Raw genomic sequence first — 67800 nt, 5'->3', positions numbered from 1 at the left:
GAATATGAGTTGTGAGGTTACACAGTGACTCACAGGTGATATAATAGTCCCTCCCCTTGAGGAACTCCAGACCCCACAGGTTGGGACTGAACTCCTGGAACTTGAATGTAAACTTTACGTCCTGGTGAGGCTTGTCACAGTTCAGCAGGGGTGTGTCCGTCTTGTCGATGGTGCAGCTCTCCATCTGACTTCGAGAGACCAGGTACACTCGGTAAAACTCCTCCTTACCCCCTGAGGAAGCGTCTGCCCGGGGACACACAATGTCCATCTTGTCCCCGATCTGGGGATACAGCACCACCCCCTGACCTGGACTAAATCTGTGTGTGAGATAAGGTGAGAGACGAGGGGGTTAAAAGATGAAGTGTAGAGCACCACTGGGTGAAGCATCATTATATCATTCTCAAAAGAAAAAAAGTCTAATCAACAGTAGCTCAAGATCTTGTAGTTTTGAATGCTCTCAAAACCTCCCTGCACTACCGTATGCATTAAGAATTAGAAATAGAGAAAAGTGGCCATCATAAGTGGAAAAAAAGACATTAAAAAAGAAGAAAATGACTCAAAGGATTAACTATCAAAAATAGCTTCAATTTGGATTTTCTGTCACTGATCAAATTATGAAGTAATCCTTTTCACTTTAACTAAATATATTTGCAGTGTTGGTCAGTCTAAGTAAGTAATTTGAAGAAAATATCTTGCAATTAGTTATTTTCAATTGTATTTTAATTGTATAGTTCAAAAATGTATCAATCCATCAAGGAAATAATCATTAGATTAATCGATGATAAATATAATTGTTAGTTGTAGCCCTGTTCAGTTGACAATGATGTAAAACCTCACACTGGAGAAGCTGGAACCAGACAATGTTTACCATTTTTGCTTTATAAATATGTTTCTGCTCTACATCACAGCTACTCATATGGAATATCCAACCTGTAGTATCATGATTTGCAGTAAAATGGTTGTATCTCCTTTGATTAACTTAATCACTAAGGTCACACTAGAGGGACAAGGCAGCAGCAGAAAGTTGCATCCATCTCCAAGCCTGAAACTGATTCCTCCACTTACTCTGCGTTGGAGCTACTCCAGTGGATGGACTCCAGAGTGACGGCACGACATGAGCAAATGACGGCCAGCAGGATCACGGCAGCACAGCTCCATGTGATTCTCCCCATCACAGGAATAAGTCGCAGGTACACAGCGGCTCAGTATCATAAAACAGAGTGGAAACAGGCTAAAATCTGTTGCCTCTGCATGTCTCCGGCAGATCCAGGTGCGCGCAGAGGACACATTCCTGAGTGAAATTCCACCAAGTTGCGACTCTTCCTCCGGCAGTTGCATGAACATTTCCACATTGTGCGTAATTGGCTAGAAAACCGTTCGTGTGACGAAATCCATGTATTGAGGACAGAGATTGTGTGGAGTATTTTAGTTGTCAGCTGACTGACCGGAACGCCCATATATAGGCTCATGCGTAGCTAGGGACCGGTGGCACGCCCCCAACCCCCACATTTAAATTTCTTCACATTAATATACTGAGATAAATGTCTAAATTATTATATCGTTTTGTCCCTTTCCTTTTAAAAATCAATTATATAAAAAACATAAACAAAATTGAGAAAAACTCGCTAACAATTGATCAACTTTATTTAGCCCACAGGTAGTCTAAACAGCATTTTCTTGTTAAAAGCTGGCACACTGACTGTAAAACCCTGTGAGGCAAATTTATGATTTTGGTTTATATAAATAAAATTGACTTCACTTGAATGGCAGCTCATGATAAAGGTCAGGGACATCTTTGATTTATGTACAGAATGAGTTTTGGTGTATCTGGAAACCTACTCTTGTTTGCATTATCAGAATCACCCACTCCGTGCATATCCATTCAATACAATTTTTTTGTACTAATTTGACTGATTAAAGGTTACAGAAACCCTTTTACAGACATGTCTTTTCTCACATAGTAATAGTCCTGTCTATTCTTTCGCTTTATTTGTTCAGCTTTGTTTTCCTTGTTCTTAGCTGTTATGTGTAGACAAACTTGGCCAATAAAGCTGATTATTTCCTGTCTTGATTTTATCAGAGTTACCTTTAATAATAACCTTTTAACATATATTTTTATAACATTATTTATTTTCTCTTTTTCCTCTCCAGATGTTTATTTGTTGCATCACAGTCGACTGTAATGGGTATGAGTTCATGTATATACTGTGATATTTCCCCATTTATACTTCCACAACATATTGATGCGAGGGTGCAATTTTCTCTTCAAGTAGCTTTGAGTAGTATATTACATATCATGGATCTAAGTCAGATGTGTAGTTCTTGTGGCCACTGTGTGTTGTTGGTTCTGTCTGTATTTGCGTTAACTACCCAATTCAATTCTTCTCAGTAACCATATGAGGAAATTCAGGACAAGAGAGTACAGATTTGACTGAATTTGCAGTTTCGCTTGTTGGGGGGAAACATTGATGTGGTGACGAACAGAAAGGACGAGTGAAAGCTGTGACTCAGTGCTCACCTTAAATGAACCTACCCTACCCAGGATACACAGACTTTAATGAGATCAGGTCATAAAATTGTCCATCTACTTCTAAGCACTGAGTAAATTCCTCAAAGAAGAAAACAACAGAGTTTGGGAAATCCTACAGCATATCCTAAGCTTAAAGTTTTATTGTTACAATTCTTGGGGACAGTTTCAGGGAATCTGAACCAATGACACAGAAATGTCTGCGTCCCCGTTGGAAACTGACTGGACTGCATGTGTTCAAAGTGCTGGTAACATCTTTCATATATATAATTAATGCAAACCTCAAGTTTCATTGACATGGATTGCCAGTGTTGGAATGTAACTAAGTACATTTACCTCAGAACAAATTTGATGTACTTTCCTTGAGTCTTTTTTCCATTACATTTCAAAGGCAAATATTTTACCTTTTACCCCAACAGATTTATTTTACAGCTTTAGTTACTAGTTACATATTTACATTTACATTTATTCATTTAGCTGACATATATATTAGGTTATAAAATATGATGTTTTGTTATAAATCAAACTACCCAACAATTATGCAAGTATTGCTGAAATGATTGGCCAATTGAAGAAAATTACACAAAATCATGTGAAAACATTTCCATCTTCACAAATGTGAAGACTTCTAAATATTTCAATTATTTCAACTTATTTGTTTTATTTTTTCCAAACCAAACAATCAATTGATTAAAAGAGAAAATTATCTGCTACACAAAATAGTTAAAAATTACCTCCATCTCAACAACAGTTAAGTGCTGCTTTTACATTAATGCACAAGAAAAGATAATCTAATGATATCATATATAATAGCAATAGTTTCTGCATTGACTACTTTTACTTTTAATAATTTAAGTATACGTTCCTACTTTCATACCTTTTACTTAAGATTTTCAATGCAGAACTTTTACTTGCAATTGAGTATTTTTAAGGTGCAGTACATTAACTTTTGTAATGGAGAAAGTTTTCTTGTGTAGATGTTTCTTTAAAGATGTTTCCTCATGTAAACACAAAACTATACATGTCTCACTTTTGGTTTACAACAAACTTCAGATACAACCCTCAGATGTTTATGATAGATTTTATTTTCTTATCATGCATTCAGCTGCCAACATAATATAACTTACAACGCAGATTCCAAACATAACACAAAGTCAGGTATCAGTAGGAAAGTCTGAATCCACCTTTTTTTTTAAAGTATTTCTCAACTAACCAAAAGCAAATTGCACACAACACAAATAAGAATATATCCAATATGAAGCAAAATGAAAATAAATGTATTCATCAAACAAATCTCTACTCGTCCTTGTGTACAATAAAGTTTTTGGTTTGTCTGATGAGTAAATTGTTTTTACCTGTTTTGCCTTTAACTACTGCAATTTCAGATACAGTGATTTCTGGTGGAGATCATTTATTCACAATAGGAAAAAGATTGCACAACAGAGACAGATTATGATCACGATAATGATTACATAATCAGAATCACTATTACAATTAAAACCATCTTCAACTCAAAATACAACTGATGTTAAATATCATTGAGGTAAAAAATATCAGCTTTTCAGGAGTTAATAAAATGTGTCTCACTTTGAAACAATGCACTTGTTTTTATTGTCACATGGTTTTCAATGGTTTATTTAGCTCATGAAGTGTGAAAATTTTATTATCCCTTAATCTTTCAGTTTTTCTGGAAAATGAAAAATCAGACAGTGATTAGATTCTTTCTGTCTTTACACACACTGCTTTTAATGTCAAAATATAGCATTTGCAGCACCCAATATAGGTGATCATCATTTCATAAGGATGTATTAATTCAAAGCCAGATAGCTATTTGTGTATTCTGGGTGATCAGTTTCATGTTGAGCAGATAATGCTTAATTGAATCATAAGGGAGTCAATCCCCACATGCCTTGGAAGAGATCCAATGAGCCAAAGTAACTGCTGCATCTATGTGGGTTTACATTTTAAATCATCTTTAATATGGGTTTTTCTGAAAATTCGAAGCTCCAATGTATGTCACCTGAAATTACAGTCAAAGATATGCTGAGAATTTTAAATATGCTGTTTCTCATGTGCCATGGCTGCAGCATCTCGACATCTTCAGAGATAGCAGGATCGTCTTTGATAGCAGTGACAGAGTGATTGTTAGTCCATGTGTGTTTCACCTTGTGTCTGTTTATGCATCATATTCCTTAGTTTCATGATGGCTTCTTCCTCCCAGTGCCAGCACCAGAGGTGGATGTGTTGGATGCAGCCGTGGTGGCTGGATGGTTTGGGTTTTCTTTGTTGTGAGATCTCCCAGAGCAAAGCTAATGCTATCATGTTAGGTGTCTGGTAATGAACAACCCCTATCACGATTAGCATTAACCTCAACTTGGGACTAGACTTGAGGGCTTATTCATCATCCACATACCTTACCTCAGTGTTCAGCCTGAAGATGTCCTGCAGGGGGTGTCAGACGCACTGGTTGGCTGTAAGAGATTTATACATATGAACTGAAGTTTCATTCACAAATATTCATATCATAAGCTGACAACTGGACACTGTTGTGGCTTTGTGGTAAAGATGACTACTTCTTGTAGATTACAAGAACATGTAGGGGCATTTATTGGGACATATTTTAAAATGTGTCATCTTTATTTGAACTCTTACTTTGTCAACAAATTTGCCCCATTTAATTAGAAGACACAAAATAGTGCTCTGTAGACATATTGAGCACTTTGAAACCCAATTCTCTAGCGGTCTTCCTTATACTTTCCCTTAAACCAATTAGGTTTCAAGTTTGATAAGACATTTTTATGCGTTTTCTTATGGTTGTTCTTTTTAAACTGCATTCCCCGTAATTCAGCCTGGTATCATTTGAAATCTGAAATACATTTCTTTGGGTTTCAACAATGTTTGAGACCTTTCAAAGGTTCTGTGGGACTGAAAAGTTTAAGAGTGCCAACCTGGACAAGTGTTCACAGAGTTTAAAAATACTGAAAAGGTCCAGGTGTGAGGCAGCTGGAACTTTCAGTAAAGTTCTGTTTCTATTATCTCTCTCCAGAGACGTTATGAGTTATAACAGGATGCAACAGGTGCTGTTATATTTTGACTGCTAATCTAAAGTGAGACATTGTCAAGAAGTACGTTTGTGTTTGTATGTGTGTTTTTTGTGATGGTAGTTAGGTAGTTTACTGACCTGTATCCTGAGTCCACCAACAACACTTCCACTCTCAGCAACGGGTTTCTCTCCTCTGCCTCGCTCTCTCTTCTGCCTTCCCTGCACCTCCTCTGTATATGTGTCTCTCTCTCACATCGAACAGTAAACCCATATGTGGGTTTACATGTCTTTTATACACTTGCATGAGTCATGTGAAATCCCCTTCTTCAGAATGACTAGTACAGAATAAGAAAATCACGCAACAAATTTGCAGTAAGATGCCATTTATGTAAATGATGCCTACAGAAGAGAAAAAGTATTCATTTCTTGGATTGAAACAAGTTAATAACAGTTATGTCAATTGTGATGACATTAACAGACATTAACATGAATTAACATGAAGATGACAACATTTGATGCTAACACGATGAATTCAAATTAAACTATATGTTTAAATGTATATAACACGTCAAAGATTTAACTGGAAGTTTTTTTTGAGGAACATGTAAAAACAGAATATCCTCCTCTTTAAACTTATTATTAGAGGATATGTAGTATTCAGAGAGATTTAACAAAGCTAAAGATAATTTAATGAAAACAGTTGGTGATTCCTCACTTTCCCTTAAGAAATGAGACTGAAGGTGTGTACTTAATTTTCCATTGTGAACACACTATAAACTAAAAACCTGCTTAGATTCAGTGTGGACTTGGGACACGGTGTATGAGTCTAGTGAGTAACTAATTTAATATAGCACCTTTCACAAACAAGGTCACAAAGTGCCTTACCAGAGTAAAATAGTAAGGGCATTTATATATAATACGAGACAACAATAAAACAAAAGCATCAACATCATAAAAACTTTTTTAAAAGTCAGTCAAAAAAACATAGGCGGTAACGGACCTTAAAACAAACGTTTGCATGATTTAAAAAGCATGTGGCGAGACAAAGGCCAGTTTAAATAAAAGAGTCTTGTTTTCTGAAGGCATTGACAGAGACCACAGATCGCAAACCGATTAGCCATAACATTATGACCACTGACAGGTAAAGTGAATAACACTGATTATCTCATTAACGTGGCACCTGTCAATGGGTGGGATATATTAGGCAGCAAGTGAAGGTTTTGCCTTCAAAGTTTATGTGTTAGAAGCAGTGAAAAATAGATTTAAACAACTTTTAGATGGGCCAAATTGTGATGGCTAGGCGTCAGATGGGTCAGAGCATCTCCAAAACTGCAGTTTTTGGGGGGTTTTCCCGGTCTTCAGTGGTCAGTACCTACCAAAAGTGGTATACCTTGAACTGGCGACAGGGTCATGGACGGCCAAGGATCTCTGATGCACGGGAAGCGAAGGCTGGCCTGTTTGGTCAGATCCAACAGACGAGCTACTGTAGGTCAAACTGCTGAAAAGTTTATGCTAGTTCTGATAGAACACACCATGCATCACAGTTTGTTGCATATGGGGCTACATAGCTGGCGACCAGTCAGGGTGCCGACGCCTGCATGCTGACCCCTGTCCACTGCCGAAAGTACCTAAAATGGGCATGTGAACATCAGAACTGGACCAAGAAGCAATGTAAAAAGGTGATGAATCATGTTTTCTTTTACATGGATGGCCGGGTGCGGGTGCGTCACTTACCTGGGGAACACATGTCACCAGGATGCACTATGGCAAGCTGGCAGAAGCAGTGTGATGCTTTGGACAATGTTATACTGGGAAACCTTGGGTCCTGCCATTCATGTGGATGTTACCTTAATAAGTACGATCTACCTAGGCAATGTTGCAGACCATGTACACCGGTATTACCTGATGGCAGCGACCTCCTTCAGCAGGATAATACGCCCTACCACAAAGCAAAAATGGTTCAGGAATGGTTTGAGGAACACAACAACGAGTTCTAGGTGTTGACTTTGCCTCCAAATTCCCCAGATCTCAATCTAATCGGGCATCTGTTGGATGTGCTTGACAAATAAGTCCACTCTATGGAGGACCCACCTTGCAAATTACAGGACTTAAAGGATGTGCTGCTAATGTCTTAGTGCCAGATACCATAGCTCACCTTCAGAGGTCTAGTGGAGTCCATGTCTTGATAGGTCATGGCTGTTTTGGTGGTAAAAGGAGGTCATATACAATATCAGGCAGTTGGTCATAATGTTATGGCTGATCAGTCTCTAAAGCAAGGATCGTCATCAGAGGGGGTATGCGTAAGCTCTGTGCGGACGTCCGTTTTTTTATGGCTGCATGGACCTGTCCAACTACGCTACCAGGGTACCAACCGATCTACTGCGCATGTGTGGAACGAGTCCACCCAGCTGACTCCATAAAGTAGTATAAACCTAGGTAGTCCGCGTCTGTGGAGTCCACAGCTGTCCGTGTCCTGCTAGACCTGGTTAAAAGGTGTTGCAGCAGCATTCTAGGGATGACTTGACGAGACAGGTAAAGAGAGAGTTAAAGTAGTCTAACCCGGATAAAATGAATGCTTAAGTGATCATCTCTAGTTCTCGTTTTGACAGGTATAAGTCTGGCAATGTTTCTTAAATGAAAGAAACATGTAGAGGTCAAAGATTTGATATGATGATCAAAGTGCATCGATTGGTCAAACATAACACCAAGATTCCTGGGTTTGATTGTACAGTTGACAAAAGTGACCCAATACGTTGAGCAACCATAGGAGCTATGCTGTTAGAAGCAACAATAAGGACCTCATCTGCATTAAGCTGTAAAAGGTTGTCAGTCATCCAGTCCATAATGGCAGTCAGGTAGTTCAGTACAGTCACTGTCATTTTCATCAGGCTTAAAGGATAGATAGATATCATCAGCATAGAAGTGAAAAGAGACACCTTTAAATTTGCTGCTGATGTCACCAAAGGGGAGCATATACAAAGAAGATACAATTGGGCCCAACACATAACCCTGAGGAACATCGAAGGAAATAGCCTCAGTTTCAACCATTGACAAAGATAAGCTCCTCTCTGTGAGGATGAGAACCAGTCCAGGGCACTACCAGAGACACCCACACACTGCCTAATCAAGATGCTGTGATCAACAGTATCAAAAGCTGCACTAAGACTTTTAGCTAAAGGGCTTTTAGCTAAATGCTAGCATCAGAAACAAAGTATATCTGAGGCTGATGAGAGTGTCATTTGGTTTGCAGGTATTTGGCCATAAACCAAAGTTCTGGACACATTAAAATACATATGACTACTAAATAACAAAATTTGAATAGAATTTCTATTGGGGATCATTTAGTTGAAGTCAATATAATTACATTTTATTTACACAGCACCAATTTATAACAAATGTTAACTCATTGTTCTTTTTATGTAGATCAGGTCTAGACCATATTCTTTGTAATATTAAGTAAGAGTAAGTTACAGTTTTCATATTTACACCTTTGCTCACTTCTTATCAAGCCACCTGTACAATCACTGAACACAATGACTGTGCAGGGTCGTGAAATGAATTGGACTTCTTTTTGACAGTTATGGGAGTGTCGCCAGGGGTTTTTTTAAAAAGAGACCCTTTTCTACTAAATGACTGTGATCCTGCAAACTATCCTCGTTACATATCTCAGATGCTGTCTATAAACTGGCCTAGAATCACACAGCTAGTGTTTTCTTGTGGTAACCCAGTAACCGAGTCATACTGCTCTGTTTCTGAGAAGACAAGGTGCCGTCCCATCCTTTCTCACTACCTCCCAACCCCCCATTTTCCTGCACTGAGAATGGCATTATCTGACTGGCTAGCTGGCTGCACACTTTGGCTTCATGCAAACCCTTTTCTTTCACTCATTCAGTGGACTAATATCAAGTACATTACATTCCTGTCAGCGTGTTAAAGAGGAAACACACTGAAAAAGACAGACAGTGTAGTAATTGAAGGGAAATGGTTGAATGTACATGAGCAGGCGGGGGAAGAAGCAGAGATGCAACAGGGGACCCCCCTTCATGTACTGGAAATTCACAATGTGTAATATGCCAGCTGAGGAGGCTTTAAATGTAATCCTCTCTTCTTCTGTCTAGTGTTCTGTCTCCACCTCTTACGAATGACAAATTTAGGAAGGAAGTCGGTTTATATGTTTCCCTTTTCATTTTTAAAAAAAGGTTGTCTATTGTCTTGGTGATCAGAAAACTTTACATCATTTGAAAATAAGCGTGTCAAGACAAAGAGAGCATCTGTCTGTTGCCTCAGAGAGAAACTGACATCGTATAAGTGTTTTCTCAACTTCAACTGAAGGGCGAAAACATACAAGAAAGCCTTTATCACCACTATCACCTTCACTCATAACCTTACCTACTTTCGATGTATTTATGAGCATCTACGACGAAACCAGAAACAAGCCAGCGTGAAAGTTTGCCCATTAAAGCATAAGGATTTTATGAGTTGTATTTAGGTCTAGTCAAAAGAAAAAAAGAAAAAAAAACTTTCTTTTTCTCTCTGTTTCTGCAGCACCGAGTTCTGTTTCAGTGTTTCCACGTGGGCAACCATGGCCTTACTTCACCCTGTTTTCCTGTCATATGTGGGATATGCATGAGGCCCGACAGACATACAGCTGATATGATCAGATAGCATTTCCAGCTCTCTATGCCGTCATCTTGGTCTGCGTGCCCTGAAAGTGTGACATGTGTGGCACCAGAGGGAAAATTTCAGACAGAGACGACACAGCTAGAGTTTTTGAATTCTCCAGAAGACATTTTCATTCCATTACCAGCACCAGTTTTAGACTGAAAGTAGCTGTTGTTTTACTCCTAAACAATATAATAGAAATAATATCTAATAGATAAACATTATGAGCTAGAAAGTACAGAGTTATCTTTCTTTCCTGCTCTTTCAAGGTGAACGCTTGGTTTCCCCAATCAAAACCCCTGCATCTAAAATTAGCTGGTTTAGAGGAAGTGTGGGTGAGCTTCAGAGGTGGAAAGACCAATGCTAGTTATGATTCAATTCCACAAACTGCTTTAAATATACGCACTCAAGTTTTTGGTTATTGGAACTGTCAGCCAACTGATTCCATAAAAATCAATGTTTGATCTACTTTCATAATTTTAACATAAATACTAGGACTACACAGCAAAATGTCACCCTTTTTATTAATTAATGTACAAAGATGTTTGTAACTACCCACATATTATATATTTCATACATAATAAGTTAGTATCATAGGGTTAGTATTGTAAAATGCCTCTACAGTCTCCAAACCGAAACTAAAGTCATTTGTCTGCCAAAAATGTGATGTCACACTTGTGATGTAAAATGCTGAAAACTGAAAGGCTCAGTTTGTAGAGCAGTTCATTTCCAAAGCTCTATAAATAATTATTTTAAGAAAATATATTCAAAAAGCTCAACTTGAAATATCAACAATACAAAACACTGTTGTATGTACATGTATTTATGTATATATGTACATATATGTATGAATGTACTTTATCTAAGTAAGAAAGAAAGAAAGATAGGTAGGTTGGTTGGTTGGTAAGTAAGAAAGTAAGAAAGAAAGAAAGAAAAAGTAAGTAAGTCTTGCATTAGCCAAGCTGGCTAAACTGGCACATTTACAGAAATGTTTATCAATGTGCACTGTCTCTGTAAACTTAAACTCTATAAAAAAAATAAAAAGTATGTAAGTACTGTAAAACTTAATTTAATAGCTGAGTCACAGACAGACGAGAAAGATGAACAAGAAAGATGAAAAAAAATTGTGTTGACTCCTTCCTTTGAGGTGGTTGTAAAGTCCGAATGTGTCCATTCCTCGGTTATAATATTCCTTTAATTCGTAAGGGTTTACCAATCAGAAGAATTGAAACAGCAAGAATCATGTGAAGTCCATTGCTCACTGTCTGATAACTTCTGCTGCACTAAAACTGAAGTATTTTCTCTTCTTCCTGCATAGTGTAGTTGAGTATGCTTGTTTTCGTTATCTTGCTGGCTACAAAATAAAAGCGCCCCACTTTCCTTTGTTTAGTTTTTTAATCCCATTTCTTTGAGGTACGCCAAAAGGGTCTGCTGCCTCATGGGTGCTGTAAAACGAGCGTTAACTGTTGCGTGAGTGAAAGACCTCACATTCAAGTGCCCTAATGGCAGCACAGAGAAAAAAGTATGACCTGATATTCAGATCAGGACAGAACACCAGCACACGGTATTAAAAATATATCTATATAAAATTTATCTATTCAAAATCATAAAATGTTTCTGATCCATACATGTATTTCAAAACCTACATGACTGCTACTCAATAAATGTGAAATGTTGAATGGCCATCTGTGAATATTGTCCCTTTATGGTTATGTAGTTAAAAAAAGATGTATTTTGTGGTCGTTATTGGGGGAGGGCTTTTTTGGAGGTGGAGGAAGATTAGAAGGTCTGTAATAGCTGTTTAAATAGGTTTCATTCGCCCAATGATTTGTGATCATTCAGCTAATAAAAGAATGATTGCAGGACGATTAAACAAAAAGTTAGTGTCTGTAGCAACATGGACATGTCTATATAATTCAATCTGTCTTCTCCCACATACGAGTACAGTAACAAGCAGCATTATCAGTCAAAAATGTAATTGCTCCACATTGAAACATATGTACACATTTGAAAAAAGAAACATTTCACTGCTAATCAAACGTCACAAATGAAAAATGCCGCAATAAAATCCCATAAAGTGACTGAAGCAATTGTCTAATTCATTCCAGACATGAATCCTTTAAAGTGTTATAATGTATTGAGAGTCATGTCCCAGTCCAGTCAGCCTTTAAAAAAACATCTAAATCCTAAAAATCACTTCAGGACAGAAATGACCTATTAGAGTTTCACATTGTTTACTAAACAAGCAGCACTGCCATCTACTGGTGGAGGTGAACTATTGCATCATCATGTCATCATCACTATAAAAAAAAAACCCTCATAAATGCACTTTTAGCAACACTTTGCAACCCAAACTATGTTGGCCAGAGATTATTATATTATAGAGGCCTCTAAAAGTTTGTCAGGAAGTTGCTCTAGCTGAGCTTCAACCTCTGCAAACAACACACTTTTAACCACAGCATCCTCTAGCTGGAAGTTGTGTTGTGAAAAAACCAACTTCAATTATCAGTGCAAACCAACTTTGTTTTGGTGCCAGGGGCATCTTCATCAACCAACAAGAACGTTGGCCATAAGGAAAATGAAACCAAGGACCTAAATTTTGTGGTGACTCAACATGCGAACTGATCTGCACAGACACACTCTCTTTTCCTGAGGATAAATTAGCCAAACAACATACACGTGGTGTGAGCTGGATGAAATTCTATGAAGTTATAAGACAGATATGGAAAATGACAATAATTGCAAAAAATGGGTTACGATTTTTACATTGTGAGTGGCAGCAGGAGTATTACGTAAATTGATTATATAAACCATGTTCAAATTATGGAACAATTTGTTTGTTGAAAAAAGGGGAAATTAGCATTAATTATTTCTCTCCCAGATCGATTAAGGGTTACACCTTCACAATTTTAATGTATATGTTTGAGAGAGAGGAAGTTTGTGGCGACATTTTACTAATGTGTGTCAAGAGTTGAAACTGTGAGATTGAAAGCAGTTTCAGTATTTTTTTTTTCTTGCTCTGATTACATCGTCTGCTACACTAAGCTTCCCATAGGCGTATAGTGGAGCTAAACATTTAGAAGACATGAATGTGAAAGGCTGAGGGAAATACAATGCATCATGGTGGCTTAGAAGTCTAAGATGCTGATCATGTAATTGCAGCATTCCCAGTTCACGCACAACCAGAGGGCCTTTGTTGTCTCATCATTTAATTAAGGCAAAAAGTGGCCAAGAAATACAAAACATTTGGCATTTAATGAGATTTCTTGCTGATCGATGCAGGCTCTTTACAGTTCGTACCAAACTGTGGAACCAACTCCAGAAGAATAAGCAGAGGAATAAAGAATAAAACTGGAGAAAATGAATGTGCATTACTAAAGCACCAAATAGTTTTCTTGTCTATAAGAAAATTGTATAAAATCATAGAAATCCAAAACATTAAAAAATATTGTAAATGCTTTCTAGCTTTTTAAAAAAAAAAAAAAAAAAATTCCCAGTTGGAAGAAATTTAATGCCAGTTTAATGTATGACTGTAATGTAGCACTTTGTCATTTTATGCCTGTAAGGCTCATTTAGAGCATTTGATAGAAGCTGGTTGGAGTCAGAGGAAATGGCATTTCATTGGTTGAAAAATAATATGATCGAAAGCTATGTCGCTGATGTTCATAGATATGTTCATAGGAAGGACTGTGTGTTGCAATCACACAGGAAAGAGAGAAAGAGAGAAAGAGAGAAAGAGAGAGAGAGAGAGAGAGATTGTTCTTATAACAGCCAGCAGGCACTCCTTTTTTCTTTATCTCTTGCTCCATTTCTCCCACACACAAGGCAAATAAAGGAGGTAAGAAACAAACTAAATTAACATCCAAAATGATCTGTAGCAGCTTTCAAACACTGAATTTAAGACACAGGTCGTAAATCCTAGTCTTGGTTACAATTAGATTCTAGAAATCTGAACTTTATCAGCACAACTGCTGTCAGTTACCTTGGCACAGGTTAGCGCTGCTACTGTGTGGAGACCAAAGAAAGTGTGTTCATTAACGCAGGGGTGTTTGCATGCATGCTGTTCATTCCAGCAATACACAAACAGGCCCAGTCTAGATGTACATTCAGGCACTGCCCTGGGGCAGCGGTGGCTTAAGGAAAGAACAGATTCCTTTCTCTGTAATCATTTCTGCTAATAGAACACCTGACACAAGTACAGGATTTGTGTGTGTTTGTTTTAATCTCAACTCCCATTTGGGGACAAAACCTGGACCTTCCATTAGAATTTCTAAGGTTAAGGTAAGTCTCCTGCAAATAAATGTGAATCAGTGCAATCTCCTTTGAAGTGAAAACAAGTTGGTTTGGTGAGTTATGACAGATGTAAGTGCTATACTCACAACTGCACATTTTTATCTTGTTACTTGTGAAATAGAAGACTTCTCAGCAATGAAACAACATTGAGCAAACGTAAGAAAGGAAGTCTGTGCTGTTATGTTGGTATGTGGTGTGGACATCAGCTTGTCTGCGTTTTAGGCAACTGACATATGAAATCCTAATTTGTGTGCAATGCAAGTTGCGCATTTTCCATCTTCTTTGAAAAGGAAAAATGGATTGCTTTCATTTAATTTAAAATTTCTAGTGGAATTTCAGAAGAGAAAAATCAACGCATCCATGACATCAAATCCATGTCTTCTGTGTTTCAGGCTTATCTCCATTTCGACATCACCTCAATGGCCGATATGAATGTAACACAGTTTCCTGCAGTGAACCAGCTTCAAACTAGCCCCAACAGCTCCAGCAGCTCTTGGCAGGCGGAGGCAGGCAGGGGAGTCCAAATCACAGTCACTCTGCTCATTTTCCTGGTGAGAAATCCTCTATGGCTCCAGAGTCAGCCTGTGCCTTAAGTATTGTACACTTTTTAAATTGCATGATGTGCCTAGAAACATTGACAAAGCGGCTTCACAATGCTAGAGCTGGGCGATATGGCCAATAATGTTATCATGATAAAATATTTCATATAATTCGATATCGACAATTATCACGATAAATGTCAAATCATTGTTTCTTTCAAGTTTATTGGCTGATTTTTGCTCCTGAGTAAAAGTTGAAGAAACCACATGATATTAGACTATTCTTGATGGTCAGAACATCACAAGTAATTGTCAAACAGTGCATCATTTAACAAATCTGAGGTAGAACATTCAGAACAATTGATAAAATTGTTCCTCAATAAAATAATTATTTTAATAGCAGAATTAAGTGCTAATTGGTTCATGATTGAACATTTGTTATATTGTTATTGAGGGAAAGTATATTGTGATAATTATTATTGTTTTATTGCCAAGCCCCACACAACGGTATATAATAATAGTTTAGATCATCTGTGGGTTATGAGGTTTTGGGGCCACAAACACAACCTAGTTAAGGGCGAATGACTTAGCTTGAACTTAAATTCTTGTATGTCCATCACAATGACTTATCATAAATTCCACTTGAAAAGTACACAAGTGATCATAGACTATGTTGCACTTAACATATTTAAAAGGAATAGTTAAATGTTTTGGCATGTACCTGTATTTGCTTTTTTTGTCAAGAGTTACACAAAAAGATCAATATCACTTTAGTGTCTGTACAGCAAATATATAGCTGGAGCCAGCAGCAAGTTAGCTTAGTTCAGCATAAAGACTGGAAGCAGAGAGAAACAGCTTGCCTATCAAAATTCTGTAAAGCTCACTAATGAAGACGGTGTGTTTGTTTAGAGCTAAGCCAATTGATTGCTGGCTGTAGCTTCATATTAATTTGACAGACATGAGTGGTATCAATCTTCTCATTTGTCAAAACTGCTGCTTAAAAAGTCTGTCATCCCGAAAATAATTGACGGCTGGTCCTCTTGGTTTTTCAAGGTGGGCGTACCTCTGAATGGGCTGGTGGTTTGGGCACTTGGACTGCGGAGTCATCGTCACCTGGTGCGCAGAGGCAGCAGCGAGGAGACGCGTGCTGCCAGCAGTTTCCGTATTTACGTCCTGAACTTGGCCCTGGCTGACCTGGTGCTGCTCCTGCGCACCCCCCTCATGTTGGGCTATGTGGCTCACAACTACAGCTGGCCGTTTGGTCCTGTCTTCTGCAAACTGGTCATGTTCCTGCGAGGCCTGGGGTTATACGCCTCCGCTTTCCTGCTCTGTGCTGTGGCCCTGGAGAGATGCCTCTGCCTGCTGAGGCCCGTGTGGGCTCGACTGAGACGCCCCTCGTGGGCCGTTCCTCTGGCCTGTGGCATCTTATGGCTGATAGCCACGACCTTGTCTGCCCCATACCTCCACAGTGCTTTACTGATGGAAATCAACGGGACATACCAGTGCTTCGAGAGTGGGAAGTTTAACATGGCGCTGTTTGTCACAGAAACAATAGCAGGTTTCATCTTGCCCCTGCTGGTATTCTTGGGAAGTAACCTGGCTGTTTTGCTTACCGTTCAGCAAGCAATGCCCACATCACCCACCTCCTCGTCGCTTTCAACTGCCCGGAGGATGACCAGAATGTACCATGTGCTCTTTTTCACCATGCTCCTCTTCCTCACTTGCTGGGTGCCTTATTTTGTTTGTCGGTTCCTGCGGGCCTTGGCCGAGGAACATCCTAAACAGAAGGCATTGTATATCAAAGCAGTTTATATATCTTTGTTCCTGGTGTACATTAAGAGTGCTCTTAACCCTGTACTGTATGTGTTTGCTGCCCGAGGCTTAGGCCGTGCCATCAGAGCTTCAGTGGTCTCCACTATTGAACGACTTTTCAATGATGACTCCACAGAGTCCATAAGACGGAAGTCACTTAAAAACTCACTTAAGAACTCGCAGATGTAACTGACTAGTTTTCAAAGTTAAAAAAATAAAAGGACCGAAAATGTGTTAAATATTACTTTTAGCTTTCAATTTTCCATTTGTGGAAATTGCTCATACTCCTAAAAAAAAAAAGTGAGCTGTGTAAATAAAACAGAGATTTAAGGGGTTGAGTTAATGTAAAACAAAGCATGTGTTTTAGGCCAGTGTTTTATCGGGTCTGAAAACCACAGCAAATGGATAAATAGGTAGAAATTATTATTACATTTGTAGGGATGTGTAGAGATGCAATCCTTGTGATTTGAGTTTCTGAAAGGACATTCCCTCTAATGAGAAATGGTACCAGAAACTGTGAGAAAGACGGCTCAACTCCCATGACAAGTCACAACACAACAGTGAAGATGGCAGATGGAAGAACTCGCATCGCATCAAACACTGAACCAAGCTGGGTTTCTCTCCTCTCAGCTAAAAACAAGAAGATATATGGACACAAGTTTTCATCAGTAAAACTGGATGACTGAAGACTCCAGAAATGCTGTTTCGTTCTGGCATGCTGAAGGCAGGATCAAAATTGGGCATAAAAATTAATTCATGAATCATCTTGTCTGTTTGTCAGTGGGCAGGAAACACCTTTATGGGTAATACCAAGCCAAAGTCAACACAGCATCATTTGAATACCACAGTTTGCCGGCCCCAGCGTAACCTTTGTTAAATGGATTCCTCCAAGATAAGGCACCCTAAAGCTCGTTTATTGGCACAAGGAATGTGATACCGATTTTACCTTATCGGTATAAACAGTGACTCAGATCCATCACTCTGTTAAACTCAAGATGTCCAGGGGTGTATTCCAGAAAGCGGGATTAGCAATAATTTGTTTGTTACCCCTGAGATAAGGGTTATCATGGTAACTGACTCTGTGAATCTAACCTGCTCGTAGGCAGGTTTTCTTTTACCAATTCAGAATTTCTCTCTGATCACATCTGTATAAAGCTTTAGACACACGACACTGAACATTCCTATACAACATTTCCTGTATATATTATCATGAGAAAATTCAATGCTGAATGAGTAGACTACGCCAAATAAAATGTTATAGTGTTAACTTATTAACTCCTTTCTCCACTCATATTTGCAGTCCACTGTATTAAAATAGAGTCTCTGCTCTTTATTTACCTGTTTCAATGGTGAATCATAGTATTGGAACTCTATTGATGATTGCATTTTTATTCCTCAAAACTCAGAGTGAACATACTCCGAGGTGATTGAACCAACTCAGACCAGGAATCAAAAACTCAAAGGTTTCCCATCTAAGGGTTCATCAACTCAGAACTCAGGGTTAGACTCAGAGTAAAACTGCTTTAGGAAACCGGCACCAGACTAAAACATGTCCTATCTATCTCGTATCTGTAACTGTACCTCATAAACCAATGAATGTCTGCATGTCTATAGGCTGTAAGAGGATTGAAGCACAACATGCTAAGTAGGAAGTAAATATGTTTCAAGATCATTATCTTGTTGTGAATGTACCACTCTTCATATATGCAAAGAAGCTTTACTATTGTTTGTTGTTCATAAAAGCACAACAATTCTGCCATTGTTGACAAAATGGATAAGACTGTAATTAATGGTGAACATAATGAAATTTTATTTCTTTACTTTCTACATTAAAACATGAATGAACAAAAGTTAATTTCTTTATGGTATCTATTTAATTACATCTGTTACAGTCAAAGTTGATACTAGTCTACCAAATGCACTCATGTCCTCAACTTCCAATAGGGAAGAATTTCAATTATGAACAATCCACCCTATTTATTTAGTAAACTTTGTTTGTTCTGGTGCTACGATCTTACCAAAAGGAGCAATAGTTTCATTATAATTGAAAACCCCGGTAATGATACTGTGAAGGAGCATACCACATAACCACAACATCCGTGGTTTAACCATGGAAACAGACCTTTTTGTTGCATATTATACCCCTCCAATTGTCTACTATCACCTTTCCAATAAAGGCAAAACAACAACAATAATCTTTAAATTAAAAAACAAAGAAAGGAAACTGAAGAAGGGGCAAGGGTCAGGATGCTGTAGTGTGACAGTTTACTGCGTTTTAAGTAGAAATGAAAGGCTGTTTTTGTCTTTTATCTACCTATTTGATGTTCCTTTTATTGTACCAAATTGCTTTTGCGGCACCGAAATGTTGCCAACTTATAAATATATTTTTTTGCAAGTTAGACAGTGTGTGGAAGTTTCTTTGCAACCAAATTGCTTTTCCCAAACTTCAAGAATCTTCACAGTTTAAGCTTTTGCAATAAGTATTGCTTAATTTGTGTGTGCCCCAGTTTCTTTTATTTAATACTGCTGTTGGATATGTTCTAATTGATTATTCAATGTTATGCTGAATTTGATTATTACAGGTGTTGCACAACCACACAAAGTGGAGCTGAGTAACACTAAGACAAAGTACATTTTCGTTTTAAATATTTTGTTCAGACCTGTGTACAGAGAGATTTGGCGAGGTTCCAATCTCAACAAGGTGCACCACTGAGGGGGGTGAAACCAGGGTTGAAGAGCTGATCAGCATGTTTGTGTGCCTGCAGGAGCAGCGCCTGGGCATCATGGATGCCCTCTGATTTCTGCAGAATTTCTCCCAGTTTCCGGGCAGTGGTCTCAGAGTCACTGTCTGGTATAATTTTTCTCATCCGAGCCTGAGAAAAACAAAAACAATAAGTACCGCTGTGTGATTTTTTTGTATTTCTAGTAAATGTGGGTTATGTTTTGTAAAATGTTAACTAAAACAAAAACAGCCAGTAGATGACAAGATCAGCCCCGACAAGACAGAGCCACAGATGTCACATGCTCTGTGCGCCTTTCGTAAGACAAATTTCATGTTTATTTCACAATTTTACACAGACGTTGCACCACAGACAACATGTTTAGACTTTCCAGTTACATTGTAGAGGAAGTGCTAACTCAGACATTTTAACATTTTATTCACAAAAAAAGGAATGGAACCATATAAATGACAACAAAAGTGAGAACAGCTATTGTGCAATAGGGACAAGTCAAGCAGATACTAGATAGTACAAAAGTGTGTTTCACGGACCACTTATACTCACCTCTAACGTTTCTTCACGTTTTTGTGGAGGGAGACGGGGGAGATTAAGAATAGCTTGTTCAGTGTTCTGTAAGATCTGTGTGAACACAACCAGGAAGAAAGTGCTTGCATGAGTATAACTTCAAATCTATCTCTTCATCTAATAGTTGAGGTAAAAGAAAAACAATACACTGCAAATCTCTGCTTTGATATGGTTCAAGTATATTATACTAATTGCTGATTTCCTGTACTTACTGCTCAGAACTATTTTCTCAAAAGAACACCCATTATGTCAGATCACGGATAACACATTTCATTATGCTGTTCAACTGAATAAACAAGAAGAGTGAAGACACACTTGTGTCAAACAGACTAATATTTGTGTGGAGAAATGCAATCTACCACTTCTGTTTCTGGGTCACCACATGTCTGATGTCTACGGTGATGAAATGGCCTGTGTAATGTAGTAAAATTACAAAGACACTTTTGTCAGATTTAATAAATGTTAGGAAATTAGGAAAGCCTGATGACAATAAAAATGTCTGCCAAGAGTGTTTTGGCAATGGCTACATTATGAAAATAGTGTACCAAGACAGATTTTGTCTTAGTGACAAGCAATGTCTCATCTAAACATATAAGTTTCCACATAATGTCTGCAAGTTTCAGCATGGGATCTGTTAGACACTGTAGACCAGTAGAAGGATGGAGAAGGATGGATAAAGACAAAGTCAGAATAATAATTTTACCAAAAACCTGTCCTGCCTGCAAGTGAAAACATTTAAATGGCCCTTCACAAGCATGTTTGAAAACACACAAAGAAACTCCTACCTAGCTTTAACTAATAAACAATTGGTTATAGAATAAAGTAATGATACAGGAATGTTCCAGTGGAAAAAAAATATAACACTATATATTAAAAGTTCAGAGTACAAAGCCATTTTATTGATGCTTTATGTTTTGTGTATGCTGGCATGTGTGAGTGTTTTGTACCTCTTTAGCTTTCCCCTCCTCTTCCTCCTCCACCTGTTCTCTCAGCATAGTGCATGTGTGCTGCAAGGAGACAGTCTGCTCTTCTGTCCTCTCCAGTGCACGGACCACAGCTTTTAAGTCTTCCTGGAGACCCAGAAAATTATTTTGTCCAACAACCATGTATACGCTATACAGTTTTAAATAGATAAATAGCAGCGAAAGCAGCAAATCCACACCCTTGAGATGCTAAAACAAGTAAATGTTTGGCTTTAAAAAAAAAAAAAAAAATTACTTAAAAATAAGAAAAATAAGTAATGAAATTACTTAAATGATTAATGGATTATCAAAAATGTTGCAAATAAAATTTTCCATCAGAAGGTCTAAAAACTCCTCAGACTAGTGTTTCTTACCTCCAGGCTGCTCAGAGTCTTCTTTACAACTACTGACTTCTTGGTCTCCTCCTGGTGGTGGTAAGATGAACGCTCCAAAACTTTTTGTTTCTGCACTGGAACTTTGAGCTGTGCACATTGAGCAAGGAACCTTTAAAAGTTTGGGAAATACTGTATATCAGCAAAATAATAACAAAAATTGAAAGTAAGACACATTCAGTACTTTGAAATTATGATGTTAGAATCAATGTTCGAGTCAATGCTAGAGAGACTTTCTGTTTCTGGTTAAAAACAATGGGTGTTACTAGTAGGGATCCATGATGTTGTCAGACACCTCGTGTTACAGCCTGAGCCTGTCAGGGGCAAAAAGAAGCACTTTTTGTGGATGCAATTTTGACAGGCACAATTGTTCCAAGGGAATATTTTACAGCCGATTTAAGGCTGCCAGCTGAAGCATTCTACTCCACTGCACTCTACTGCTGATTTCAAAACCTTTTTTATATCTACTAGTCATTTCAACCCCAAAATATGTGACAATAGGGCCCAGGTTTAAAAATACCAAAATTATCCTTTAATGTTGATCTTTCACTGGTGATACTTTGTTTCTTTCTGACATGAAGCTCAATGTAACTAATTAGAATCTTTACTTTTGTGAATTCAGTTTCCTAATTATTATTATTATTATTATTATTATGATCATCATACTCATGGTGCTCCGGAAATTGAGCACAGTAAAAAGTATCATAAAATATAAATGTGTGGAAAGATAAGCCTGATTGGCTTATGGACTCCACTAGAGCTCTAAAGGTGCGCTGTAGTAACTGGTACCAACTTGTTAGTTGCAGATCACTTAAGTCCTGTAAGTTGCGAGGTGGGGCCTCCTTGGATTAGACTTGTTTGTTCAGCACATCCGACAGATTCTCAATTGGACAAGTCAACACCTTGAACTCGCTATGTTCCTCAAACCATTCCTGAACCATTTTTGCTTCGTGGTGGGGCGCACTGTCCTGCTGAAAGAGGCCACCACTGCCATCCTGAAATACTATTTCCATGAAAGGGTTTACATGGTCTGCAAAAATGCTTAGGTAGGTGGTACGTGTTAATGTAACATCCACATGAATGGCAGGACCCAAGGTTTCCCAGCAAAACATCATCCAAAGCATCACACTGCCTGCGCTGGCTTACCTTTTCCCCCCCACAATGCATCCTGGTGCCATGTGTTCCCCAGGTAAGCGACACACACACACCCAGCCATTTACGTGATGTAAAAGAAAAAAAGATTCATCAGACCAGACCACCTTCTTCCATTACTCCGTGGTCCAGTTCTGATGCCCACCTGCCCATTGTAGGCGCTTTCAGCAGTGGACAGGGGTCAACATGGGCACCTGTGATGCACTGTGTGTTCTGATACCTTCCTATCAGACCCAGATTAAATTTCTCAGCAGTTTGACCTACAGTAGCTTGTCTGTTGGATCGGACTACTCGAGCCAGGCTTTGCTCCGACGTGCATCAATAAGCCTTGGCCTGGCCGGCCATGACTCTGGACTACTTTTGATGACTGCAGACCAGGAACACCCCGCAAGAGCTGCTCTGGACCAGTCGTCAAACCAACACACTTGTCAAAGTGGCTCATTTCTATACACTTGCCCATTTTCCTGCTTCTAACACATCAACTTTGAGGAAGAAATTCTGCCTAATATATCCCACCCAGTGATAGGTGCCATGATAGGGATTTAATCATCGTGTTATTCACTTCACCTGTCAGTCGCCATCATCGTGTTATGACTGATCAGTGTGTGTGTGTGTGCAACACAAATATACAAAGCCCTGCTAAATTATTACAATGTGATACTTCTCCACTGCTCATCAAGCAACCTATTTTACTTTATTTTACCCATTATCCCTTTCTAACATGCATCCTTCTTGTCAAGGCTGACATATAGAGTAATAATATATTTTGATTGTGCATCTTCAATTAAAATACCTGGTTAAGTAAGGTGGAGAGATAAGACATGAGTCTTTTGTGAACGCAAACATAAATATATTGAACACTGAATGACATTATGAACATTAAATTATAAAATGAGCTGAATGTTCTTCCTTCATTTAGCACATACATTTTAAAAGTGGCTAATAACATTTCTGACAGCCGGTGAAAAAAGTTAATTTCAGACCCTGCCTTGAAGTATTTATTTATAGAAGTGGCGGGAAAGGTTCAAGCATCCAGAATACCGGATATATAATAAAATTCACTTCAATGGACGATAGTCCACACACACACACACACTTATAAAGGTAGTCTTTCTACAACTGAGTCAAGACTAGCTTAAAAACATGTTGTAATGGTATTCTGTGTAATTAGTAGACAATGGAGGATAATTCCAGAAACAAAACTACCCACTGTGCAGCATAACTTACTTGCTCTTATTTGTTAAATTTGAAGTATAGCAGGTCAATGCCATTTTTTACATTTTACTTTATGAGTTATTACTCACCTGCATTTCATTATGTTCAGATGTTCCTGGCTCTCTTTCTTTTCTGTCCGCCTCAAAGCAAGAGTGGCTCTGTGACAACAGAACAAAGACGTCCTTACAAAATTAGTGTTTGTAAATCGGGTGGGCAAAACATTAGAAACACCTTTCACTATAATGCTGTCAAGTTCAACACTACAAATTGACAAACCTCAAAAAATGACAACTTCAGTAATAAACATAAATAAATGAATGGCTATCTGATAGTGTCAATGAAAACTGAACATTATTATGTTTGTAAATGTAGAATTTATGGCTGAGCTGTTGTATTGGATTGCATGAGATTTTATAGTTATACCTTATAAAGCGGCCACTGAGTGTTTATACCATAAAAAAGGAAATGCTGCTTTTTAGACTAACAACAAGAGACTAGCAGGATATAAAAGTCAGAATTAACAGAGTGAAACTCACAGTATTGACAAATCCATTATGTTCTCCAGAGCAGCGATGGAAGATCCTGGCATCAGCTTCCAGTTTTCCTGACCTTTGACTTTGCTTTCAGCTTTCCAGGACACAAACAGGAGCAAAAAACATAATGTGTCCTGCATCATTATCCCTGATTGATCTCTTATTTATCAAGAGGCAGGATAACGTAGCAAAAGAGCTGTTCTAACCTTTCCTCTTTCGTGCAGCTTTTGGGTGGGTGCTCTTGCCATGGTTGTCACTGGGCACCGGGTCCTATAAAAACCATTATTAAAGCATGTGAAGCAACATTAGTTAACAACTTAAGTTAACCAAAGACTGAAAGACCAATGCCGGTGTGACAGTTTAACTGGTGGCTAAATTAACTGGTGATAGTCCCAGATGTGTAGCAGGCATGGCTTAAGGATTTACTGACTGAATGTAGTTTGTAGGCTACATCGTTAGCTGCACGATGATTCACAGGGACCTCTCCCACATGCAAATTAGTCAAAAGTAAGGACTTCAGATGTGATCACGGAGGTGACTTTGTCGCTGTTCAAAACACTGCAAAATGTCAATAAACTGTCCAAATGTTCATGCTGTGTCTCTGATTTGTTCAACGGTAGGTTTAAATGTGTTACATACAAGAAACGCTCAGCTGGAACACAAAGTGGAGACCGCTGTTAGCTGTGGCAAAGTGCCCAGATTAACCTGTGATACAGCTTCATACCATCAATCATGTTTATACTCCACTATCTTTGTAATCGTCATCAACATTATCTTGCCATTTAACATTTCTATCATGTATCGTTATTCATCTAAGTTTACACTCCGCCTGAACAGAGCGTGGAGCTGCACAACATATTTCAAAATTACTGTATGATTAGTAGTCAATGATTTTATTTTAAAGTCAGCTAGGGTAATAGTCTCCTGCTTTGTGACACAGACTGCAGGTAGCCTACTTCACTCAATCTAAAAGGGGGAAAAAGCAGGTCATTGGCAAACATTTCGTCAAGTTCTCATCAAACATCCAGAGAAGGATGCATGGATCGATGGCATTTTGTCTTTGCTCATCTGGTACAGCAAACTCAAAGGGCTGAGTTCCATTCCATAAGCTACAATCAATCAATACAATCAGTGACTACTAATCATTCATTTTGTATTTTAGTCACAGTAAAGGATCTCTAGCGCTCTATACAATATGACAGAACTTGCAATGCATGTGAACCCTGTTATAATGTAAAAAGTTTGTTTTATGTTGTGACACCACAGCTGGTATGTTGCCTGTGGTTAGGATTTGATTTTGGTGGGTCTTAATAGTGACAGGTAGGAAAAATAGCCAGTAATTCTCAAATATGTTGTGCAGCTTTATATTGTATGGCTACAGTAGCATGATCCCCTTACATTTTATTTGCATTTACTGTAAGCTGTTCAACCTACTTACACACCCAGCAGTAATCACAGACTATGTAGGTCACCTTCATCTATAGCCTATACCACACCCAGCTGATTTTAGTTTCTGCACACCTGCTTCCAAATTCGGTGTGAGTGAAATGAGACACGAGGGACTGTAGATACAGCTGTTGTATCACAAGCTAATGTGAGCATGTACCGTGGCCACAGCTGACCCCACGATATGTTCGGGCGGTGTGTAAACATCCAGACTGTTTCACTTACAGGCTGCATGACAAACTGTTCTGGGGTCAACTCGAAGTCAGATGTATAACGATACATGATACAAATGTTGATTGGCAAGATAATGTTGATGACGATTGCAAAGATTTGTAAGTTCCCATATGCAAGTATAAACACATTAAAACCGACCGTGGCACAAATCAGACAGCATGGACATTTGGACGGTTTATTGACGTTTTGCAGTGTTTTGAACAGCGACACAGTCACCTTCATGATCACGTCCTTGGTTTTAACTAGTTTGCAGCTAATTTATAACGTTAGCCTGCAAACTACATTCAGAAACATATCTCCATGACGATATATTATGTAGAGAAACTTATCGAACGTATTTCCTGGTTAGCAGTGCGACACACCTGCGACTAAGTTATCACCAGTTACTTTAGCCACCACTTAAAACTCTCAGCGGCGCGGAGTTCAAATCAACTGGTCTGTCTTAGTTACCTCATCTTACCTGATCCTCTGTTGCTTGTTGTTTCGTCGTCTGATCCGTTTTTTGCTTGTTTTTGTCAGAGTTAGGTACCTTTGATGCGGCCCGGTTAGAACCTCGCACGGGCTTCATGTGTACTAGCTAATGTTAACCTAACGTCAGTTAATGATAAAGTAAATAAGCGACTATAACTGTTATTAGCTAGCTTAATGTTAATGTAAGTTAACGCTATGTAAAAACGGCTGGCTCACGAAAATAAGTCAACAGCGAAGCAATACAGGAGATCTTTCTGTGAAAATTAAGACCTAACACAAGTTTTGTAAAGTTATGACCATGGTTAAGACACAAATTTCGTACACAACGTTGCGCATCTAATCCCTTTTATGTCCAGTCACAAACTTCACAAGTTGTCGTCAGCGGTCGAGCTACCTTTCGCGCTTGTTTTCGAACCGTACGGCGCGCATGCGCCTAATAAACAATGGACCCGGAGTTGAGCTTCTCAGGCAGCTGTATCTCAAGCTAAAATAACATTACCTGGGAGGGTGAACCCCTATGGGCAGATGGGGGTGGGTGGGTTTTATTAATGTATTAAGACATTAAAGTACAGGCAAACACAATTGCCTTCATTGGGAGGAAAACAAATCCCAGCATGGTCACAGTATAAGAACCTGCAAGGTGAAACACTTGTATTTTCGGGAAAAGTGAAGCATCATACTAATGTTGATCTCTTCATATTATAAGCAACTGTATTGGCTGCTAACATTTGAATATAATAAAGAAAAGATATGCACAACTTCTCAGACAGCAAGTTTGTTAAAAAGGCCAACGGGAAATGTAGTTGTTGAATTTGACAGGCTTTAAGGTACTATTCACAATGTACCTGATAATCAAAAAATGAACACGTGTAAAAATGTTGTAAGAAATGAGAGAACAGGTACTGATGCACCCCAGCAACAGTCACTCTATGTACAGCATCACTAATCACAGCCATGCAAACCTGTCAATCTTTCACAGTTGCTCTAAGTAGATTTACTGTCATACTGCCATTTTTTTTTTTTTATGGACTTTTTTCTTCGGCAATTGGAATTCCAGATAAAATCTAATCACTTGTTACAATTTAAAGAGGATAAATACTTATAAATCAACCACTTTTTTATTTGTTCTTAATTTAGTGTAATCTGTAGAGATACATTTTTACTTCTCTTTTGCATCTGATTAGACAGAAAAACCAATCTCAATATTGTCACAATATTTGAGCCACCATGTAAAACTGAAATACATTATCTAGTTTATTTGTTTTTTAAGCAGAAAAAGGGGGAAACACCTCTTTAACAAAATGTTAAATTCACTAATACATTTGCATTAAAAAAACATGAAAGAAGATTCCCAAATATGGTTGAAACTCTGAGCCTTTCAAAATTTTGGTTGCTTCTTCAACAGTGTGGTCTGGATGGTGTCACAATATACACAGTATTGATTCCTGTTGTCTGGGCCTGTCACACCCTCCCCAGAAGGTGAAATTTGCCTGTAAAGCGCCCATTGTTGTGCAGGTCAAAGGGGCTGAGCACCCTCCTAATACCCAGCATGTTGCCATGTGCTATCTGCTTAAAGGTCCAGGGATTCTGGTTGTTCTCCTCCATATCAGCCTGCTTCTTGTGCATGGCTGCGAGGGTGTCCCTGCTCATTACCTGAAATAAATAAAAATGAAAAAACTTATTGTAACACAAAGATACCAAGGGGGAAAAACTGCAGGAAGTAATTCTAAATCAATAGCAATAAAAGTGATAAAAATGGTTGCGCATGATATTTTAATTCCAAAGGTTGTGTACAAAGGGAAATGAGCCAGACTTATAGATACTTTGTGCAGATAACAATTTAAAATCGATTAGGGATATATATAAATATATATAAAACTTTAGAGAGGTGTTGGATGTGATTATGTGACAACTGAGTGTAAATGATTTTCGAAAAATGTGCCATTATGTAGTCATCACTTTTTTACAAGTATCAAATTACATTAACTGAAACTCTTTCAGAATATATTACATTTAGTAAGATGGAAAATGGCAATGTATACACTGTATCAGTCATCTCACCTTTGCAGGGAAGGGAAGCTTCTTTGCCACTTCAATCAAGATATGTTCAACCTCCCCCAGCTCCACCTTTCCTCCCACCTCCACGATTAAACGTCCATAGCGGACAGGTGTCACATAGTGGTCAATAGCTCCTTTGCCCCCACCCATGCGCTGACCCAGACCTTTACGTGTGATTGGCTTATATGGGCCATTGATGCGCCAGCGGGCAAATGTAGTCCGGGAATCCATCTTGCGGTTGATGGTTAGACGAATCATCTCTATGTGACCCCAGTGAAGATATCCCCCTCCCATCGCCTGAGCATCAAAGAGAGAGCAAGACAGAGAAAGAGGGAAGTCACTTTTAAATGTCATGCTCCAATTAACCACTTCTCACTTGGCGTAAATATAACTTAGAACATGTGAAGGGAGAAAGCTAGGTGCAAAGATAATGTTGATTATTTATTAGTTATAAGTGCTATTGTTCTTGATAGAAGACTGGATAATATTCTAAGTTATATAATATGTTGAATCACACTTTTTAAAAAACGTGAGCCTTGTCCTTATTTGCATGAATGTAAAACTGAAGTGAAAAGTTGCAGTGTAATTCTGTACTGGAAATAAGAAATGTCTAAGCACTTTGTAATCATTTCCTGTAAGGACTGTGAATTATGCAACAGTTGACATTACAAGTCTGCTAATATACAGTTACAGAAGGTTTAATATTAAGACAAGTTATAAAACACTGCAGGTAATATAATCTTCATAGACTTCAATGCTTGGAAAAAGCTGTCACATATCACTAAACGGTAGAGTTTACAGATAACTGCACTCACCACAATGGCATACTGTCCAGTAGTGAAGGTATTTGCCGCCCTAGCTGGGCCTTGGATATCCCATAGCTTCTTCATCTCTTTCTTGGCCTTTTTGAAGTTAGGCACCTTGTTCACAAACTTCAGTTTGGGTTTCTCTGGCAATACCACATCTTCAGAGGTAAAAACAAGAGTGAGGAATGATGAGCAACATTAACGTACAGCATGCATTTGCAGATTTAACAACATCCTGGGAGATGCGACCCACCCCTATCAACACCTGTTCTCTCTGTTACCCTCTGGGAGGAGATACATAGTATTCAAAGCTCAACCTCCAGACTGATGGACAGTTTATCCAAGAGCCATCATTGAAATGAACAAAACATTGCCCCACCTCTGTGTCATGCACTCTATGTGCAATAAGGGGACAACCAGTGCAACACTGCTTCCATGCTTCCATAAAATGCTTTGTTCACATTTCTATTGTTTGGGATGACTGTGCATGTTAGAGTATTTATTTGTGTATTTATAACTGTCTTGTTTTATATTAAGGCACAGCCCAGCAAATTCCGTTGTACATAAACGTGTGCGATGACAATAGTTCCCAAGACCAGACAAAGGACAGAGGCCAGAGAAGCTCTCTACGGTGTTTATCCCCACGTCTTCCCATCTTCTGTATACATGCAGGCAAACATTTTAGAAAGAGGTTAAAACCTCACAACAAATAAATGAGAAGAAGATAAATGATTACCGCTGTAGTCTGGTGGGATTTCATACGTCTTCAGCCCAGCAGTGAGGACTTTCAAGTGGCTGTGCAAAGGACCTGTGGAACAAAAAGCAGTTGACACGTGTTGTCATGATGTTTGGCAAAATCCAGTCTAGTTAACGTATGTTTAGGGGTGGGGGGTGATCAATTCTTCGATTGCTAATATAGTACTGCTCAGTTTGAAGAAATGTCTCTTCAAGCCATCGCAGTACAGTAGAGGGAGAGAGAAAATGTGCTAATTTTGACTTATTTCCTGCAACTCAGAAGCCTTTGTTTAAATAAAATACAGTGTACACTGATATTTTCAACAAAAATTTTTATGTCTTCATTAAGTTTTAATTAGACAGGTGTTCGAGTTTAAGCCTGGGCGTTACTTGTTCTTGTTTGAGACTGCTTGATAGAAAAATGGTTAATTGGTGGTCAGCTTTCTCTGCATTAAAAGTCCATTGCTCCTTGCTATCATCCTTTACTGTAACGGTGTTAAACCATGGTCCTCACAAGATGGCACATTGATGTGCTACTACTAAACTATCGATTGCCTAAATATTATTGCTCTGTATACTTACATCCTATAAGTTACTTCAATAACTGTTTTAACTTTAAGTCAGGTTGTTTTGGTGGCGACTATTCATCTGTACTGGGACTAAAAAAAAAATCTTTACAGCAATGCTTATTAATGTGTACTGTTCCTCGTAAATTAATATATAAACTTACCACTCACATGCAATACAGACAGTCACAAAAGAGGTTAGTTTTGTTGTCACTATACCGTTAACGTTAGCTAACTTGTGTTAACGTTACCTTTGTAACCGTGGGCTCTACAGATGCCACTCAAACCGCCGACAGCGGCCTTGATGAAGGAAATCATTATGATCACCCTAAAACATTTACTATAAAAATCAAATTGTCATTTCGTGTGGTCGATATGCGAACATTTTAGGTGGTTATCTAATTAAACTGCTACGAACGCCATGCTCTGCACAAGGTCGCTGCCATTGCTGTGTCGCCTTGAGTTCTGCCCATAGATTCCGCCAGAAGAAGAGACACTTCCTGTACAGTTTTCACAATAAAAGTCAATTTTTACAAATTTCTTCTTTGGTACAGTCTGTGCTACAAATCTACAAAATGACACAGAAACTGTTTCTATATACTTAATTGGAGTGCCAGATCAAATATCAGCTATTTCTTCCCGTAAATCCCTTTGGATTTAAATGTCCCTATGTCTGCTATCTATGTCTGAGAAATTAATCTTTTTTATATTACTTAATTTGGTGAATACGTTTTATAATTTTAGCTGCTATGATGCATGATGTTTAAACGGTTGTTTCCCTAACGAATCGAATCCAGCTCGGAGTGTGGACTGGTAGTTGGAGAGGTGCCAGTTCACCTCCTGGGCACTGCCGAAGAAGGGCTTGAGCAAGCTCCTGACATCGCCTGCTACTCTTTATATTCAAATAGTGTCCGTTTACATTAACTAAATAAAAATTTAAAAGCATAGAGGGGGGAACATTATGTAAATTATAAAAGTTTATTATAAAAACAGAGCATGTACATTGGATAACTGAATTGTATCACTACGCTCATATGCAGCTCTTTTCCACGGGAAACATCATGATGACTACATTTTCACAAGAAATAAATAAAATCTGAATAAAGTTGCAGAACCATATTCATCAATATCAGTATACTAAATGCTTTTCCCAAACGTTTTGGTTAAACAGTGTTCTTGTGTACTCTTCTTTAATGGTGCCCTGTGGAGTTTCTTGTTGTTTTGTCACTTTAAAGTTTGTGTTACTCACCAAGACAAATTGTGTGTATCCTTGAGGTCTCACAAACATCATGACTGCATTTCCTTTGACATAAAACATTTTCAAAACCTGTATTGTTTACATCCATGTTTACTAGCTTGCAGTCTCCTTCTTTACAGTCTCATAGTGCCTTTAAACTAGTGCGTTTAATGTCATGTTACGTGTTGATCAGAGCTAAACTGTGAAACCATTGGCTGGAATGTGTATCACCTCCGCTGCACGCACATGTGCTATTAACACACATAACAAAACACTGCTTCATGGAGTTAATAGTGGTCAAAAACTCCACAGGGAATCTTTAAACATAGCAAGACAACATAAATAAAAGGAAATGTAATGTCTGTAATTTGCCTTCTAAAGTCCCCAAATTTGAGCTTTAATATAAAATCATCCTTAGATGTTTGCTCAGAGGCTGAAAATCAAAGCTATTTGTTGTCAGTCAATCACCCAGCAGTTGTTATTATTATTATTATTATTATACTAATAACGCTGCACAGTGCAGGTGTTGATTTTATATTCCATGGTAGAGGAGGTCATATTTTGGAATATTTTGAGGATCTATGGGACTCTGAACAATCATCTTCCCACGCATGGCTCCTCTGTATATGACCTCAATCAGATCCTTGAAATCTTGCTTGGTCTTGAAGCTGCCGACAAACTTGGTGTGATCTGGGGAGCTGAAGGACATTATAAACATTATAAACTAAATGAGGGAAATGACTCCTCTTTTTTTTTTATTTCAGTTTGTACACATTTTATGGAGCTCAGACAATTAACTGTCAACAAACAGAAAATTGGCTTATATTCTAATGATCAATTAATCATTTAAATAATTACATCTAAGCAAAAATACCAACACGTATCCCTGGTTTCAGCTTCTCCGTAGTAGTAACTTTGGGGTTTTTGGAGTGTTGGTTGGGCAAAACAAGACGTTTAAAGATGTCAACAAGCTCTGTATAATTCTGTTGGAAATTCAGATTTTCATTCAGCCCTATTTTGAAGCATTCTCACATGGGGCATCATACATATATTTACCTGACAATTACACATGCAAGTTAAAAAAAACCTCACCCATAATCCACTTTCATGTGCTGTCCGTTGAAAAAGAACACCGTAGAGGGGATGTAACTGATGTCAAAGTATCTTGTGTAAATGGGAGCTTTATCCACATCAACGATGTAGATGGACGCCATGTTACTCAGGTCATGGGCAGTTTTTGACAGCTAAAATGGACACAAATGACAAAATTAGCAAAACGCAAAACAGTCGCGACGCCAACAGTTATCAGCCGCTTGGTTTCTTTGCATTAACGGTCCTGCTTACAATCTCATCGAGCTGGAGACAAATCGAGTCTTCGTCTCTCCCAAACCTCAAAACTAAGACTTTTTCTGCTACGCCTTTGATAACTTCATCTATGTCTTTTTTGCACGTTAATTTAGGTAAAAACAAACTCATTTTCGAGGATAACAAATTAGCTTCCCTTGTTCAGCTGGCAGGAGGAAGTTACGTCATTATTAACGTAAGGCGCTGTGGGGGAAAAAATCCGTCTGGAAACGACATGAAATGAACGATTGTTTAAAATTATTATTATAAGCTATATGGACGCGTCATAGAGAGCGAAAGCCACAGTAAACGCGTATTTGGTTGTTGTGATAAGCTAGATAAATATTTAAGACTAGAAAAGCTCTCTCATGTTTACGGTCTATGGTCTTTGGTTGTTTAGCGGCATTCCACTACGACCCTTTTTAGTGTGACATCGTTTAACAACGTGACCTTCCACAACTACATTACAGGCACACCGCCACACGTGAAAAGGACTTCAGGAATATTTAAGACATTTAAGAAGATGCAGATTTTACTTATTCATGAAAGGGGAAAACGGATTTAACCGCGTTGAAAACACGCTTTCTTCCGTTTGAATTCAACGTAGTGACACTGACAGTCCCGCAGTCTGTATTTCCTAGTTTTAGTACCGCGATGTTACGGTGCTTTACTACCCAGGGTTTTTATGAACTCTGGAAATGCAATAATTTTGTTTTAACCTGTCTGACCAAGAGGAAAGCCATACGTATTCTCCCAGTCAGCAGCGCCTGTCATCAACGACTACACATCCCTGCTCTCCACTTCAGTACTGGGAGCCCAGTGTGGAAAGATGCTCTCGAGCCAAAAATAGAGAAATCCGAAGAAATACAGACAATAGATCTGGACAAATGGAAATCTGTAATGAGATCCCAAGCTGCATCAGAAGAGAAACAACAAGTCAATGATGAAGAGGAAGCAAGTGATGATGATGAAAACCTAAATGACGCACGAGATGATTTAAAGGATGGTTCCTCACTTGAGGCAACTCGGGACCTGGTTGCAATGTGGCGGCAAGCTGGCAAGCTTGTACCTCAAGAGATGACTGAGGATGAGGTTCAGACGCTGGCTGAACTCACCACCAAGTCATCCAGGAAGAAGTACCTTAAGTACCTGGCCATCAAGGAGGGCCATAAAAGGGCCCGTAAGGAGAAGCAGCAGCAGAGGAAGGCAGACAGGGAAGCCTCAATGGAACAGAAAAGAGACCAGGACAGTGATGCAGAGGAAGGGGATGATCAGAGAGGACAGGAGCGTAAAAGCACATTCCTCCTCCAATTCTGGAGCCGCTCCCTGGACAAGCTGCTGGCCTGGAGGAGCGCCCAGGCCATGCTGTTCGGTCAGCCACTGGTGTTTGACATGAGCTATGAGTCTAACATGGCCAGGCGGGAGGTAGAGAACACAGTGTCCCAGCTGATGGAGGTGGAAGGGTGGAACCGGCGTGCCACAGAGCCCTTCCACCTCCACTTCTGCAACCTGCAGCCAGACGGGGCCTACAAGCAGGAGCTGCTCAAACGATATGGTGCAGAGGCCTGGAAACGCCTACTCATCACCAGCACTGACCGCCAGCACGTTGATCTGTTCCCACGTGAACGGCTTGTCTACCTCACCGCAGACTCCCCCAATGTTCTCCGCACGTTTGACCACTCCAAGGTGTACATCATTGGATCTCTAGTGGACCGGTCTATTCAGTCAGGCTTGTCGTTGGCCAATGCCAAGCGCCTGAAGCTGACTACAGCCCGCTTACCGCTGGATGAGTTCCTCCACTGGGAGATCGGAGCCAAAAATCTGACTCTGGACCAGATGATCCGCATCATGCTCACTCTCAAGGACACGGGGAAATGGGAGGAGGCGTTGAAGTTTGTGCCTAAACGGAAGCACGATGGCTTCCACCATCAGCAGACACAGAAAGAAATTACCAAGAACAGAGTCAGGGGGGCCACAAATCATGGACCAAGAGACGACGGTGGCAGGTGGTTAAGATTGGACGAAAGGACATTTAATAATGAGGGCCAAGGTCTTTACAGGCCGAATAAACAGTCTGGGATCACTGGTAGAGACAGAATGGCTGGACTGCCCAGTGACAGGGAAAACAAAGCAGCTGCAACCAGAGTACGGACATCATTTCAGAGCAACATGGGGGGAAGAAAAGGTGCAGGCAAAAGCAAGATGTGGTGGGATGACGAGTGAAGAATTGTAACTTGGGTTAATGAGAACATTTCTGTTTACACTGTCAACAAAGTGGTTAATAAAATGAAATATGTAGTCTTGGGTGCTTGCTTGTCTGTTGCTTTTTTGACTCCAATGCAGGGTAATAATCAAGACATCTTAAAAAAAACACAACTAGTTTGGTCTTTATTTTGGTCTGACATGGTAAACAAAGATGTATAAATATTTTTATGGTGTGTTTTCACTGTAAATCATACCATCACTGTGAAAAGTCAACTATTTCATACAGGTGCAATGAACCTAAATATTATACAGCTTGGTTTGAGAACATTGCAAAATCAAAAACGCAGGTGTAATATATAACTAGTTTGTTCACTTTTCTTTTAATAAGGTATTACAAAAAGCTTCACTTATTAACATGACATGATTCAATGAAAACAAATAAAACATAAAACGTCTTACTTTCTGGAAATCTTTAGAAAAATGTAAATTTTCTTTGAAACACAACAAAGTCAAATCATTTGCAAATTATTGTGTGGGTGAGTGGGCACTTGATAATATCAGGGTTTTCTCTGAACAATACCGCTGCACAATAATGGTCTAACTACTGTAGTACCGTCAAACCACTTCACTGTCTGTTTTAATATCTTTGTAGCATGAAATACACAAAATATTTTAATACAGTCTTTTTTAAAATATGATAGCACCATCATACAGAGAAACTGGAGAGACCTGTGCAGTATCCAAGGCATCCTCACTTATCTTTGTACAGTCATAGTACACTTGTGACAGTGTAATTAGCTCATTACCTTCTGGAGGGTCTTTCCACAACAGGCTGCTGTCAGGCTTCAGGCTCACACTTGTACATTACTCACAGCCTGTTTGGTCTATTGTTTGCACATTGACATCTGGATATATGAATATGTAAATAAAACTTACGACACACTAGGAGGCCTGATGTTCAAGTTTGAATAAGCAGACTCCCAAATAGTGTAACACTGACTCATCTTGTCCTCACATCCCAGCAATAAATAGCACTTAACCATGGTTTAAACCAGGCTGCAAACACACATGCATTCTGTTTTCATCACTTTCACATCTACAGCAGGTTGATCAAAATTGAAAACCATTATGTGAAATTGTGAAAATCCAACCATCTGCTAGAATATGTAGCAAAAGGTTCATACTGATACACCAAATGTCTGCTTGAGCGGCTGAAGTCACTTAACACAGAGCAGCAACTTCCTCCAGAGTACACTCCTGTTCAGACCACAGTCATTTGAAATAAGCTCTTAATCTGCATCGGTGTCAGACAGGGTCATTTTGCCGTTCTTTGACCTCTACAGCACCAGGATGTCTCCAGTGCAGCGCTCGCAGCAGTTAAAAGTAATGTTCTCATAGCGGGTATATGGGTGAAACCTGCCGATGCTCTTCTTATTGCCAAGGAAGTTTGAGGGGGTGCAGTCACTGAGTGGAGGCTCTGTCTTGCTTTCTGAACAAGAAATTGGATCTAAAATCTTTAGCACCTAAGAAAGAAAACAGATGACACGTTTGTGAACCTCTGGATTTCATGACGAATATTAGAATATGGTAATATTTGTACGAGGATATAGAGATTGTACCTTCTCTGCCATCTTCTCAGCCGGTGTGCTGCAGAGCTGCTCGGCTGTTGCACTGCTACCCTTCACCATACCACCATTGCTGTTGCTGCTGCTGGTGTTGCCCAGCAGGTGGGAGTTGATGGCGTCTGCTAGCTTATGATTGGCTGCTGCCAGCTCTCCTGTGCTGAGGGGCTGTGCACTGGGGTAGTACGTCTGCTGTCTGCCCCACTGAAGGGACACCAGGAGCTGCTCCAGAGACCTGATGACAGAAAGGCAAGCACATTCTTGGTCTTTCAACTGGCAACCCATGCCCACTGGCACACACATTGTATTATTTTGAAAATGAGGTTGGTCGTCAACACTTCATTTATGCTTTAGCATCAATGGTTCAGCTGTGAGCAGACGTAATGTTCGTACAGCTATCGCTGTATGTTATACTATAGGTCAAGTTCAGTGTATATTTTTTCCAAATAACTGCATGAAAGTTTACTTTACCAAGCTCAACAAGCGTTAAGAAACTTAAAGGTTCAGTATGTACGATTTAGTGGCATCTAGTGGTGACGGTTGTGAATTGCAACCAACTTTCCAGTCTACCACTGCCCCCTAACCTTTCAAAGAGCGTAGGACAGCTACAGTGGCTGACACAGCACAAAAGGTGTCTCTTCTGAGACATCAGAGAGTAGCCAGTCAAGAAATGAGGTTTCTTTAGGTATATTTATTAAGAAATTATATTTAATTATTCAGTAAAACCATATGTTATTGTGACTTGGGCACTGACAGATAACATGGAAAATGTAAGCCAAGAGTGTGAAACACTGTCACTGTTTCTGCACCACAGTCAATTATAAACCACATAATAGATCAAGTTTATACAAACATTGACAAGGGAAACACATTAATTCTCTCTGTGATTATGTATCTTCACCAAAACTGCCCGCCATCAATACTATCTGGCCCGCGGCCAGATGATGGTGTTTTGATAGCGGCAAAAAGTAGTAAATAAATAAATACTTTGATAGCGGTGCTGAAATAGATCTCAGTCATGACAGCAACAGTTACTCACATAATCACTTCCTTTTTAGTAGTTTTGCCTACAGAATGAATGCACGAGAACCTTGTTTACTGTAATGCAGTATTAGAGTTGAACTGAGCTTTTACTTTGTAAAATTCTGAATGACATTAAAAGAGTCTGCTGCCTGCTTGACGCACCTCTGAAAGAGCCGTCAAAAAACGTGATTCCCCTAAATGTTCTCTGCCTGGAGATACTGGGGAAATGATAAAGCACTGGTAGGTTGATGGATGCAGATCAATCACTGGAACACACACACTGCAGCACATGTCCAGATGTGATAAACAATCGCTGCAGAATCCATTTGTTGAAAAGAGAAAAAAAAAAACGTTTCCCTAGGTGGGATCGAACACACAACCTTTGGGATGCGAGTCCTGCGCAACTGAGCTAACCAAAAACTACATAAATGTGTGTCAATATCATGGCTTATATTCTCACCCACCATCTAATAGTTGAAATTATTGCTCCGATCCAAAACTTATTTGCAGAGCCCTGCTGTATATTATTGCTTTTTCTTCTTCTTCATACGTATGTATTCAAGATAGTGAGGAGTGTCTGCACTGCCTGAATTCTACTAGAAGTAGAACAAGAAGAACATTCGAATGAAACGCACTCTGTAGCGCTGTTTGTCCGTTTTCAGATACTGTAGAAACATGACGATGCAGGGACACATGGTTATGTAGATATAAATGACTAAGGTAATAAAAACATAATGGTTCATTATGTAAGGTCTTTATACACCACTGAAAACATAGTTATGGATCTTATATTGCATTTCTGTCAATAAATCCTCAAAAATATTATACACTGAACCTTTAAGCGCAAATATATTTTATTCCAAAGAACATGAAAGTGTTGGTCAAGTGTTTCTACTACAAAGCTATGCCAACACCACTCTACTTGTGGTATTAGAGATATGTCTTGTGTATTCTATACACGTCTTTTTTTAACAAATGCACTGGGCAGTGGACTCCTAAAGTAGAATGCCATAGAGCTATATAAGGAAATGTTGTAAATGGAGCTACAAATATTTATTATTATCATCTGGTAGCTGGATAAAAGGTCAATGTTAGCATGCAGGCAGACCTGGGACGTTGAATTTAACCAACTTTGATTTTCCTTTCTAGGCCGGTTCCTAGGGATTTTTTCACTTAATTGAGTAAATATGGATCAGTGGTTACGTTACCTGTGAGTGAGCACCATGTCCCTGGAGAACTCTTCTCTTTCTAACAGCAGATCTTGAATTGCTCCTTGAGCCTCTCTGGTCTGTCTCTGCAGAGCTGTTCTGGCCATCGTCAGCTCCTCTGCCATGACTCTGTAGACAACATTGTGTATTTAATTGGCATGATAAAAGTACTTGTGATTTTTTTTGTGACTTTAATTGATCCTTACAATTTTTTTTATTATTATGTGTTTCCTTCTTCCGGCTAGACAATTTCAAACCTGCTGGCCAGGAACTTGCTCCTCCAAACATCACACTGGATACTCATTCGCTCCAGCTGCTCCGCTGTGTGCGCCAGACTCCGGCCTAGAGCCTCATTCTCCAGAATCAGCTGGTTCTTCTCCCGTGCCATACGCTCAAAGTGGTACTGAAGGTCATCGCCCACCGATGCCACCAGCAGTTTCTTTAGCTCACGGTTCACCTGGCACACAGAATGAATAATAAGTTACCAAATTCCTTCTACAGCAGTTTCCTTTATCTTCACCTAAAACCAGTTCAGTCCCCTCAAAAAGACAATAGAGTATAATTACATTGTGTTAACTATGTAATTTGGACTTATCCAGACAGAGCAATAAATTCAAGAAACTGTACATGAAACATACTAAAATGAATTGATGATGTTACTCTCTGTATCTAAATAACATGTATCTTACCTCTGTCTGCACACGGAGCTGATTGGAAAGGCCTTCCTTGTCCTGCAGCAGCCTGCGTTCAGAGTTCTGCAGCTTCTCCATCTGTCCTCTCCAGTCCTCCACCAGAGGCAGCGGAGGAGAGCTTTGCTCCTCAGCCGGTTGCCCAGCCTCTCCTTTCCCCTCAGCAGGTCCTGCACGGCTGCTCCGGCTAATAGCAGCCCGTGGGACAATGATCCTCACAGCCTCCACCTCTGTGCAGGCCTCTCGACTCACCTTGCCCAGATGGAGCACCCCGAGAGGCTGGCGGGCAGCAGGGGGAGCAGGATTGGTAGATGTGGGGCTGTGTTTTGGGCTTGCCACTTTCAGGAGGGGAACTGCAGACGGACCTGGAAGCAGCAGATCTGTGTTCACCTCCAGAACGGCCAGGGGTTTTTCAGTTTCCATGCCATCGCCAGCACCTCGGATAGGCACTTTGGCAGATTCTGGAAGAAAGAAATAAGGCCAAGTTTACAAATTGCACTTATTAGAGCCACAACAATTACTCGATTAATGGTAAACCATTAAATCAACTATTCTGATGATCGGATAATCAGTTTGCATATTTTTTTAAGGAAATGAAGTCCAAATTCTCTGATTCCAGCTTCTCAGATGTTAATATTTTCTGGTCTATTTACTCCTCTATGACATTAAACTGAATATATTAAGGTTGTGGATAAAACGAGACATTTGAAGACGTCATCTCGGGCTTTGGGAAACTCTGACAAGAAATTCTTCACCATCTTCTGACATCGAGGATATAATCCACAGATTAAGATGGCCTCAAACTACTCGGGACAAGGCACACGTTTTAGTACTTTGTTGCAACTGGCTGGGCTGGGGTAGGAAATGTAAACAACTGTTTGCGAAATGTAAATAGGCGTACCTGAGACTAAATCAAATCAACACATACCTCTCACGGCAGCAGTCATCTTGGAGGTGGTGTTAGTTGAGAAGGAAGTCTGTAGTTTCGGTGAAACCCCGGTGACTCTTCGTTCTGTGATAATTAACAATGGGGAAAGTACTTTGCTGTTAACATTTGTAGCATTCAGTGTTTGTGACAGCGATCAAAGAAAGCCGCTAGTTAAAGGTCAGGGTTAATAGCTGAGGTACTGATAACAGGATAAAGGTGGCTAGCTGATAAGCTAACGTTAGCTGTTTGTCGAGCGTTAACAGAAATCAGCAGTTAATAGGAAGTTTAACAACCAAAGTTACAGTAACATTAACGCTATCGGGAAGACACTTCAACTATATCTGGAATACTTTTTTCAAACAAATTGTAAGATAACATACCGGTAACAATGGGTCCGACCCCCTCCTTTAATTCTCTGTAAGCAGCCGTAAGCTGTTTATTTTGTCACCGGACACAGTTGGCCTCTCACGGGTGGTGGATATTTGTGACTTTTTTCCCTGAGGTAAGCCTCTCAGGCAAAGCTTCTGTCAAAATAACGGTCCCCTCTTGCAAACTAAAGGCGCAGCATACCCCAAATCGTGTTTTTTGCCTTAAACCCGACAGTTTCTTACATTAAGTATTACATGTCTAGTTTTGTAGACGAAGTAGCGTTCTACAACAATGCCTGACAGGCGTTACCCAGGGTAAATACGCCATCTCTTTAAAGAACTAACTGTCCGTCCAGTCCATGGTCCCGTCCCCTTCTCGCAAAACTAAACTCAGATCAGTTGTTATATTATTATTACTATACTAGAACTGCAACTGTGGAAATGATTAAACTATAAGAAAATTGATGCTGCCTCTAGCCGGGGGTGTCACTTTTAAATATGACCCGACCTGTATGACGCGGAACCTTCAGGTGTAGTCAAAATGTGGTCTTCGGACAGAAATAGTGTTACAACAAACGTTGAAAAGTGCCGTAAGGATGCTGCTTATTGTTTTCCCGCTCCAATGGTTTCATGGTTTATAGGTGAAAATGTTCAATATGTTTTAATATTCACAATATTTCGGGTGAGTTTTAGACTACCGTTACAGTTATCATGGGAGTGCATGGACTATGGAGGCTGCTGGAGAGTACAGGGAAACCCATCAACCCTGAGACTCTGGAGGGAAAGATCCTTGCTGTTGGTATCCTGACATGGTGGTGCCTTATATATCTATCTTATCTATCTGTTTGTCATTGCTTGAGTAGGCTCCCAGCATCTTTCCTGCATCTCTCTGTCAGAGGTATTGGTTGTACCTGACTGTCTTCTGCTAAGCCATAGCATTAACCTTAACCACACACCTCCAGACATCAGTATATGGCTGAACCAAGCAGTGAAGGGGGTGAGGGACCGTGATGGCAACAGTGTCCAGAACGCACACCTGCTCACTCTCTTCCACCGCATCTGTAAGCTGCTCTTCTTCCGCATCAAGCCGGTCTTTGTGTTTGATGGGGACGCACCTCTGCTGAAGAAACAGACTCTGGTACATCCGGCGCTTCCCAAAGTACCACATAACCAGTCTGTGTAAATGTCTTCTAAACAAAGTTAACTGGTGTTGGATATTTCTTCCATATGCATATGATTCGATTCCCAAATATTCTGTCATTTAACATGGCTGTTGTTCTCCTGCAGGCTCTCAGGAGGCAGAGGAAAGAGGAGTTGAGCCGGGAGTCCAAACAGACCAATGAGAAGCTCCTCAAGACATTCCTGAAGAGACAGGCAATCAAAGCTGCCCTTGGGGACCGCAGGTAAGTGACAGAGGCAGTGAACAGTTGGAGGGATGGCACTCCTGTCTCTGGAACCACATTTCTTTCTACCACTACCAAAAGTAGTGTTAGAAAGAAATTTTGCTAGAGCTTTCTCCCCTGTGTCTTATCTGTCTCCCTCCCTCCCTACCTACCTACTGTCACCTACTTTCTTTAAAACAAAACAATACAAGATGGACTGTCTATTTAGATTAAAATTGTGTCCTTTTTTCCCCCTCCACAGTAAGGATCCTCTACCCAGCCTCTCCAGCGTGAGGAGAGACGAGGTGGACGACATGTATGTTCTACCAGCCTTGCCAGCTGCAGAGGAAAAGGACAAAAGCAGGTCTGAGGCCTGGGAAAGGTTACTATTCACTAGTTATTATGGATTAAGTGGTGGGTAATTCAGTCATATTATCTACAGCGCTACGACAAGCCAAGCCAAGTTTTCAGAAGAGCTCACAAATAACTAAATACAAATTTTCGTTAATCAGTTCACAAGTTAACAGTAACCGTGCATGAAGGTGCACTTACCAAAAGTATACTTTTCAATTTAACTCTATTTAAATAGTGCCAAATCAGACATTATTGGCGATAGTGGCAAGGAAAAACTCCTTTTAACATAAACATATGTACAATATCAAATCTCAAGTTCAGGTAAGTGTATATGGTTAATTCAAAAAGTTAAGTGACTATGTCCATTAAATAGTTACTAACAATAATACTGGCACTGTAATCATGTTAATGTGTTTTGTTCTTGCAGTTCAGAAGAGGAGGAAGAAGAAGAGAGGGAAGAGACTGCTGACAGTTATCACATGTATCAGGTAAAATGATCACATGCACCAGAGCATCAAACTAAATAGCACCACCAGTAGTTTGTGTTCGAGCTGGTAAGAGATAAGATATAGATCTTTGTATGAACGCCCTGTTTTGATAATTGACATTTGAGGCCTGATTGCTCGCCATGTCCCAGGGAGAATTGTATGAAGACCCCAACTCAGTGGACATCAACTCAGAGGAGTTTGCCAGCCTGCCTCCTGAAATGAAACACGAGATTCTTAAAGACATGAAAGAGTTTTCCAAAAGACGCCGGACCATGTACCACAAACCCCCAGAGGTACTGTCCACTCTCATTCACACACACATACTCACTGACCCATCTTCTCCTCTTCAACACATACTCTATTTCACTCCACCATAGCATTCAGGAGACTTTTCCCAGTACCAGTTGGCCGGCCTGCTGCAGAGGAACCAGCTGAACCAGCGCCTGGAGGGTGTGGAGAAAGAGATGAGCCAGCGGAGTGCCAGCAGCGCCCCACAGCTCTACGAAGAGGACGGGGACCAGCAGAGTCACAGCGTAGAGTCACGTCGACTGGTCTCAGAAGACCGTTCCCACTATATCCTAATTAAAGGCGAGGGCAGCTATGATGATATGTTTACAGTTTTTCAGTATTTTACAGGAAAACTGTCATGATCTGTTGTTGGTCACAGCAACATACAACTGTTATTATTACACAGTGTTTCTTTCATGTAAAATAAAGCACACATATGGTTGTGTGATAGGTTACTCATCTCAATCACATTTTAAATCTCTGCACGATTTGGTGCCATATTAAAATCTGTAGAAACCAATGATTTCCTGGGAGGGAGGAAATTAATCTGTAATCTTATGGTGTGTTTTAAACAGTGGTTGTTGTAAAGTAGATGTGGAATGGTCTCTTAAAAGGGTTTCCTTTGTTATCATTTAGACACACATCTAAAACTGCAAATTGTCTTTGTGTTTACAATTTAAACACCACTCCACTTTTCCTATGTAGGCTCCAAAAAGAGCGAGACTGCCTCCGAGAGCCAACCTGCCACTGCACCCTGGTCTGGGAGCTCCCTGTCAGGCTGGAAAAGACGTGCAGCGGGCAGGCCTGAGCCCCTGTGGCGTCCTGTTTGTGAGGAAGAGGAGAAGGAGCAGAGTCCCCCTTCAGAAGCCTCCAAGCCCTCTGTCTCAAAGCAGTCTCGTGGAGGTGCATCACCTCCCTCTCCTCGTACACTCAAGGCAATCCAGGCGGCAATGAACGACAGCTCGGATGAGGAGAAGGTGGATGAGGATAAGAAGGATGGTGGTGTGTCCCCACGCACCCTGCTGGCAATCCAACAAGCCTTCATTGAGGAGGAAGACGGTGCTGCTGAACACAAGACTCTAATCAGCAGCTCACCCACAAAACTGCAGGTGAATATTCATCATCCTGTGCCACAAATGGTCCTCAGCAGTTCAGAGGAAGAGGCAGAACCTGGCGACGTGAAGTCTTTAATTATTGAAAAATCTGATTTTAAGGTGAACCCAACTGGCCAAAGTTTACATGTGAAAGATAGTTTGTTCGTTAGCTCTGAAGATGAGATGGAGGATGTGATAGGTCAGAGAAATAAAGCACTTCGCTTTGCGGTGCTGCAACAGTCAGAAGCAGAGACAAAGAATGGACAGTTGACAGAGAATATAAGGACGGGAAGCAGAGGACAGACAGAGAAAGAAGAAGAAGAGCTGGAGAGAAGAGAATCAGAGCACGGACTGATCACAAAGAACAGAGATCCGGTCCAACCACAGGGTGCCTCTGCTTCTACCCGGAACCCATTATCTATCAAGGTACCTGCTCGGATTTGTGGAAAACCTCTCAGTGCACAGACTGAAATGGACGCTGTGAAGTCGAAGGGCAGTGAGGAGTCCGAGTCAGAAGGTACATTCACTGTTGGTTTAGGATCACACTCCTTAAACCGGTAGACATTAACAAAAATACTCAATTTTGTGTTTTCCCAGAGAGCTTCATCGAGGTGTCAGAAGACGAGTTTAAAGAGGAGGATGCAGATGATTCACTTGTTATGATAAGAGAGAAAGGATCTTCAGATGAGGTCTGTAAAGATGGGACCAGGAAGGAAGAAAAACCAGAGGAAAGTTTGACAGAGGCTCCCAGTGAGCCAGCTGCTGTGTTGGAATTAGAGGAAGAAGAGGACAAAAAGAGACAGACTGAAGAGAGAGCACTAAAGGAGGGAACAGAGACCGAATCCAGTTCACCTCCAGCAATCAATGAATGGGAACACTTTGATGTGGTAAGTATTGTTAAGACACGCAAGATTTTGACTTCAATGCTAATAATTATTTTAAAGGGTCACTTCACACAAAATAACACAAAATATAAATTCTCTCTATTTGTACTTAGCCATACATCATATCTTGCTGCTTTTTTAAATGTCATTTTTTTAATGCTGTGAGCACCACACATCAAATCCACTTCCATTGTATTGGGGTGGAGGAAGAAATCTGAGTAACAGATTTCTCCAAACCTGGAAAAACTGAAACTGTCTGCTTGACTAGATACTACTAATATGTTTTTTTTCACCTATAAAGATGGTAGTATGGCAAACAAAAAACTGTCATGGTAGCTATGTTTTACACTACGCACACAATTTTGTCTGTACATTTGCATTGGGGTTGTTTTTATAACCCAGACAATACTAGATTTTTGAGGCAAAACCATTTCTGAACTGCAATTCCTTGTTATTTATTGGTCAACTTATACACATACATACATTAGATACATCTGCTATAAGATAAAATTAGTCTAGTTCTACTTGTTATGTCACTTAGATGTCTTTATAAGCCAAAATAGAGGCTACATACACAGATGCTGCTATTTTGACTTACCATTCACTTAACCCTGCATGGGGCTGTAGCATGGCAAAGCAGAACAACGGATGTTTTATTGGAATGATATGTTTGAGCTGGTCAGCTGTGCTTGAGGCTCGGCTGTGATATGTTTGAGACAAGGGCTGGTGTGTGTGTGTGTGTGTGTGTGTGTGTGTGTGTGTGTGTGTGTGTAGGATGAGCTGGAGGCTTTGGAGAGCTCTCTACAGATGGAGCAGAGCAGCCTGAGGGAGCTGAAACAGCAGCAAGAGAGGATGGCGAACACAGTCACCGGACAGATGTACCTGGAGAGCCAGGTGGACCACAGACACTTTAATATCACGTCAGCACATAAACCACACCGGCATTCGACCCTCACACCTATCCTTATGATATGATATGATATGACAACCCAGAGAAGGTGTAAGAGCGACTGTGGGATACATTTCTTTGTGGTGTCTCTGCCAAACATTCCCAGAGCCATGCAACTATCAAGTCACTCACACTTTTAAAAGTCACAGGCTGTCAGCATTTTCTTCTTCATAAAATCACCACTTAATGAAAAACATCTTGGTGCCTGATCTTCATTAATCCCCTTGGCTGCTCTGATAGTGGTGCTAAGAGCAAAGGTATTTCTCAGATGACTACAGAAACATGCACATAATCCCAGATGCATGTTGAGATCAAAAGATTATTGTTCTAAGATCACAGTCCAAAACATATTTAAAAACCTTGCAAATAGTGTCAGTAGTTATCAAGATACCAGAAGAACAAAAAACATGTTTATTGGTTTTTTTTTGTAATTACTGTTTTCCTCTTTGATACCAGGAGCTGCTGCGACTGTTTGGCGTGCCGTTCCTGGTGGCGCCGATGGAGGCTGAGGCTCAGTGTGCAGCACTCGACCGCGCCGACCACACACACGGCACCATCACAGACGACTCAGATGTGTGGCTGTTTGGAGGGCGACACGTCTACAAGAACTTCTTCAGCCAAAACAAATATGTTGAACACTACCAGTACAGTGACATGCAGAACCAACTGGGTCAGTGCTCTGCATGATCATGTCTGTGTCAGCAGGTCCAGAAAAGGTTTTATAGAGTTAGGTGTTGAAAGTGTGCTACAACAGATTACCGTGCTAATCTGATAAGTTCATATTGCACATATCACAGACAGGTGTTTGTGTTGGTGATGACTAATGGGCTGTCAGCAGAGTGACCAGACAAAGAGCACAAGGGTATACTTTTCCTTCTTTTCCCACACTCTTCTTTTAATTTTCTGTTCTCCGTCCATCTCTCTCTCTCTCAGGTTTGGACAGGACTAAACTGATAAACTTGGCTTACCTGCTTGGAAGTGACTATACAGAAGGTGTGCCGGGCGTCGGATATGTGACTGGCATGGAGATTCTGAATGAGTTCCCAGGGCCGGGCATGGAGCCACTGATACAGTTCAGGTGTGTGTGTGTGTGTGTTTCAGTATTTGGGTTAATTAGACCAGGAGATTGAGTCCTTGAGTGTTTTGCTCAACGCCTTTCATGCTTAATCCCTCCAGTCTCTCTCTATTGTTACCATCAAATCCAGGACAAAATGTATTAATCATTTGCTAACATTGTTTAAATTTCTAAATGAATTAGATGGTTTATATTTGCCTGTTTTTTAACTGAATTGAATACATGTCGAGTCAATATACAGCTCAGTCATGTGCTAATATTATAAAGTAACTATCATAGCCAAAATCCCTAATTAATACAATATTATCTTAATTATTTTCTTTAATTTTAAAGTATACAGTACTTTTTGCTTTAGCATTTACAATGAATGTATTATAACCCCAATCATTTGTGTTTTGGACATTATTTTTTCTCTCTAGTAAATGGTGGTCAGAGGCTCAGGAGAAAAAGCGTCTGGTGGCTGATCCTCGGGACACGAAGGTTAAGAAGAAATTGAAGGACCTAAAGCTGCACCCTGGGTTCCCCAACCCTGTGGTGGCTCAGGCTTACCTGCAACCTGCTGTGGACCAGTCAGACAGCTTCTTCAGCTGGGGACGCCCACAACTCGACATGATTAAAGAATATCCTTTGTGTGTGTGTGTGTGTGTGTGTGTGTGTGTGTGTGCGTGCGCGCGCAGATGTGTCTGGGCGTGCATTAGGCCATCGGCAATGGCTGACATCGTGATTGTAAAACCCCCGAATCCATAGCAAAAAAAATTTAAAATTTTCACATTATACCATCCTGTGAAAGCAGGTTTTAATGACCACAAACATTCTTATCACTGTTTTTAAGTAGCCTATGCTTTGCACCTGCCTCGGAATTCTCTTCTCCCCACACTCTGACACACTCACACACACCTCAGGTAAACACCCCGGCTTGCCCCGCCTCTCTCTGTCTATCTCGCCCCCCTCTGCTCCATTTTCTCCGTCAGCAGTATGTTTTATAAAGTCACCTAAAAGACTGAGAACTCATCTTTTTTCCGTATGTTTCCTCCCGTGATCCGTTATCACGGCAGCAGGTGAGCCGCACGTTGGCTTATTAATGATGTAGCCTATGAAACAACTGAAACCAACATCTGCACCCTGTGTGTTCACTGCTGCTTTCCCTCGTCCGTGCGTAAAATATCCGACACGACTTGTGACGTAAGTAAAGGTTTGTCTACCTGTTTTTTTTTTTTTACCGAGTGAAGACTGCGCGAGAACACATGAGACGACTGCTGAAGTTTCCTTAACCTAGTCTTCTACATTCTGTCTGAGTCGTTTTGGCTGGAGCAGTCAAAAGACAGAGGAGACCCTTCAGCCTGTGATCAAGCAGCTGAACACCCAGCAGGTAACTCCCAATTCCCAACCAGTGATACCCAACCAGGGTCACTTGTGCAGTTAATTGCAAGGGGAAAGCTCATCTAATTAACTCAACTAAATTCAACAAAAAATTTAAATAAAGATTTAATAAAAAAAAAATAATAAAACCACATATTCCCGGAGAGTGGTGGCCCAAAGGTTGAAAGTATAACTAAAAGTGCTTGCCTCCCTCATTTACCACCACTGAGGTGCTCTTGAGCCAGGTGGTGTGATTGCGATCAGGGCAAATGAGAGGTTGCTCTCAGTGAAACTCCCTAAATAAGGGAGTAAAGAATATAAACCAAGAAATAGGATTTCAAGTTGGTGTTACGCTCATTTTTATTATATTTACAATGACCAGTAACATTAAGATGCCCATCAGCACATGTTGTAACTGAATTAACAAGTGGGCAGATACGTTGTAATTGTTAGCTAAAAGTATTGGATAAACCATTTTTAAATAGTTAGCTTAAATTATGAATAAACAGTTGAAGTTGTTTGCTAAAATGAATGGATAAGTAGTTGAAGTAAACTTTAACAAAAGTATGAATAAACGGTTGAAATAGTTAGCTAAAAGTATGAATAGACAGATTAAATAGAGTTTGATTGTGTAATTTGATTTAGTGGATGAAATAAAACCACTTTGCAGTTTTAAAACATTTCTACCTCATCTCTCACTGTTTTGATGTAGACTCAGCTGCGGATCGACTCATTCTTCCGCATGGAGCAACAGGAAAAGCAGGCGATCCGTAGCCAGCGACTCCGCCGAGCAGTCACCTGCATGAAGAGAAAGGAAAGAGAAGAAGGAGAGGAGGACAGTGAGGAGGAAATGCCATCCCCATCCAAATCTAAGAAAGGGAAGGCAGCCAGCAAGAGTCCGGAGAAAGGAGAGAGAGAAGAGCAGAGGTCTGCGGCAGGAGGAGGGTTTCTAGGGTCGAAGGTAACTGTTGAACCTCCTCTTACATCTCTGAAAGATGTGAGCAGCACCAGCCAGGAGTCCCTCTCAGTAAAAGCCGTCCCTCACTCTGCTAAGACTCTGCCTCACAGGGCGAGGAGAAGCAGCAGCAGCAGCTCATGTGAGGACAGCGATGTTGGTGTTGAAGTTGCTATGGTTACAGCGCGATCTGTGTTCGATGGCAGCCGCCGAGGCACAAGAGGGAGAGGAAGCATGAGAGGAAAGGGAAGGGGGAAGAAGTCTGGAGGGAAAAAGTTAACTTGAAACTTAACATGAATTGTCAAAGCAGTTGTAATATGAAGCATGAAACATGTCACACACTCCCAAATAGCATCTCCTGCTTAACAAGGTCAATATGTGAATGAATCATGAACTCAGCAGTGATGAACTGAGCTTTTTCTGTATTGTAAAATATATGTTTGTACTATTGATGTGACTGAACATGTGTTTTACTTGTTTAGAGGTATATCTTTGAGAGGAATGACAATGGTTTAGCCTTACATTTTTGAGGTACATTTGTTTGAAGTTGAAGTATTTCCACAGTAGACATCAGTGAGACTGGTGCAAGTCCTCAGCTCCAAACATCCCTTAAATTTCTTTCAGGCTGTATTTAAGTCGCCATCTGCTTCTACACATACTCCCCCTCCTCGTCCTACAGCCTCGAACACACACAAACTGAGAGGCTTTTGCACATGTGAATTCATTTTTTATTTTTTGGTGGTGTTGAATTAATACCTAAAGTTTCTATCACTTGCATCAAGTTATATTTTAACGCGTTAGTCAAATTGAGGAGACATTACTCCTTCTCTTCACTCCTCAGCTCTAACCCAGTAATCGGCCAGGGCAGCTGTTGCTGTCTGTCCGCAATCCTGCCCACGCAGAGCTAGAAGTATGGGCTGGAGCTGAGGATCGCAGTAGGGCAGTTGGACAAGCAGTTGGAGAAACACTGTATTTGTGTGTAACTTAAAACCACAGAAGGCCACAGTTAAAAGCCTGTTAGAGATCTGGATCCAGATTGATCCAAATCCAAAGGACTTCATCTGGGACCACAAACTAACAACGGCAGTTGGATGCCATAGATGATCTGTTTTGGGCATTCTTACCCTCGTGCTTGGACTCCTTCAGATATCCTCAACAGTTCAAGGCCATGGACGACTCCACCACCAAAGAAGAAGGTGAGAATGTGGAGTAATTCACCACACGACAAACCAAAGATTTTTCTTTGTAATTTCTGTGACGGTAATTAGTGCTGGCAGTATGGCAGTCTTTTTTTTTTACAAATTGTTATGTAGGCATAGTTAGATTGAAATCCCCAGAAAACAGAATGAATCTAATGTAAGAGTTTGTAAGATACTTTAATTGAAATGTCTAATCTGTTTATGACAAACATATTTATACCCAAACAAAAGATATAAATTGAGCTCCTGAGCAACTACTGAATCTTTGCATTCCCCTGACCTTTTCTCTAAACCACTGTACATAACTGAAGTTATGTGTCAGGTGCTCTGAGTAACCTTTAGCACTGACACATAGCTGGAGTCCAACAAACCGGCATGAAGTTAGAAACAAACAAAGCAGGATCAGAAGGGCATTATGATTCGTTTATAGAGCAGAGAATCAAATGTTGCATGTAATGGGATATGAAAGAGAAATAACATGATTGCTCATCTGCTTGATTTAAGGCTAGAATATTTCCATGCCACTTTTAGGTGATGTGGTTATGTGATTAGTTTCTTACTTGGTGGCATTAGCCATTATATTAGTATACCATTCAGATTTAAGATAGCAGTGTAAACCTATTTACAGCAGAAAGTTTGAGGAAAAGCACAAGTGTAACTAATAACATTAATTTCAGCTCCATGGTATTTAAGTGTACCAGTAAATGATGCCAGTGAGACACATTAAACAACATTGGTACTTCTGGGTATTGTAAGTGCATTTTCCTCTCTCACTAACACTATACAGTATGACACTTTGTAAACTTTGGTTTTAGTAAAGCTCTATATAAACATGTTGTTTTTAAAATACAATACCTGTTTCTGCTGCGGATGCTAAAGCAGGTGCCGCTGTGGATGCGGAGCTAGCCAAAGCCATAATGGCTCGGTGTTTCCACCCTTCTCTCATTGGCCCCGAGCCCTGGGAGGGATACGTCTTTTCTGATGTGGAAATCCGTATCAAAGAATCCACAGACGTCTATGGAGCTGTACTCTGGCCCTCGGTATGCCCACACATGGACATTATCACAATATTTAGCGGCTGTACATCCTCTTTATTTTGAGCCATGTCCGTGAACTATACATTAGTATCCCCCAACAGGCAATGGTGTTGTGTCATTTCTTGGAGACCAACCGAGACAAACACAACCTGACAGACAAAAATGTGATTGAACTGGGTGCTGGAACTGGGCTCGTCACCATCGTATCCAGCCTGTTAGGTACAGAAACAAAACATACTAGTGATTAGTTCTGGTAGTTTGAACTTGTTCAGACTTCATCTTTGATTTTTTGTCTCTCTCTGTTGCTGTTGTTTATCTCATTCCCTTCAACACTGAGCTGTGCTGTCACTCTTCAGGTGCTAAGGTGACCTCCACTGACCTACCAGATGTGTTGGGGAACCTCCAGTATAATGTTATGCGCAACACCAAGGGCCGATGCAAATACATCCCTTTGGTATGTTTCAATATAGATTTCATACTGTCGGTTTGATAACCTATAAAAAAATATTCCGATTTATTCAAAACTCCAACCTATTGACAAAACAACCATGAGAAATATATGTTGCATTGTGTTTTTCATGTGGTGTCTTGGTGTATGTTTGGGTTATGCACCAAATGTCCACTCTACTGTCATTCCCTTGATGATATAACACCCTAAGAGTATGCAAAAGTAGAAGTTTCCTTTTAAAAAATTAATTGATAGAATATATAGGTTTAATACTGTATAATTCAACCCCATATAATCTCTGTTTAAAGGTCACAGAGCTTGTCTGGGGAAAGGAGGTGGAGCAGCGTTTCCCACGTGCCACACATTGTTTCGACTACGTCCTGGCAGCTGACGTGGTGTACGCCCATCCTTACCTGGAGGAGCTTATGGACACCTTTGACCACCTGTGCCAGGAAAACACACAGATCCTGTGGGCCATGCGATTTCGTCTGGACCCAGAGAACAGCTTTGTTGATCGCTTTCGGCAGCGCTTTCACCTGGAGGAGTTGTATGACCTCCCCAGTCTGAGTATCAAACTGTACCGAGCCTGGAGGAAGGACAAGGGCACCAATGACCAAGGAGAGGCTGCTGCCTGAACAGACAGAGAACACACAATGCATTTTCATTGTGTGAGCTTCTCTGTGATTGACAAACTAGGCCAAATTTGTATATTGTTTTGCTGAATGGTCTGTTTTTCATGGATCTCATGTACAAATGTCTTAATGTCTCTTATACATGAGACTTTATGATGTTAATAGTTTAAAATGCCAGTCACAACATCAAGTTGTGATCCATGTTTTTACTGTTAATGTTATTATTTACAGTATTTACTGGTGTCTACTAGAAACATTTCAATATAATGCAATACCATTTATTGCAGGACAGTTGCTTTGCATTTCATATAGGTGAACTTAAATAAACATTCATTTTTTTTTCATATGGGCATTTAGTAATTGGACATTTTGGATTCTTCATAAAGCCAAGAACCACCTATGGAGACTGTGGTTGTCATTCATCAGCAGCACGCTGTCACACTTGAGACTGATTTGGCAGACTATGTTGTTTTGGTCCAGTCAGCTCACAGCACTGACGATCTGGGCCAACATAGCTCTGGACTTTTCAAGTGGCTTTCTGATGACCTTGTTTTATTTAGGAGGTCTGTTGCTGTGTGACTTCACATGGACAAACTGATCAGGTTTTGTCACTGTTGAAATCGCCAGACTGGAGAAGCATATGACTATTTTTTGTATTTTAATAACATTTGAATAGATTGCCTGTAATGTGGCAAATGTCACAGCTGGTTCTCTTAATATGAATCCTCTGGGGACCATGAATGCCTTGAGTCTGAACCTGATCAGGTTGAAAAGCCTGGAAAGCGAAGACTGAGATGTCCTGGAATGTGCAGAGGATGAACTGCAACATCTCTGTTTTGCAATCATCCATTCATGCAATAATTTTGTTTTGTGATGTAAACGCGGCTATAATGCATATTAGATACACCTACAGTGAATTCCCACCTAAATCTGCCGCTCCCCTTGACTTTACAGAGCTTTGTCGCAAGTTTCAGCTCATTGTTTAGCTGTTCGGCCAACAAATGAACTGTTTTGGTTTACTCTCACCGCTCTCATAGTGTCTTTTTCAGCTGGAAAGCTCTAAAAACCCTCATACATTACTTGCTTTGTACTAAATTGCATTCAGACACAATAAGCAACTAGCTGGTGAACATAGTGGAGCATTTAGCAGCTAAAGAGACTGGTATTTCCTCAGGAGTTGGTGGAGACCAAAAACAGAGCTAAAAGAGAGTAGTCAGAAACACGACTCCTAATGTATAATACTTTTGCTCTGTAACTGTTGGATGTGTAAATAATAAGAATTTCTCTATAAACGTTATGCATATAGTAACTTCCCAACATCAAAATAAAACTGACAGTTTTTATTAAACAATTAAATGAATCGCATTTTATAGTTGGGAAAGTAACATTATATAAAAGCATAACAATGTTATTGTTAAATTTAAAAAATGCATGATGTGCCATGCATGAAAACCCCATAAATGCTAATGGTATGAGGTCTTCTCTTTTCATAATATCATACATGCCTACAGTACAGCTGGAAATCAATATTCATGATCAAGTTCACCTCTGTATGAACATAATCACACTGCACATTTAAAAATCAGCGTTGAAAACATCTTCCATTAGCCAAACCAGCAATTAGCAAATCCAACAAATTCAATAAATAGATAGCTTCTTTGTAACATACATGAAATGTGTTTTTTATGTTTACGCCTAGATTAGACTTTCTTGATTCATATTTCACCAGCAAAACACTTTGAGGTCAAAATAAAGACTACATCCATATTGGGCAGTGTGTGTTGCTTCAGTAACATGAACACCAACGTGTCACACACAAATTTGCAAGTTTTTGGAAACTCACCAGATGGAAAGATCAAGTTAGAGCCACCTGCTTTTAAATGTGACCTATAAAATCTGATATCTAACTTATGATTCCAAATCCCCCGTCATTCCTTGTCTTTTTGCCCGTGAGATGGGTGTGTGTTTTTTGGCTGCAGAAACACAGTTGGTGAAGAGCTGGATTGAAGAGGAGCAGAGAGGTTAGCAGAGAGGTTATCTAAGCTGGTGGTGGTGAAGCGCCGCGCATTATTGTCAAGACAAACAAATACTCAACAGCTGAAAACTGTCTGCGGCCATGTAAAGATGTCAATTGATAACAATCAACCTTTCACTGGGAGACAGATGCTGCCTGTCATCAAGCTTAAAAACATCTTTTATCCAAGGCACCACATCAACAACACAGTTGGGCAATGACCTCAACACTGTGCACTCCCGATTAATGTGTCAGCCCATCAAGAGGCGCTGGATGGATTTCAAGTTTTGGGATGTGAGTGGATTTAGATTGCCGATACCTGAAACTGGGGAGGCGATACTTCATGGTCTACGGCTGGTCAAATGCAACTGAGGGAGGTCTAACTGAGGTTTATATTACAGGAGCCCCCTTCTTTTCTGAGGGGGGTTGATAACATGGGGATTGCATAGCAGTCTGATCCTGTTGCCTTCCGTCTCTGGTGAGGCAATTGAGGCCATTGCAGGAAAAGCAAACAAGTAAGCACAACAACATGGACACGTTCCAGACTACATCATGCATCATTTTTTACATAGACTTTGGCGTAATAAGACCTCCTTTCATCTTCAGTCATCTTTGTCTGATAAAAGTATTGCAGAGGAAGCGACACCAACTTTAGTGTTAGAGGTTTCAAATGTTTTGGTGACAACGCACACATTCAAGGGCTCTGTAAAGATGCTTCCAACCCAAACACAAATCACCTATTGGCCTTGTTTTCAGAGGGCTTATCCCCTTATGGCTATTTGTAGACTACTAAATAAAACTAATGTAGTGTAATGTGCAATATCTGGACGGGTTTGAACCCAAGGTCCAAATCATAAAATGTTATTAACCATTGCAGCTTGAAATCATTCAGTAGAGTTAGTCCAAAACCCAGTTTTTACAGGTTTCAGTATTTCTTCACATTATGTGTGTTCATATTATATCCAGTATGAGGTTACAGACTGTAGAGCTTCTAGATAGCACCAGTATAGAAGTCCATAAGCGACACTAGTATCACAGATCCGTGGCAGTTGGTAGCATGACATTCCTGTAGTTCGTTTTCTCCTTTTGGCTCTCTCACTAAGTCATCTTCGTCTGTGTGTTTGTATCTACGTGCGCTCTGCTCCTATATCTTGCTTGTGGTTTTTTTCTCCCGAGCATGGCTCTAAAAATACCCTCATGCCCTTGTGATGATGATGGGTGTGTTCAGCAGGATGCTGAGTCTCTATAACCTTGCACTCAGAGGTCTCCAGATGCAGTCAGATTGCTCCTGAGATCTTTCACTGAAGAATAAAGCAGCAGCAGGCAGGCCAAAGTTCACAGGTAGGGTTTTCATTATAGTACTTGTAGAGATAACCTTTTTTAAACAATAATTTGGATAATATGTTAGGGTTTGGAAAAGTGTCTCCTATGTAAAATAATCTTTATCATAATAATCTTATTAAAGGAAAATTAAAAGTGAGTTTATTGTGCTCTGTTTATGGACAAATATGTCACACTGGAGGGTTGTATTCTCCCAGACTTGTTTGGCATTATTTGAATGGCTAGACTGTAGGACTGCAGTCAGAGTTAAAAGAAAATAAATAATTATATAAACACAACAAAATTATGGTGAGAAAGGATAAGATAATAGTAGCATATAAGTAAGCTAAATATTAAAAACAATCAGATTAGAAAATCTTGTATGCAATGTATATTGACACACTGAAGGATAACTAAGTTAAGAGAAAAAAAGCCTATCAAAAACCATAAAAGGAAGATTAAGAAAGAAACAGAACGTTATTACACTAACTAAAGTTAAATTGAGGCTCAATAACTGATTATATCCGTCTGTCCATCAGTACACAGGATTTTATATGGATACTTCATCCACACACGTTGTGGAGGAAACCAATTATATGAGAAGCGGAGAGGAAGACAAGGAGGAAGATGAAGGGGGAGATGAGGAAGATGGGGAGGCTGATGGGGATGAAGAAGATAAAAAGGAGGAAAAAGGCAAGAGTTACTATGCAACACAAAGCAGGAAGTAAAATTTCAAAATTCACGTTAAGGAGAGATGGGTTTTATGTTCATTAAAAACCAAAGAGATCTGAGCATCTGACTTTTGTATCATACAGTTGAATTAGCCGTCCAGAAGCAACAAAGCTCACCCTGGGCTCCGTGGTTCTTCTGTAGAGCGACTAAAGAGGTGCACTATTATGTCGGGCAGGAGATCGTGATCACGGAAGGTCTTGACTCCTATGCAGGCATGATATGGCCGGGGGTGAGCAGCACCTTTTTTGAGATTTGCTGTCTTATTTGCCACAAAATGACTTGCAGTACCTTGTGCACCATTACACTTGCCATTTTACATCTAATTTTTACTGCTCTGGCCCATGTTTAACCTGCTCCAGTGAAGCTTCAAGAGCCCCAAATTCTGAAACACTTGTGCCTCTCTGTAACTCAAAGTCATCTTGATTGCCCTCAGGCTCTGGCTCTCTGTCACTACCTGGACACTCATCGTGAACAGTTGAGTCTTGTGGACAAGGCAGTCCTGGAGATTGGGGCAGGAACTGGCCTCGTATCTATTGTAGCAGCGTTCCTTGGTAAGAGAGTTCAACTTCATTTGCCATTTGCACAGGAAAAGAAAGAAGGGTTGGGAAAGGTAGGGCAGTAAATTAAAAAGTACCAAAAATGAAATGGCTGTGGTGTGCACAGGTGTGCTTAAGTGAGCACATGTACTGGACAGGACTGGACTGGGAAAAAGATGGACCATAATGGCTGTGCTAGTGTAAGAATTTTGTGTATCAGTGTATCAATAGGTCAGCATGTGTAAGAGAAACCATGAACCTGGAAGGATATTTTTCTGAAAAAGATTTGAAATTTTTTAACGATTTTCCTTACTTTCCTCAGGTGGCTGGGTGACAGCCACAGATCTTCCAGTGGTCCTGAACAACCTGAGGGTCAACCTGTCCAGGAACACCAGGGGCCTCTGCAGACACACACCCCAGGTGGCAGCTCTCACCTGGGGCTACGACCTGGAGAGCACCTACCCTACATCTGTATACCGCTACGATTACGTGATGGCAGCCGATGTGGTCTACCATCACGACTTCCTGGAAGAGCTCCTGTTCACCATGAAGCATTTCTGCAAACCAGGAACGACTTTGATCTGGGCCAACAAGGTCCGGTTTGAGTCTGATCTGACATTCATGGAGAACTTTAAAAAGGCTTTTCACACAAACCTGCTGCTTGAAGATGGAGAGATGAAGATCTTCATGGCAACATGTAGAGAAGAAGAAGGAGAAGGTGATGTGGGGCTGGAAGATCTGCTGAGAGAGGAGGAGGAAGGAAAGACGGAGGAGGCCGAGGCTGAGGATGAGGATGGGGATGTAGATGAGGATGATGATGATAATGACGATGACGGTGAGAAGAGCAAAGAAACGCTTGTGGAGGAACAATTTGTCGATGAAGGAAAGATTAAAGGAAACAAAAATGATAACGATGTAACAGGGGAACCTCACATGTCAGAGCCTGAAAGAGGGGATGATAAGGAAGAAACAAACAAGCATGAGTCTGATGAAGAGATGGAGGAGGTAATGGTCCTCAAAGATGACGACTGTAAAGAGGATGAGAAGGATAAACCAGATGATTCAAGTAGTAGCACCACACCCAGTAAAGCAGAGGTTACAGGTGAGTAATCTACGGGATCTAAGAAAAGACACGTTAGTGTATAAACACATGTATCAAAAGTATTATAGGAGTTAGACATCAAAGTCATATTTTCTTCAGTTTAAAGAATCAGTTCAGAGAGGTTTTTTATTTGCTCAAGTTTTGAGCCACCTCAACCTTATAGGCACCATTTCTTCAGTGCAAAGTAAATCTAACGAAAACTGTGGCTTTAATAGAGTAACAAAGAAACTGATTCAGGATAGAGATAGTGATCTACTACTGAATTTGTAGCCATGCTAATGATGTGGCTCTATTGCATAGCAGTCTGTTGATCCTCCACTTTGGTCCACACTGTGACTCTAAACAGTGTATGATCTCAACAACATGACAGTGTGTGTTTTTTGTTAATGTGCCCCTCTGGATGAATTGTAATCACGTTGGTAAAAACTTTTTATGTAGCCTCATCATCAGGTATTTTTTGCTTTGAGCAACACTTATTAATCTGCACATGCAAAACTGATGACATTCCCATCTACCTCAGCTATTGTGGCCATGTTCCCATGATGTCGTTAGCAATTAGCTCAAAGCAACACTGTGACTAAGTCTCACTGAGCTGTTAGCATGACTGTAGACTAGTTAGTCTTGTTTTAAATATAATCAGCACTGTGAGCACCACAAACAAAATCCCACTCATCCAAACAGACAAAAAGACCGATATCACAAACCTTGCGCAAATAAAACCCAAACTATCTAGACACCAAGAAAGTCACCACAGCAATTGAGAAAATACATTTAGATGAACCAACCTTTTAGTATGCTTTAGTATGTGTTTTTTGTTCGCTTATGGTATAAAAATCCACAAATACAGAGTATAAGACAATACAGAGTCTGTTTCTCTTTGGTTTTTAATTCTGTCCGTCTCAACAACGAGCCCCGTCTTGTGGTTTGGCAGCTTACACTTAATTTAAAAAACAGCGTTGGGACTTTAATGTATCTGGCAAGATTCGTGGCAAGAATAAAATCTGAGATGTGAGACCAAAAACCAAAAGGTGGTGAGGCCAAAACTATTATCAACTGTCCTCAGTGAAACCAGGGGGCTGATGCACTCGTCTACTGGTGTTGAGAGTCTGAACTTATATGGAGGAGAAGCAAGGACTAATTTTTTGTCATTGCAGTGATGTTATTTGGTACTAATAAAAAATAGTGTAATGTCTTGTGTCTGTCAGTGTGCACTGATGTGCGTCTTTGTATTGGATCTATCATCTTTTCTTTTTAATGTTAATGTTGTGTCAGTATGTATTTTACAATGTCTTTATTGTTTTACCTCTGTTTAATGTTTCGACCCATCCTCTCTTCACAGGACAGGCATACATCAATCAACCAGCTATGCCGCAGGGCAGAACACCAGGCTGCATTAGCATGAGCATTGGTAAAGATATATACCACTACGTAGGGCAGGATATTGTCATTCATGAGTCCATAGACTCCTATGGAGCAGTGATGTGGCCAGGAGTGAGTTCCTCTGACAACATTAAATAAATACAACATTGCCGATTATAGACATTTTGCATAAAGAAACAGAAAATGTTGATTCTAGCTAGTATTTTCAGTTCCACACCAGTAGTAAGAGGCCTGTGTCTGTTTGTCCTGCAGGCGGTGGCTCTGTGCTCCTTTCTGGACAACAACAGGGAGATGGTGAACCTGCAGGAAAAGGAGGTGCTGGAGCTGGGAGCAGGAACAGGACTGGTAACCATTGTGGCCAGTCTGCTGGGTGAGCGGTCTTCAATTCAATTCAGACAACATATAAATAAGCGCCCGACACAAACATCACGATCAGTCAAACAGGGAAAGAGTTTGGAATAAGTCCCCATGACATGATACACAGACTCTGACACAAAACACAAAGAACATTACAGTAACTCAGGACAGAAACTAGTGGTCAGGGATGGCCAGAACCTAACATAGTTGCCAGCAGGATTGGGAAAGTACTGGCTGCACACGGTCAACAACAGCCAATGTGATGACAAACCTGACCTGTCTTCCAAGGTATTCCCAACACCAACTTATAAAACTGCAGTAAGCAAGGTACCTGTGCTTTAACAGGTGTAAAGTCAATAAAACATAAAAACAAATACATGATAAAAGCAAGAAAACACTTAAGAGACTAAAATACATGTAAAGTTAAAGTAAATATAAAATATACATAAAATAGAATAAAAACCTGTAATGTCTGAATGCCTGCCTGCCTGTCTGAAAGAGAGAGAACACACCATCATTACAGAAAGTAATCACTGTATGGCTGCATTTTCTGTATTACATACATTATCCTCGTAAGAGGTCCATAGTCTGCTCGATAGATATTGTTGATATTAGGTAGGGGGTATGCAATAAAGCATTTTCATTCTACTCCTGGATGATCAGTCATGCATGTCGGAGAGTCTGGCACTTCATTCTTCTAAAAAAATTGAAAATTCAGTCAAGAAGAAACAAAGACCTTTCTATGTTTGTTTAACTAGGGTAATAATTATACAGATACCATATTTCATTTAATAACAAATACTTTTTTGGTAAAATTATCAGGCTTCCAGGAAGTTGGCCAATCAGAAAAAAATGAGTTTTTAGGGAGGGGGGCCTTACAGAGACAGGAGCTAAAACTACTTAAGGGTTGCATAAAAGGCCGGTGTAAGATAAATAAGGTTTATTAAAAATATTATATAGTATACTATATTAAATAAAAATAACTTATTAACGTAGATAAAATATAGAGCTGGAAGGGAGCATAATTGGTCCGCCTTAACAAGAGTCACCAGTGTGGTCTTTTTACTGTTCTCGTGGCTATGATCATGACAGATGTCCTGTTTCTGCATTCTCAGGAGCTTCAGTTACAGCTACAGACTTACCCGAGGTGTTGGGTAACCTCCGGGCCAATGTGACAAGGAACACCAGGGGGAGATGCAGGCACACGCCCCAGGTGGGAACTCTCACCTGGGGCTACGACCTGGAGAGCACCTACCCTGCATCTGTGCATCACTACGATTACGTGCTTGCAGCCGATGTGGTCTACCATCACGACTTCCTGGAAGAGCTCCTGTTCACCATGAAGCATTTCTGCAAACCAGGAACAACTGTGATCTGGGCCAACAAGGTCCGGTTTGAGTCTGATCTGACATTCACGGAGAACTTTAAAAAGGCTTTTCACACAAACCTGCTGCTTGAAGATGAAGCGATGAAGATCTTCATGGCAACAAGTAGAGAGTGAGCGGCAGAAAAGATATGAATGGGTTACTCAATGGCCCTACTGGGTACAGGCCCCGGGCCCCCCTAAGTCAGAGCCTCTGCTTAAAGTGACTGTTGGGAATTAATGTTACTCTTTGGGAAGTCAAGATTATTCATCCCTACCATCACTTGTTTTTGCTCCTAATCCCAATCCAAGTCATTTAAGTTATTTAGAGTATGTGCCAGTAGGATATCATATTTCTTTTTGTTTTTTGTTCAAATTTAATACAGCAGTGCAGTACATTTTTCAGCTACAGTAAGGCTAAAATTAGTTAAGCAATTTAAATGTTTGACAGTAGAATAGCTCAGCTTTAAGAAAAGTCAAATGTTTTCTTTGATGAGGCAGTTTTAAAAATGTTTTTACTTTACTTATATCTAATATCAGTAGAAAAGAATGTTAGTTTGAACCTGCAGTGGTATGAAGTTGGGGTGCAGGTTTACACAGCCTCTCTTCATATCCAGCAAGAACAAAATACTTTCATTTCAGGTACAATATTTAAGTTTTCTACATAACAAAATGTTATGATTAACCTGGAAAATATCATTTTTGATGCCAAACAGTCACATTTATGTCCATTGGTGGTCTAGTGGGTTCAGTTGCTGCTACGTAGAAAGGAGGGCCTTTTAACAGTGAGCACCTAGGGGCAGATCTGTCCATGAGAAGAGGATGTGGTTCACAACAGTTCATGTATGTAAAGATTTCAAACATAATATGCCAATATGTAGCATACTTTCACTTACACCCTACACAGGCATTTTGTTGTATTTTAAAATCCTGTATTTAAGTCTTGCTCCAAAACCAGTTGCCCTCAATAGTTAGCCTGAAAAGGTCAAACCTGTGCTACACAAAGGTTCAAGATTAGTTCATTAGAATCACATCAATTATCTCAGTCTGGACGTGAAACAATTAGTCGATTAATTGACTGACAGTGCAATTTTAGTAATTTAAAAAGAATGCAAAAGAATGCCAAAACATTTGGTGGTTCCAGCTTCCAGCAAAGGTGAGGTTTTAATGCTTTTCTTTGTCATATATGATAGCAACCCAAATATCTTTAGAGTTTGGAATGTTTTGGGACAAAACAAGCAATTTCAATATGTTATGCTGGGCTGTGGGACACTTCACTTTGACATTTTAAAGGAAAAACTTAATTAAAATTTAATGAATTGAGAAAATCTGGAGATGGACTGATAAAGAAAATAATCGTTAGTTGAGGCCCTTTTTCGGTGTGTCTGGATCAGTTATTTTGGCATGTGAACTGTACGTTTCTTTTTACATTTCTATGAATACAAAAAAAAAAAAAACAAAAAAAAAAACACCTTTATCTCATTACATCTTCTTGTGGGCTACTTTGTTATTTCTGGACAAACTCTTCAACAGTAACTTCAAACGTAGAGGGTAATGCAAATAGTAAAATTGTATAATTCATATTAACAAAACAGCTTCTCTAATTTTGATGCATTATCAGACAGTTTGAAACTCCCGGAGGAGACCACTACTGAAAATCTCATTTGTTCTATATGTAAAAGTTACGACCAGGGAACACTTTATTCTTCCAAATTATTTTTATTCAGTGTCGTTTTCCTTGTTTGTGACTTAATTCCATGTGACCACAAAATAGCGTGACTCGGGTAACTCGGGTCTTTTCCACGTTGTCGAGGAAGAATGGGTATAAAATACATAGCATACCACCTTATCTCATAACATTCTGTAAAATATTGGCATTTACTAGATTTTATGACTATAAATAAACACTCAACATCCAGAAGGAGCATTTCTGAAGTGTTTCCTGACACCAGCGGAGTGTGAGCAACAGATATGAGAAGTCTGTTTGGTGCCAGAAATGGACGGTACAAGTCCTGTGGTGAAAGTTAAGGCCATTTTCGGAGAGACTGTCATTGGCAACGCGTACTGACACCTGAGCCCTGAACGTGACATCTGTCTGAACCAAACCCCAAACACAGGAAAGAGAAGAAAGCAAAGAAAAGAAAGAAAATAAGATGCAAAAAGTAAAGATGAGCACAAATTGTTTCAGAAACGAAACCCAACTGACAGAGGCCTGTGCTGAGGCTGCTGCAGAAAGTGCATACAAGTCACAGCTAAAAACAGAAATGCGAGGTGTTCTTAGCCCTGGGTAAACATGAGTTGTGACTACTGATTGATTCGCTATGCATGTACGGACATCCCAGAAAAGATTTACTCTGATGAGGATGAAAGCTGCTTGCATGCACCTTCCACTTGAGGACTTAAAACAGCATCAGGGCAAGATGAAACCAGACATTTAGAGCCATCATATAAACTGGTTTTGATAATTTGAGGATGAATCCTTCTATTGTATATTGTTATGTCCAATTTTATCATTTTTGTACCCTTCTGGTAAAACTTTTAAACCTTCATATTCTTTTGACAGTTAAACCAGCTTAACATTGGGAATCATTCTTTTGATGAGACACACAAAAGATAAAGTGGATATAGTTTGTATCTTTAACATGGTTCTCTCCTGTACTAGCACTGCAAACACAAACAGCTATGCATCCTTATTTATTACATGATTCACTGAGGTAAGAAAAAAAAGAAAAAAAAAAAAAAGAACCATACCAGTGTTTTTACAAGTTTTAGCTGCAATCTTGATTGTGGCAAAGTTTTACTTTTTCAAATGCATTTTCCCCAAAACAACCATTCTGTACAGTCATTGTTTCCCATTAATTTCCATATGACATGAAATACAAATACTCTTCAAACTTAAGAAAACTCCACTTATATTACACAATCTGTTTACAGGTCTTGGGGAGAATTACTGAATTTGTAAAAGTTCTATATAGCGGCATGTAGCTCCAGAGGGAGCTGCATAACATCTGATAAATGTCCTCAAATGATGTCATTTGAGTCAATGGGGATGAAGAATACAAGTTCAAAAACACAAGAATCTGGGGGTGTGGAGTTACAAAGAAGTGAGACCTCTGTAGCCTGCTCCTCATCTCTGGTTGAGGCTAACAGCAGGCGACATTAGCCTCTACTAGCATAACACACCTGAAACTCTGAACAGCAGTTGCAAAGAAGAATGTGTGGAATAAAAAAAAAGATCATCTCTGCTTCTGCTGCATCAATTGTGATACTTAAAAACATTAAAAACTACATCAGTGAAGTACTCTTTCAAGTTGTATTTCATCACAGTGAACATCAAGTCTGCATTCATTGTTGCCATAGCTGCATTATCTTTGGAGTGTAAAGCACTGAAGACTTCTCAAATCAATCTGCAGTGCCAAGCAGCGATTTTGCAACTCTGATTAAAGAAATCCCCTGAAAATCTGATGTATGACATTTTATGTTCATCACTAAACAAGCAGCGATCAGTTAGTTTGGTGGGACAAACATTGTTAGCTATTATTTATTAAGAGTTTAACATTCAAAAACTCAGCTAATCTGCTTCATCAGGACTGTGTGGGTGTAGTTTGATCAGATTTGATTGACAGTGGCAACATAAGCATAAACACCCGAAACAGTTGCCACGTTTTCAGTGAAATATTGATAAATCCTCATTGGTGCTCAGAAATATGCCCAAAACACCTCAAACCACTGAGAGCTCAGACAAAAGCAGAAATCTCTCACGGGAAATAATGAAAACTGCAGAAATATGGTTTTCAAGGCCTTTAATGCCAACTTGGTATTCACTATGGATTTATACAACTCAAGAAAGAGTAAAAAATCTGCTGACATTATATTTTGAAGAAAACCATCGGCCACGTGCCCTAAAATAACATAATATGCAAAATGTTTAGCAGTGATGTTAAGTATGTGTGATTGTAGTAAATCAGACAAAAGTATAAAACCACTGGCATGGTCCTTTAAAGTAAATAAGGTATCTGAAAAAACAACAATACTCATGCTTAACCCCCTCTAAATGCTATCATTTCAGTTGGGTGAAAATGATCATACACACAAAATGTGCTCAGAAGTACACTTAAAGTCATTCACAAACACACACTCATGAAAGTAACACTGGATACCATCAGAATCTTTCATGGGTTAAAAATCTTCCAAATTGAGACAAACTAAAATCTGCTCCTGAATAAAACTATGTATTTTTCCTTACATCCTAGAATACATGCATATATGCAAAATACATCAATTAGAATAATATTTGTATTATATACCTATTGCTTCTTAATATTTTTACGTTATGTGTATGTACATTATTTTATGACACTGTGTACAAATGCAACATTCTGAATGCTGCAGAGAAACGTCCAACACTGAGTGAACATTTTACAATGAATTCTGATCTGAACATCCTACCGCTGCCCAAAACTGCATCTGTTATGTCAGTGAGGTCTGTTTGATGGTGGTCAAATGTGCTGCTCAGGTAACAGCAGTATGAAGTTGGGGGCCAACACCTCTTGGGGGTAAGTAGAAGCTGTGAAAGTCTGTTTGTGGCATCCTATTTCCTGACAAGTCACTGACGGCCTGCATACAGTGCACGGACACGTCATACTGCTGAAATGAGCTTCAAAAACCACATTTGACACCAAAGACTGATGGGTGAAATGACCGCATGCGGCTGAGTGTTGACCAACGTTACTGATTCTGCAGCTTCCTGTGGTCAGAACCCGTGCACTGTTTTTCATCCCATCAGAAAAAAGGTAAGGTACATGTAGAAAGGCACCTAAATACTGTTGTGTGTTTTGAGATTGTGCACACGAGTCAGAGCCTAAAAAGACAGACATGACTAAATATTAACTTTATCAACATGGCCTGATAGGAACAGTCAGAAAACAAAGAAATAAAAGTGAAAAAGACACAGTTCTGTCCAAGCAAGTCCTTCCTATCCTCACAATGGCCAGCTATGAGTTTTTCTGATGTTTTGAAAGTGAGTAGAAGGGGTCACAGTTACTTTAAAAAAAAAAAAAAAAAAAATAGACTTGGGAATGCGTCCCTGGAGTCCACACTGGCCCTTTTACAGTGTTTACACAGGAGAACACAGGAGAAATAGATTATTTATAAGATATAGAGTCCGGGCAGATGAAGATGGGTGGATGTGTACGCCTCCAACTGTGTAGATGACACCAAAATAAAAAGGACAACACCCAACAAAGAAAGCACTGAGCTACAGTTTCAACAAACCTTGGCGAGAGTTTCGAGGATTCAATGGTGATGTTTAACAAGACATTAAAAGACAGGATGAACTTGATCCCTCACCCTATAATGTGTCGAGTGCATCAAACTATTTACACTCAGCGTTATCCTTTATTTTGGTGTTCAACTACATCTACATTTTGAAAAACCGGATGCATAGACCATGTGACCCTGAGGGACATGATATTGAA

The 67800-nt window shown here is 39.9% G+C and overlaps 12 protein-coding genes across 19 annotated transcripts in view; 6 read left to right on the top strand and 6 right to left on the bottom strand.

The window, feature by feature from the left end:
- The window catches only part of LOC123959015 (ephrin-B2a-like), a 9137-nt gene extending 7733 nt beyond the window's left edge, over window positions 1-1404 (bottom strand). Inside the window, exons 1-2 of the mRNA XM_046032843.1 lie at window positions 1066-1404; window positions 34-317 (exon numbers count right to left, since the gene is read on the bottom strand). Of these exons, the coding sequence (XP_045888799.1) occupies window positions 34-317; window positions 1066-1172 (391 nt within the window). The 5' untranslated portion in view covers window positions 1173-1404. The remainder of the gene's footprint in view (window positions 1-33; window positions 318-1065) is intronic.
- Window positions 1405-14056: 12652 nt separating this feature from the next.
- On the top strand, window positions 14057-19275 carry LOC123958609 (C5a anaphylatoxin chemotactic receptor 1). Its single transcript, XM_046032068.1, has 3 exons — window positions 14057-14070; window positions 14918-15076; window positions 16118-19275. Exons 2-3 carry the CDS (start codon window positions 14945-14947, stop codon window positions 17063-17065), a joined length of 1080 nt encoding a protein of 359 aa, XP_045888024.1. The 5' UTR covers window positions 14057-14070; window positions 14918-14944; the 3' UTR covers window positions 17066-19275.
- Window positions 18663-27003, bottom strand: LOC123958610 (centromere protein Q). Its single transcript, XM_046032069.1, has 8 exons — window positions 26576-27003; window positions 24642-24705; window positions 24439-24529; window positions 23992-24060; window positions 21518-21647; window positions 21129-21251; window positions 20161-20235; window positions 18663-19749 (listed from the first exon to the last, which is right to left on the bottom strand). The coding sequence occupies exons 1-8, from the start codon at window positions 26681-26683 to the stop codon at window positions 19570-19572; spliced, it is 840 nt and encodes a 279-aa protein (XP_045888025.1). The 5' UTR covers window positions 26684-27003; the 3' UTR covers window positions 18663-19569.
- Window positions 27004-27345: 342 nt separating this feature from the next.
- Window positions 27346-33217, bottom strand: mrpl16 (mitochondrial ribosomal protein L16). 2 transcript variants are annotated; one of them, XM_046032072.1, is made up of 5 exons: window positions 33081-33217; window positions 30187-30258; window positions 29460-29608; window positions 28648-28941; window positions 27346-28239 (listed from the first exon to the last, which is right to left on the bottom strand). In XM_046032072.1, exons 1-5 carry the CDS (start codon window positions 33082-33084, stop codon window positions 28048-28050), a joined length of 711 nt encoding a protein of 236 aa, XP_045888028.1. In that variant the 5' UTR covers window positions 33085-33217; the 3' UTR covers window positions 27346-28047. The 2 variants fall into 2 exon arrangements, with proteins under 2 accessions (XP_045888028.1, XP_045888026.1); XM_046032070.1 differs by lacking the exon at window positions 33081-33217 and adding an exon at window positions 31003-31238.
- Window positions 31716-33826, bottom strand: txnl4b (thioredoxin-like 4B). 2 transcript variants are annotated; one of them, XM_046032077.1, is made up of 3 exons: window positions 33333-33641; window positions 33081-33232; window positions 31716-32686 (listed from the first exon to the last, which is right to left on the bottom strand). In XM_046032077.1, exons 1-3 carry the CDS (start codon window positions 33462-33464, stop codon window positions 32521-32523), a joined length of 450 nt encoding a protein of 149 aa, XP_045888033.1. In that variant the 5' UTR covers window positions 33465-33641; the 3' UTR covers window positions 31716-32520. The 2 variants fall into 2 exon arrangements, with proteins under 2 accessions (XP_045888033.1, XP_045888034.1); XM_046032078.1 differs by lacking the exon at window positions 31716-32686 and adding an exon at window positions 32829-32971 and having other exon boundaries at window positions 33333-33826.
- trmt10c (tRNA methyltransferase 10C, mitochondrial RNase P subunit) lies at window positions 33362-35638 on the top strand. Its single transcript, XM_046032066.1, has one exon. It carries the CDS (start codon window positions 33987-33989, stop codon window positions 35553-35555), a length of 1569 nt encoding a protein of 522 aa, XP_045888022.1. The 5' UTR covers window positions 33362-33986; the 3' UTR covers window positions 35556-35638.
- A 55-nt stretch (window positions 35639-35693) lies between these two features.
- blzf1 (basic leucine zipper nuclear factor 1) lies at window positions 35694-41802 on the bottom strand. The gene is made up of 7 exons (XM_046032067.1): window positions 41388-41802; window positions 41008-41091; window positions 40080-40540; window positions 39648-39847; window positions 39391-39519; window positions 37157-37394; window positions 35694-37060 (listed from the first exon to the last, which is right to left on the bottom strand). Exons 2-7 carry the CDS (start codon window positions 41024-41026, stop codon window positions 36875-36877), a joined length of 1233 nt encoding a protein of 410 aa, XP_045888023.1. The 5' UTR covers window positions 41027-41091; window positions 41388-41802; the 3' UTR covers window positions 35694-36874.
- Window positions 41723-50653, top strand: ercc5 (excision repair cross-complementation group 5). Of its 2 annotated transcripts, none has more exons than XM_046032065.1 (15): window positions 41723-42174; window positions 42338-42513; window positions 42663-42778; window positions 43020-43121; window positions 43539-43599; window positions 43749-43892; window positions 43977-44187; window positions 44593-45498; window positions 45579-45868; window positions 46640-46759; window positions 47271-47484; window positions 47748-47892; window positions 48309-48509; window positions 49174-49258; window positions 49961-50653. In XM_046032065.1, the coding sequence occupies exons 1-15, from the start codon at window positions 42087-42089 to the stop codon at window positions 50486-50488; spliced, it is 3387 nt and encodes a 1128-aa protein (XP_045888021.1). In that variant the 5' UTR covers window positions 41723-42086; the 3' UTR covers window positions 50489-50653. The 2 variants fall into 2 exon arrangements, with proteins under 2 accessions (XP_045888021.1, XP_045888020.1); XM_046032064.1 differs by having other exon boundaries at window positions 43020-43139.
- Window positions 50654-50781: 128 nt separating this feature from the next.
- mettl21e (methyltransferase like 21e) lies at window positions 50782-54827 on the top strand. Of its 4 annotated transcripts, none has more exons than XM_046032074.1 (5): window positions 50782-51399; window positions 52285-52442; window positions 52541-52658; window positions 52796-52893; window positions 53196-54827. In XM_046032074.1, exons 1-5 carry the CDS (start codon window positions 51372-51374, stop codon window positions 53520-53522), a joined length of 729 nt encoding a protein of 242 aa, XP_045888030.1. In that variant the 5' UTR covers window positions 50782-51371; the 3' UTR covers window positions 53523-54827. The 4 variants fall into 4 exon arrangements, with proteins under 4 accessions (XP_045888030.1, XP_045888029.1, XP_045888032.1 ...); XM_046032073.1 differs by having other exon boundaries at window positions 52282-52442; XM_046032076.1 differs by having other exon boundaries at window positions 50782-52153.
- Window positions 54828-57449: 2622 nt separating this feature from the next.
- On the top strand, window positions 57450-59231 carry LOC123959298 (protein-lysine methyltransferase METTL21C-like). The gene is made up of 4 exons (XM_046033254.1): window positions 57450-57546; window positions 57669-57814; window positions 58019-58136; window positions 58444-59231. The coding sequence occupies exons 1-4, from the start codon at window positions 57450-57452 to the stop codon at window positions 59229-59231; spliced, it is 1149 nt and encodes a 382-aa protein (XP_045889210.1).
- A 1357-nt stretch (window positions 59232-60588) lies between these two features.
- Window positions 60589-62461, top strand: LOC123959297 (protein-lysine methyltransferase METTL21C-like). The gene is made up of 3 exons (XM_046033252.1): window positions 60589-60714; window positions 60856-60973; window positions 62076-62461. The coding sequence occupies exons 1-3, from the start codon at window positions 60589-60591 to the stop codon at window positions 62459-62461; spliced, it is 630 nt and encodes a 209-aa protein (XP_045889208.1).
- A 1561-nt stretch (window positions 62462-64022) lies between these two features.
- The window catches only part of tpp2 (tripeptidyl peptidase 2), a 21881-nt gene continuing 18103 nt past the window's right edge, over window positions 64023-67800 (bottom strand). For both annotated transcript variants that reach the window (XM_046032056.1, XM_046032058.1), the window contains one exon: window positions 64023-67800. This exon is cut by the window's right edge and continues 213 nt beyond it. The gene's annotated coding sequence lies outside the window, so the exon portion shown is untranslated.

The sequence above is a fragment of the Micropterus dolomieu genome, linkage group LG20 (genome assembly GCF_021292245.1).
Source record: "Micropterus dolomieu isolate WLL.071019.BEF.003 ecotype Adirondacks linkage group LG20, ASM2129224v1, whole genome shotgun sequence".
Lineage (NCBI taxonomy): Eukaryota > Metazoa > Chordata > Actinopteri > Centrarchiformes > Centrarchidae > Micropterus > Micropterus dolomieu.
Note: the sequence above shows the minus strand (reverse complement) of the source record. Positions and strands in the feature narration are given on the sequence as shown.

Excerpts from the sequence above, each read along its gene's own strand:
- LOC123959298 (XM_046033254.1), top strand. The coding sequence starts at position 57,450 with ATGAGAAGCGGAGAGGAAGACAAGGAGGAAGATGAAGGGGGAGATGAG. Across the intron at positions 57,547-57,668 it reads AGATAAAAAGGAGGAAAAAG|TTGAATTAGCCGTCCAGAAG; the intron begins GCAAGAGTTACT and ends TGTATCATACAG. Across the intron at positions 58,137-58,443 it reads TATTGTAGCAGCGTTCCTTG|GTGGCTGGGTGACAGCCACA; the intron begins GTAAGAGAGTTC and ends TACTTTCCTCAG.
- txnl4b (XM_046032077.1), bottom strand. The coding sequence starts at position 33,464 with ATGAGTTTGTTTTTACCTAAATTAACGTGCAAAAAAGACATAGATGAA. Across the intron at positions 33,233-33,332 it reads GTCTCCAGCTCGATGAGATT|CTGTCAAAAACTGCCCATGA; the intron begins GTAAGCAGGACC and ends TGTCCATTTTAG. Across the intron at positions 32,687-33,080 it reads CACATGAAAGTGGATTATGG|CTCCCCAGATCACACCAAGT; the intron begins GTGAGGTTTTTT and ends AATGTCCTTCAG.
- ercc5 (XM_046032064.1), top strand. The coding sequence starts at position 42,087 with ATGGGAGTGCATGGACTATGGAGGCTGCTGGAGAGTACAGGGAAACCC. Across the intron at positions 42,514-42,662 it reads TGCTGAAGAAACAGACTCTG|GCTCTCAGGAGGCAGAGGAA; the intron begins GTACATCCGGCG and ends GTTCTCCTGCAG. Across the intron at positions 46,760-47,270 it reads AGATGTACCTGGAGAGCCAG|GAGCTGCTGCGACTGTTTGG; the intron begins GTGGACCACAGA and ends CTTTGATACCAG.
- LOC123958609 (XM_046032068.1), top strand. The coding sequence starts at position 14,945 with ATGGCCGATATGAATGTAACACAGTTTCCTGCAGTGAACCAGCTTCAA. Across the intron at positions 15,077-16,117 it reads TCACTCTGCTCATTTTCCTG|GTGGGCGTACCTCTGAATGG; the intron begins GTGAGAAATCCT and ends TGGTTTTTCAAG.
- mettl21e (XM_046032073.1), top strand. The coding sequence starts at position 51,372 with ATGGACGACTCCACCACCAAAGAAGAAG. Across the intron at positions 52,443-52,540 it reads GAGCTGTACTCTGGCCCTCG|GCAATGGTGTTGTGTCATTT; the intron begins GTATGCCCACAC and ends ATCCCCCAACAG. Across the intron at positions 52,894-53,195 it reads GATGCAAATACATCCCTTTG|GTCACAGAGCTTGTCTGGGG; the intron begins GTATGTTTCAAT and ends CTCTGTTTAAAG.
- mrpl16 (XM_046032070.1), bottom strand. The coding sequence starts at position 31,069 with ATGATTTCCTTCATCAAGGCCGCTGTCGGCGGTTTGAGTGGCATCTGT. Across the intron at positions 30,259-31,002 it reads TAGAGCCCACGGTTACAAAG|GTCCTTTGCACAGCCACTTG; the intron begins GTAACGTTAACA and ends TTTGTTCCACAG. Across the intron at positions 28,240-28,647 it reads AGCTTCCCTTCCCTGCAAAG|GTAATGAGCAGGGACACCCT; the intron begins GTGAGATGACTG and ends TATTTATTTCAG.
- blzf1 (XM_046032067.1), bottom strand. Across the intron at positions 39,848-40,079 it reads AGCTCCGTGTGCAGACAGAG|GTGAACCGTGAGCTAAAGAA; the intron begins GTAAGATACATG and ends TCTGTGTGCCAG. Across the intron at positions 37,395-39,390 it reads GACATGGTGCTCACTCACAG|GTCTCTGGAGCAGCTCCTGG; the intron begins GTAACGTAACCA and ends TTCTGTCATCAG.
- LOC123958610 (XM_046032069.1), bottom strand. The coding sequence starts at position 26,683 with ATGAAGCCCGTGCGAGGTTCTAACCGGGCCGCATCAAAGGTACCTAAC. Across the intron at positions 24,706-26,575 it reads AACAAGCAACAGAGGATCAG|GACCCGGTGCCCAGTGACAA; the intron begins GTAAGATGAGGT and ends TGGTTTTTATAG. Across the intron at positions 24,530-24,641 it reads AGCTGCACGAAAGAGGAAAG|CTGAAAGCAAAGTCAAAGGT; the intron begins GTTAGAACAGCT and ends TGTCCTGGAAAG.
- trmt10c (XM_046032066.1), top strand. The coding sequence starts at position 33,987 with ATGTTACGGTGCTTTACTACCCAGGGTTTTTATGAACTCTGGAAATGC.
- LOC123959297 (XM_046033252.1), top strand. The coding sequence starts at position 60,589 with ATGCCGCAGGGCAGAACACCAGGCTGCATTAGCATGAGCATTGGTAAA. Across the intron at positions 60,715-60,855 it reads GAGCAGTGATGTGGCCAGGA|GCGGTGGCTCTGTGCTCCTT; the intron begins GTGAGTTCCTCT and ends TTTGTCCTGCAG. Across the intron at positions 60,974-62,075 it reads CATTGTGGCCAGTCTGCTGG|GAGCTTCAGTTACAGCTACA; the intron begins GTGAGCGGTCTT and ends CTGCATTCTCAG.